The following is a 72,089-nucleotide window of genomic DNA, read 5'->3' as shown; positions in this document are numbered from 1 at the left end:
CTCATGTGGGACTGTCACAGGCAGTCTTCTCTTGGTGGTCATTTGAAACTTCTTCTGAACACACAATTCCCATCAGTGAGAATATTCACAAACACATACATATACACATACATATATATCCAATGTATATCTCATATATGAAATATACATTATTATCATTCCATTATAACTGCTATAAATATCACCTCCTCTTTTCCTGCCCCTACGAGTTCCTATTGCTCTGATTCTCCAAGCCTCATGCCAATCCCGTCTGCCTCTGTTCTCTTATTTCCATGCTGCAGCAGATGTTTGGGGTCAGATCACTGTCTTTGGAAGGCAGTGTTTGGAGGAAGAGTACTTGCCAAAAGACCTGGCTCTACTGCTGCAATGGGCAGCCAGGCGCCTGCAGAGGGCTTGGTCAGGACAACAGCAGCTCACCTCCCTGGCATGGACTCCTAACAGGCTCCTCAATGTCAGCCAGACGCAGCCCCAGCCATTTACCTTCCCTGCCCCCACTGCCCCCACACCTTCCCTTGTCCCCATCACTACCCTGGCTGCTGAGAATGCTCACTCAAAATCCACCCCCACTGCAGGAAGCTTTCCCTGACCACTACCCTTCAAACACACACACACACATCATACACACATTATAAACACATACAACACACACACACACCCCACACTACAAACACACACCGCACACACACACACCCCACACTACACATACCACACACACACCCCACACTACAAACACATACCACACACACACCCCACACTACAAACACATACCACACACACACACCCCACACTACACATACCACACACTCACACCCCACACTACAAACACATACCGCACACACACACACCCCACACTACATATACCACACACACACACCCCACACTACACATACCACACACACACCCCACACTACAAACACATACCACACACACACACACCCCACACTACACATACCACACACACACCCCACACTACAAACACATACCACACACACACACCACACTACAAACACATACCACACACACACCCCACACTACACATACCACACACATACCCCACACTACAAACACATACCACACACACCCCACACTACACATACCACACACACACACCCCACACTACAAACACATACCACACACACACCCCACACTACAAACACATACCACACACACACCCCACACTAAAAACACATACCACACACACATCCCACACTACAAACACATACCACACACACACACACCCCACACTGCAAACACACACCGCACACACACACACCCCACACTACACATACCACACACACACACCCCACACTACAAACACATACCACACACACACACACCCCACACTACACATACCACACACACACACCCCACACTACAAACACATACCACAAACACACCCCACACTACAAACACATACCACACACACACCCCACACTAAAAACACATACCACACACACACCCCACACTACAAACACGTACCACACACACACACACTACAAACACATACCACACACACACACCCCACACTACAAACACATACCACACACACCCCACACTACAAACACATACCACACACACACACACTACAAACACATACCACACACACACCCCACACTACAAACACATACCACACACACACACCCCACACTAAAAACACATACCACACACACCCCCCACACTACACATACCACACACACACCCCACACTACAAACACATACCACACACACACACCACACTACAAACACATACCACACACACACCCCCCACACTACACATACCACACACACACCCCCCACACTACAAACACATACCCCACACACACACACTACAAACACATACCACACACACACCCCACACTACAAACACATACCACACACACACCCCACACTACAAACACATACCACACACACACCCCACACTACAAACACATACCACACACACACACTCCACACTACAAACACATACCACACACACACCCCACACTACACATACCACACACACACCCCACACTACAAACACATACCACACACACACCCCACACTACAAACACATACCACACACACACACCCCACACTACAAACACATACCACACACACACCCCACACTACAAACACATACCACACACACACACCCCACACTACAAACACATACCACACACACACCCCCACTACAAACACATACCACACACACACACCCCACACTACAAACACATACCACACACACACATCCCACACTACAAACACATACCACACACACACACCCCACACAAAAAACACATACCACACACACACACCCCACACTACAAACACATACCACACACACATCCCACACTACAAACACGTACCACAAACACACCCCACACTACAAACACATACCACACACACACCCCCCACACTAAAAACACATACCACACACACACCCCACACAAAAAACACATACCACACACACACACCCCACACTACAAACACATACCACACACACACCCCACACTAAAAACACATACCACACACACACCCCACACTACAAACACATACCACACACACACACCACACTACAAACACACACCACACACAGACACCACACTACAAACACATACCACACACACACACCCCACACTAAAAACACATACCACACACACACCCCACACTAAAAACACATACCACACACACACACCCCACACTACAAACACATACCACACACACACCCCCACTACAAACACATACCACACACACACACCCCACACTACAAACACATACCACACACACACATCCCACACTACAAACACATACCACACACCCCACACAAAAAACACATACCACACACACACACCCCACACTACAAACACGTACCACACACACATCCCACACTACAAACACGTACCACAAACACACCCCACACTACAAACACGTACCACACACACACACCCCACACTAAAAACACATACCACACACACACCCCACACTACAAACACATACCACACACACACACCCCACACTACAAACACATACCACACACACACCCCACACTACAAACACATACCACACACACACCCCACACTACAAACACATACCACACACACACACCACACTACAAACACACACCACAGACACCACACTACAAACACATACCACACACACACCCCCCACACTAAAAACACATACCACACACACACCCCACACTACAAACACATACCACACACACCCCACACTACAAACACATACCACACACACCCCACACTACAAACACATATCACACACCCCACACTACAAACACGTACCACACACAGACACCACACTACAAACACATACCACACACACCCCCCCCACGCTACAAACACATACCACCACACACACCACACTACAAACACATAGCACACACATCACACTACAAAAACACGTACCACACACACACACCCCTCACTACAAACACATACCACACACACCCCTCACTACACATACCACACACACACCTCTCACTACAAACACATGCCACACACACACCCCACACTACAAACACATGCCACACACACACCCCACACTACAAACACATACCACACACACCCATACTACAAACACATACCACACACCCCACACTACAAACACATACCCCCCCCACACACACACACACACACTACAAACACATACCACACACACACACCACACTACAAACACATACCACAAACACACCCCACACTACAAACACATACCACAAACACACCGCACACTACAAACACATACCACACACACACCCCACACTACACATAACACACACACCCCCCACACTACAAACACATACCACAGACACACCCCACACTACAAACACATACCACACACACACACCCCTCACTACAAACACATACCACACGTACACCCCACACTATAAATACATACCCCACACACACCCCATACACACACTACAAACACATACCATACACACACAACCCACACTACAAATGCATACCACACACACCCCATATACACAACTCACACACTATACATACACTGCACAACCAGATAAATACACCCTACACATACCATGTCCACACTACACACACCATATACATACTGCATACAACCATACAAGTATACCATGTACACACTGCACACAAATACGTACCACATACATATTATACACAAACAACATACATGCAGTATACACACCACACACCTAATACACAAAGCACATGCAATACACACAGTACACACAAACACCACGAAAACGTATATACATGACACACACACTATACACAAATACACACCACAGTCACATGCCACACACGTTACATATACATACTACACACACTGTAAGCACCATACACACATTACATGCCACACACGCTACCCTACACACACACACACACACACACACACACACACCTCCCACCATCCAGGCAACAGTGGCTTCCTTTTTCACGAAATCTGACTGCGTTGACTGCAGCTCTCCATGCAAAGCACCCAGAATAGTACCTGGCAAATGTGGTCTTCTCCTTCCCCACCTGGGCCCTGAACATACCTGGTCTGTAGCCAGGGTTGCCCTACCTCTCCACAGAGCAAGAACCTGAAGGGTTTAGGTGGAGAGTGAGTCGACAGCCACATTGAGGTAACTGGGAAGATACCCAGGAGCGGGCTGGCCACACTCGGAGTTGGTTTGAGGGTGATAGGCAGATGACGCTACTCACCCCCGCAATGCTGCTTCACTCTTCAGAACCAGCACGGCGCAAACTGCTCAACAGTATTTCATCCAAGCAAATGAGAGGCAGATTCCTTAATAAAGAAACAAAACAAAAGAGACCCATGCACTGAGAGTAGGAGGCTGGTTCTGACCTGACTCTGCCATGAACTCCCTGAATGACCTTGGACCAATCACTTGAGCTGCCCAGACCTCAGTTTACACTATATGTAAAAAAGGAATCGTTTTTCCCTGGGCCCTCTCACAGGATGGCTCTGATTACCCATGGAACAAGCAACAACTAAGGGCTTGCAAAGTTAAACTGCCAGACAAACAAGTCTCCCTGGTAGAGGTTGCAACTTCCTCAGCCCCTGAGAGGTGACAAGGTAGATACCAGCAATTGGACTTACCTCCCAATCTAAGTCCAGGCATATGGCTCCCCCAATGCCATAAAGGGAAGGACAGGAAATTACTTTTTCCCTGAGGGTGCTGAACTAGGCAGATAGCCAGCCTATTGTTATTCAATGTCAGAGTCAAAAATCCTGAGAGACCTCGATACCCCTCACAACAGTGTCAAAACTGGAACAATCTTAACACACACATACACAAACAATAAATAAATAAATAAAAATTTAAAAAAAAAAAAACACTTTCACTTTCATCATCCCCGGGCGTCCCACTCAGGGCATAAAGCATGCCTGGGAACAAGAATCACAGGTTTCCTACCTTGCTGAAGACTTCACAATGACCCAGGGCCCCTAAGAGTTCCAAATATAGTCCAGGCTCCCAGAGCCAAGGCAGTGACTGGCCAGAGCCTCCCCATTTAGGGGTACTGACCTGAGTGCCATCTACCCATCAAAGTGCTTGAGACCACAACAACAACTCCTGAACGTGAGGCTGATTAAAGAGGGTTACGTGAACTGCCGAATTAAGCCATCCAAAATTGGATAAAGCGATTGTGAAATCTGTTTTGAGTCAACCTATACATGTCTCATTGCAGGAAAATGTCTCGGTAAGAGTTCATGGAGAAAAAAAGTCTGGCAACTCATTGTTGGCTGACCTTCCTGGGCTCCTAATATTCAGTTCCCCAAAAGGCATCTTAGCCATGTAATTTCCAATATGGGAACAATTTGAGTTGCAATTAGGCAAATCTCAGAAGGTTCTGCCACTGATTTGTTCGTTCTCTCAATATTATTCTATAGGACACACTAAAATACTGCACCAGGTTCACACAGAGGACAATTAGGACTGCTGCATGTCAGGTTACAGAGGCTGGGTAAACACATCCACGTCGCCATTCAGGAATGGTGTCGTTAGGCCTGCAGAGCTGGGCACAGGGCCCTCTACCCCAAAGGACACCTACTAATGGCTCTGTGGGGGACAGAGGCTGTTAGCAACCCAGAGCTTTGGGCTGTGGTGATGGCAGGTCCAGAGCAAGTGGAGAGGGGGTCAGGGTAGCTAGCAGCTGGAATGCAACCCTGGAAATTGTAGATGAAGGAAAGCTAACAGACAACCCCTGGCAGTAACATTAGATTTTGTTAAAAGCTACATCTTTCACTGAGCACCTCCTCTGTGTCAGCCTCAAGCCAGGCCCCAGGGACACTGAGATGAAAAAGACATAGCTCTTGACCTCAAGAAGCCCAGTGGGAGGGCATATCAGCAAGCCCAATTATGATAAAAGATAAATTACAATCAAGATACTATTTTCAAAAGTGCCAAGAAAGCACAGAAAAGGAAGAGTTTGATTCGCCTGCAGTGTGAGAATAAGCTTCCCATCGAAGGGCATATTTGAGCAAGCCTTGATGCATGGCTAAGAGTATGGCAGGTAGAGAGGAGAGAAATGGCCATTTTAGAGGAGCATACCTGGTTGGGATGAGTTGGCACTTTCTGAGCCGTGAGTGCCTCCCAAGGACTGAGTCATGTTCCTCTTTTTCAATAAGCAAAAACTGCTGGTCTTCAGTTTGTCTCAGGCCCCCAGGGAGAAGAAACTGTCATTCCAGTCCCCTTTGAGGCATATTTGGCTTTCCCTGGACTCCTGTTACAATTTGCTCTTTGTCCCCAGGTGGCTAGTTTACTCCCAGCGAGGACGAATGTCTGGATTCTCCTCTAAGTCCTTTGCACAAACTGAAGAAGAACTGGTCTCATCCCTTCCTGACCAAGCACATGACTCCGACCAGATTCTGCTAGAATTCAAGCATAGGTGAGGGCAAAGTCAGCCTTGACTGGGGACCTGCAGAGCAAGGCCTGAGTCAGGTTTATCTTTGTTTTTCCTTTGCCCCCACACCTACTCAGGCCAGCTCTCAGGATCAAGTGTGTGGGTGAGTGAAGAAGCCCAAGTCAATAGCCGGGCAGTGCCTGGATGGTTAAGGGAGCACTCAAGTCTCAACCTTGGGATCTGGTTAAGGGGCTGAATCACAAGCAGGAGAGAGGGGAAAAAATGGGGCAATTAGTCTCAGGAATGAAAGGCAGAGGTAAGTTGTGTCAGGGCCACATGTGGAGTAAGATTCAGGGACCAAATAGATCTGGAAGCCAGGAAGGAGAGTGGGTTGCAACCAGGCAAACCCAGCTTCCCAGAGCAAGAGAACCTTAGGAAGCATGCAGGGCGACTGCGGAGGCAGAATCAGCAACTCAGCACGGCTCCGCGTGAAAAACCACCTTCCCAGCCTCCCCGACTGCTACAGGCACCATGGGATCACAGTGGGAGTCAATTTGCACTTTGTAAACAGAGTTCCCTTCCCTGACACAGGAGTACCCCTTCCTCCACGAATTTCCTTTGGCATCTTCCTGCAGGTGACATGGATAGGCAGCTGCCACTTTCTGCCCATGAAGACACCCTGAGGATGAAAACTACCCAGGAATACTGCATGACAATGGCAGCAGCCCCGCACTCTATCCCTGGGCCTCTTGCTTAACTGAGAAAAATAAGCCCTATTTGTTTAAACCAACTATTCCACTTTTTTTTTTTCAAGCAGTCAAATTCACTCCCTGATACACCTGACACTGGGCAGGTACTTGGTAAATGCGCATGGATGCTCCTGAGTCATCAGATAGCAGGGAAGATGCAGATGATCCCTGTGGATGAAATGCCTTGCCTTGGCTTCCAGCTGCGTGAAGCTGTCCAAACCTCAAATCAGCCCCACAGGCACCCCTTCTCCTCTCTTTCTCCTTCACATACACATCTCCTCTGAGTGCAGAGAGGCTACCGTTCCTGCAACAGAAACTGCCTTCCAATCGCAATGTCACTCATCAGGGTACTGCTTAAGCCGGGATTATTTCTTAATGATGTTCTAGGAGGGACAAAGCAGGAGCTCTCACTTATCTATAAGTCCCTAAGCCAGGCCCTTCGTGCCTCCCTGTCCCAGTCTCCTCATCTGGTAAATGGGGTTAAAATTATTCCACAAGTCATAGATGGGGGAAAAAATGCTCCTTTTGGAAGTAAGAGTTTATTTCTGTCATGGTTAGTATTTTCTCATTTGTGTCTGGCTGAATGAAAGGTCTGCTGCTTCTTAATGATACTCCTGGTGCTGGGCATGGTGGTTCATGCCTGTAATCTCAGCACTTTGGGAGGCCAAGGCAGGAGGATCACTTGAGCCCAGGAATTTGAGACCAGCCTGGGCAACATAGCAAGACCCCCCTATCTACAAAAGTAAAAATAAAAAAATTATCTGATGTGGGGGTACACATCTGTAGTCCTAGCTACTCTGGAGGCTGAGTCAGGAGGATCACTTGAGCCCAGGAGTTTGAGATCACAGTGAGCTATGATCCTGCCGCTACACTCCAGCCTAGGTGACAGAGTAAGACCCGGTCTCTAAAACTAAATTTAAAAGAAAATTAAGGATACTCCCAGATCATAAAATTACTCTGCCAAGATGCTTGTGGCTTCGCTTAGGGATACAGCTACTCCAAAGCAGACAGTCGCTTGTCCAGTATCTCCTGAGCCACTACCAACACACAGCCCAACCCCATCCGGACAGTAACCAGACCTGTGCCTTCCTAACCCAAATACAGGCTCTCAGGGTTGGCTGGGGGTGAGGATAGGAGCCTGAGCCTTCTTGCAGGTCTCACTGCCCAGTGCCCCAGCCCTCCAAGGTCTCCCCTTGACAGGCCTCAAAATGAAAATGCCTAATCCTACATAGGGTACAAGACACATCACAAGCCACGCAGATGTCACTGGCCATTTTCAAAAGCCCATGTTGGACATGGCTGTACCCAGAAAGCCTAAGGACTCCAAGAAATACCACTGGGGACTGATCACATCTGATTCTCTCAGTGACCCACTGACCCTAAGTACAGTGTCCAGTGTCTACACTGGTGCCTAGAGTTGGGCTGTCCTGCCCCCAAGGAGGCCTGCTCAGCGGGTGGGTCAGTACGTAAATAACTGGGCACAGAAAGAGCCTGAAATTCAGGCCCACCCGTGCTGGGGGAAAGGCCTGGAGCAGGGACAAACACTTTTTCCAGGAAATCAGGAAAGCCATCATGAAGATTTCCCCAGTATGGGTCATTCTGAAGGAGGCAACGGCATGAGCAAGGGTGGGAAGCAGGAAAACAAGCAGCATCAACAAGGAATGGAGGGCTCAGTCCCAGAACACCTGGTGCTGATGGGGAGCAAGGAGAGTGGGGTAGGAAGGCAGGCTGGGGGCCAGGGAGGGCCAGAAGTTGGGCTTTGTCAGGAGGATGTCAGATGACATTGATGCACAGGGGTATGACAAAGATGGTCCTTGAGAAGATGGATCTGGTAGAGGATAGAAAGGGAGGGTGAAAACAGGGGGCAGGGAGAGCTTTGGGGTGGCCCTGGTGGGCTCTGAGCTAGGATGCAGACAGCAGAGACAGATGGGAGAGAGGTCTTATGGTGGGAGAATTGGTCAGCCAGAGCTGCACTCTGAAAACGGGGAGTGGCAAAGAGAAAATAGTCAAAGAGAATACCCAGCATTTGGTTTGGGTGCCTAAGAGCATAGTGGTTCAATGAAAAACCTCAGGAACTAAAGAAAATAGCAAGTTAGGGAGAAGATGGTGAGCGGTGCAGAGGGAGCATCCCCTCCTACCGCACCACACTTTCCCAAGTGTACAGACCACACTCTCCTCCCTGTTGGAGCTATTTGAGACCACCACATCTGTCCCCACTCCAGGTGTCATGCAGAGCTTCCCCCATCCCTCAACTCTGGTCCAATGCCTGTTACAGCCTTTGACAGGCAGTTGATTCAGGGATGTTTGGTCATTCATGGGTTGAGATCCATGAACTCATTTTAATGGACAACACAAATGTGTCCCTGCCTCTGGTGACCGGAGCCCAGCACTGTCTCGATGGGAGATAATGAGACCCTCCCTTGATAGCAGGGGCCACTCAGCTCCATGGAATCGACCTCTTCTTGCTCCAATGTCACTGCCAGGTGGAGGAGAGCCATATCTGAGCATCTGTTTGTTTACAGGCATTGGCCATGGGGATTCCCTTTTGGCCAAGAACCAGAGTCCCATACCATGATGATTTCCAGCTTCTTTTCCATTGATTAACAAGCCGCAGGGGGGTGTCACAATAAAAACCAATGCTACCACAGACCCATTAAGTGTAGCTCCTTCTAAGCCCAGTCAGCTGCAGGTAGGGTGACCAACCATCCCAATTTGCCTCGGAGTCTCCAGTTTTAGCACCAAAAGTCACACACTGCAGGAAAGTCCTCAGTCCCAGGCAAATGTGAACAGCTGGTCACCCTAGCTGCAGAAGAGCTCTCTGATGTTCAGACCGGAGCAACCCTGAGGAGTTTCTTAGTTTGTGTTCCCAGCTGCTGTGGGAACACAAGCAGGCAGACAGCCAGCAGAGGCGCTGCCCCGGGGCTGCCGAGTCTCCCCACCACAGACTCAGGCCCTCTGTAGCCTCTTCAGAGGCTACAATGCCCTGTCCTTTGCCTCCATCCACTATGAGATTAAGCCCATCCTCGGAGGCCCTCCAGAAGGCTGGGCACACAAACATGTGCTCTGTAAGGAATGGTCAATTGTCTTAGGAAGTCTGTCCCTCCGCCTCTCCGATCTTCGCTTTTCTCCTCTCAGGGAAAGGCTGAATGGATTCATGTGGGCACTTGATTCTACCAGAATGCCACAACCAAGAATTAATTCCCAGGACAAATTCAGGTTTCTGTTGCTGATTTATTGACACTATCCATCCAAACCCAGTTTGGTAAACCATTTAATCATGAGGTTTGTATATGAGAGTTTCCTAATGGGATATTTTACACCTTTTTTTTTTTTTTTTTGAGGCGGAGTCTCGCTCTGTCACCCAGGCTAGAGTGCAGTGGGGCATGATCTTATCTCACTGCAACCTCCACCTCCAGGATTCAAGTGATTCTTCTGCCTCAGCTTCCCGAGTAACTGGGATTACAGGCACCCGCCACCAAGCCCAGCTAATTTTTTGTATTTTTAGTAGAGACAGGGTTTCACCGTGTTAGCCAGGATGGTCTCGATCTCCTGACCTCGTGATCAGATCTTCTGACCTCATGATCTGCCCACCGCAGCCTCCCAAAGTGCTGGGATTACAGGCGTGAGCCACTGCACCCCAGCCTTTACATCTGTTTTCTAAGAAAAGAAGCCGTATGTTTCCAAGAGCAAACTGACTTGGTACCCTCAATAACGGAGTCCTGCTAAGGGGACTTCTAGGGAAAGGAGAGTCCTCTTCATCCTGTAAGGAGTGGAAAAGTGAGAGGCACGCAAAAGGCTAGATGCTGCACCATGGGGACATGCATACTCACCTGCTTTGTGTTTTTAATAAGTGTTTTTATTTTGAAATAACTTTAAACTTACAGAAAAAGCGCAAAGGTAGTACATGGAGTTTGCCAGTGTTCCCTGTTGTTAATATTCTTACATTTCCACAATATATTCATCAAAACTAAGAAACCAGCATTTCCACAATATATTCATCAAAACTAAGAAACCAGCATTGATTGGCTACAATTAGCTTTTTTTTCCTTCAGATTTCACCAGTTTTTCCAATGTCCGTTTTCTGTTCCAGGATCCAGTTCACGGTTCACTTTGCAAAAAAGCCTTGTGTCTTCTTAGGTTTCTCTGGTCTGTAACAGTTTCTTAGACTTTCCTTGCTCTTTATGTCCTTGAGAGTTTTGGGACACCCTGGTCAGATATTTTGTAGCGCACCCCTCAGTTTGGGCTTGTCTGATGTTTATCTCATGATTAGACTGACGCTATGGGTTTTGGAGAAAAAATATAACAGAAGTGAAGTGCTTTCCTCTCCACAGCCAATGAGGCTACATGCTGTCAACATGACTTACCTCTCACAATGTGAACTGGGTCCCCTAGCCAAGGTAGTGTCTGCCAGTTTCTCCACCATGGAACAGAGCAGGATTTTTCAAATGTCTCCCTTTCCAAACCTTATTGGGGAAAGAAACAACAATAGCTTCTATGTTCGTCCAACTCCCTGGCCGTGATTACTTGTCCAGGGGTGACAAGCGTTTGTCCAAGTTCCCCCATGACCAGGCTAGAAATCTGATCAACCTCACACAGAACCTAAAGTGGTCCCACTCCATCAGGAATTGTATAACAACAGAAGGTAGCCCTGGTCCAAGAGAAAACTGCAGTCCTTGGACTGATGTCCTCAAAGAAAGCCTATACCGTTGACCCTTGAACAACATGGGTTTCAACTGTGTGGTTCCATTTATATGTGGAATTTTCTTCAACCAAACACAGATTGAAAATAAGAGTATTCACAGGATGTGAAGCCTGCATATACAAAGGGCCAACTTTTTTGTATATGGAGGTTCCATAGGGCCAACGGAGGGACTTGAGTATATGTGGATTTGGGTATACTCCAGGATCCTGGAATCAATCCTTGAGTATACCAAGGGACAACTGTAGTTGCAAGAAAAAAAAATATGTATATTTACATTTGTATTAGTCCGTTTTGACACTGCTATAAAGAATTTCCCTAAGACTAGGTAATTTATAAAGGAAAGAGGTTTAATTGACTCACAGTTCCGCATGGCTGGAGAGGCCTCAGGAAACTTATGATCATGGCAAAAAGGGAAGCAGTCACCTTCTTCACAAGGTGGCAGGAGACAGAAGAACAAAGGAGGAACTTCCAAACACTTATAAAACCATCAGATCTTGTGAGAACTCACTCACTATCACAAGAACAGCACGGAGTAAGCGCCCCCATGATCCAATCACCTTCCTCCCTTGACACATGGGGATTACGGGTACCTTCTTTGACACGTGGAAATTACAATTTGAGATAAGATGTAGGTGGGGACACAGAGCCAAACCATATCAACAATCACGACTATTATGTTGCTCTGAGAACATGAATCTTCTCTAGCCTTAGTAAATGTCAGTTGAATTAAAGTGGGTGTATCCAGTTCCTTCTACTCTCTTGCTGTGCCTCTCCCCTCTTTATTTCCCTCTCTTTTGCTTTTTGTTCCCTGTCTTGGTCCTTTAAGTGGTTATCACAGAATACAGTGTAATTTTTAATTATTATGCTTCTTAAAAAGAGTTCTCTCTCTGCTCTCCTTCATTTACAAAACAGAAAGTTGGGAGAGTTTCACTTCCTTCTCCAAAAGAAATGGCTAGGATTGCTCTACGCATATGTGATTACTGGTGTTTGTTTTCTGGAACCGGCAGTGGGAACACACTTTCTAATATGTGATCTGGTGAGTGACAGAGTATTTGACACCAGGGTTGTTGGGTCACCACATCCAAACCTTACTCCAGTAGCGAACGGGACATTAGAATTAACTTCCTGCTGCTTCTGAGTTTATCTTGGGAGGAAATTTCAAGTGTTGTCGCTTAAAATTGGAGATGACTTCAGTTCTCATCTAGTCCAACTACCTTGGCTCTACAGATGGGGAAATCTAAAACCTGTTGATAAGACAAGGCTTGTACAAGGTCACTTAGCAAGTGCGTGGCTGTGGAACAAGAGCCCAGCAGTTTGGATTCTCACTCTAGTGATCTTTATACTAAATCAGGGTTGATTATTTCATGAAGAAAACAACTACCTTTCCCCACACAGCTGTTTATAAGTAAATTAGGGCATAAAAAATCCCACACAGGCCCTTTTCCTGTACAAACTGTGCTACGAACACTTTCTAATTTAATCAAAATGCATCTCAGAGTTTAACCAAACTAAACAAAACCCAGGTTGGAATCAGCACCACTTTGAACATCATACCCAGACCCTGGCTCCACCTACCCCTTACATAGCCCAAGCCCAGGTTAAGGCACTCAGACACAAGCCTGGACTCCATAAGATAAACCTTACACTTTGGGGTTATTGCTCAGTAATGTGACTGTTCTTGATGTGGGAATCCGAATGACTTGGCTGCAGAGATTTTATAGGCCTGGGAATGAAGGGGCTGCCAGCCGCTGACTTCGCTCCACATCAAGCAGCCCACCAAGGTGTTGGAACTAGGAGCAGGGTCGGCAGCAAAGGTGGCCTCTCAGGGACATTACACAGGTTCTGGAAGGCCTTCAGGAAACTGAAGCTAAGGGGTTCTCCTGCCAGTCTCCAGATATCCAGCACATCTGTCTGTCTGTCCTATCAGCTTTTCTGCTAGTTCCTGTACTCATCCAAATATGACGGAAGAGCAGGAATCTAGGAAAGACCCAGAGAAAAGTAATAAAGCCTGAGAATGGCTCTGGCCAGCTGTGTGGACAGTCACACTCGAGCATGTGGCAAGCCTGGAGCAGAACATGCAGGACAAGGACTGAGGCTCTGCTCCAGACACCCTATGCTGGGAGGTGTCTGCGGCCACCACTGAGTTATATGCTGTCACTACACAGCATAAGAAACAACAAAGATACCAATGTCATTGTCAATAACTCAGAATACATTCCACCCACATCACCAGTTGGGTTTGGCTGGCTTATCCTCTTAAGAGATTGCCCAGAGTCACTCATTGAAGATGCCATTCAGGTATTGCTATGGTAGAAACTCCAATGCAGGTGGACCCAGCTGACCATGTGAGGCCAACCTCAGTGTCCAGGCAAGGATTCCTTGACGTTGAGTCTGGCAGACCCCCTGTGTAATTTGTACTCTAGGTCCCAACAGATAGCAAAGTCACCTTAGATGGCAACAGCATCTAAGGGATATCAAACAAATTGTTATTTTAAAACCTAGGCGGCCAGGCACAATGGCTCACGCCTGTAATACCAGCACTTTGGGAGGTGGAGGTGGGCGGATCATGAGGTCAGGAGTTCGAGACCAGCCTGGCCAACATGGTGAAACCCCATCTCTACTAAAAATACAAAAATTAGCCAGGCATGGTGGTGGGCGCCTGTAATCCCAGCTACTCGGGAGGCAGAGGCAGGAGAATCGCTTGAACCCACAAGGCGGAGGTTGCAGTGAGCCAACAATGCACCATTATACTGTAGCCTGGGTGACAGAGTGAGACTCCATCACACACACACACACACAAAAAAAAAAACCTAGGCTCTCAAACAAAAGCCCAAAGGCTTTCCATTGCCATTACAAATTTCATATACACTCATTAGTAAAACTCTCTACAGTCTTAACTCAACCCATTTTTTCATATGCTGGAGACCCGCTTGCTCCCCAGCATATACACTGTACTACAGCCCCATCAGACTTTCTTCCTAGTCCTTTTACCAGGAATTCTCTTCCTCCATCAAAGCCATCTCCCTTTGCCTTTTGCTGAGCTCTTATTCATCCTCCAAACCCATCAAAACTTCCTCCAAGAAGTCTTTTTCATCATCTCTGGACCATCTTCTCTGCAAAACACCCAAAGAATTTCTTTTGTATCTATTTTATGGTTCTGATGCTCGTAAACATCAAATTGTATTAGCATCAGCAATTTCCCTAAATAGGAACTAAGCTCCTGCTTCCAGCCATATATATAGAAAGCAAAACAGAAAGACCTGAGTCCTCAAGACCCTAGGGATAAAAGACTTTCACACTCTCTTCTATTCACACAATTATAATTCAGCTTCATTTTTTTGTCTTAATAAAAAGCATTTGCAATATTGCTAATGTTCCTCTGGGCCTGTAAACATTTTTACTCCAAACACGTCAGCTGCAAAATGTTGGAGCCCCACTCAGAGAAAGAACAAGAAATCCAGATTCGCTTGTAGCCAACAGCCAGGGTGGGAGCTGAGACCCCACTCTGAGCACGCCGCCCAGCACCTGGGTGGGCATGTGGAATCCAATACAGGCAGACCCAAACTAGTAAAATGAGAGGGGGAAGAGAGGATGTTTTTGTTCTTTAAAAAAAGGGCCCCCAATGTTATATATAAAGCCCCATGAAATATTTCACAGCTCACATCAAGAAGCGGAAAGCACCTTGATATTCAGACCCTTGACTGCTGCCAGGGTCCAAAGCAGTCCCTCAGCCTCAACTTCACGCTTGCCAGAGGACAAAGCCAACTAGACCATGTGAAATCCGGATGCCTTCGCCACCTCTTAGCTGCCTAGGGGGACAATTAAATTAAAAATATAATGACTTTACACCAGAAGGAAGTTTATCCAAACCACCCATGAAAAGTAGATTTCTGATTTCATAGTCACACCTCTGTACTGCTTGGTTAAAGACCAAACCATTGTGAAACGTAGAGAAGAATGATGAGCAAGTCGTGAATGTGGGTTTCTGTTTCCCAGCAATCTTTCTCAGACTTTAGAAATGCCTACGGTTCCTGGAGATATGAGTGTCTAAGTATAACGAGAATATGTTTGGATTTCACACATCCTTATTTTACAGCAGAAATCCTTGATAAGTGAGGAAGTCCCGTGAAAGCTGAAAAATCATTGGCTTTGACAATAGACCTATAAATAGAAGGCACAGGAATCATGAATATGCTAATGGATTTTCCCTGCTATGGCCTTGCGGTATTGAGGTTTTAGCCCTAACATGTACATCAATTGGTGCCAAGTTTAATCATCCTGCAATCTTCAGCAGGAATCCCTGCTTTACATGAAACAAGCAGTATGAATCACAGATGTTAGGGGAGGGCCCAGGATTTCTGAATAAGAAAACTGTCTCCCTGCAGAGTTTTGATGATTTAGTACTTGGGTAAATGTTCTCTCTAAAATGGACCAGTAATTGGGTGGTTCAAAGCTTATGAGTGCAATAGAACTTTAAATATTTTCTAGCTTAACACATTACATAAGGATAAATCAGCCAACAGACATTTATGGATCCATGGAGCATCTATAATAAATGGGTCTTAACTTTACTGGAATGTAAGCCCTATGAGGGCAAGGATGTATCCACCATGGAGTGCATAAAAGAGTGATGGGCACATGGTAGGTGTTGATACTTATCTATTGGATGAATTGGGTGGTTGATTCATTAATTAATTAAACTGTATTACTGAAGGAGAATATCATTTCAGGGGGTCCCCAGCTGTCCTAGGAAATATGACACCAACTAAACACATGGAACTTGCTATAAAGAAAGGCAGCAGAGGGAAGACTGACCTGTTTCCAGTACAGTAACCCTGCTGAAGGAGCAATAGTGGGCAGTCAAGTTACCCCTCACTCATTCACTCAACACTCACCAACCTAGTTCTTACCGTGCTCCCAGCTCCAGGTCAAGGCAGAACTATAGACATGGCCAGAACACCACTGTCAGAAATAGCATCTTTAACCCATCAATCCAACCCATCCATGACAGGCTCTGAATGCCTGTCCAGCCTAGATGGGGGGTAAGGGTGGGGGATGCCCACAGAGAAGTTCAGGGCCCAGCCATCTCGTGGGAGCTGGACTTCCAGCCAATGTACAATATGGGCACATGTGTCCCTTTGACTTCAGCTCTTCCTCAGGTCCATGTGTTTTGCCCCAGGGATGTGCAAAAATCTGAAGAGAGATCACAGATGTTGTGCAGGAACAGAATGTGTGTGTAGCAAAGCAAACGAAGGCAGCTTGGAAAGCTGGCGAGGACCAAGTCACAAAGGACCTTGGATGCAGAAAGAAGAAAACAAGCAAGAATTTTAAAGTTATAAGGAACTTTGGGCAGAGTGGTTAAGGAGACAGACTTTGGATCAAATTGACTTGGGTTAGAATCCAAGTTTTGCAGATTAGCAATCATGGTATGCTGAACAAGTTAAACTCATTCGATCTCAGTTTCTTTGTCTGTAAAACAGAAGCAATGCTATGAATGCCTTGTAGAGTCATTACCTCTTCCTAGTAAGCTTCCAATAAACTGTAGCTGGTTTACAAATGGTGTGTGGGATCAGGTAGCTGAAAGTACATACATAGCCTGTTCTTGTCTCCCCACCACACACACACCTACTTCAGTTCACGGTAGGCCCTCTGCCTGAATTACAGGTCCCCTTGTCTGCTGCAATCAGTTCACCTCCTGATGCTGTCTGCTCTAGGAAGCCTTCCTTGGTTAGCTCAGCAGGGTGTGATCTCCCCTGTCTCAGAACCCATAATGCTACATTTCTACATCTCTGGCAGGCTGTGATGTAATTCTGCCTTGTACCATAGAAATCTGTGTTCTCTTTAAATCTGCTCCATCAGACAAAACATCTTTGAGAGCTACCATCCTTTACGCTTTCATAGGCCCCACGGTGACTCATAGATATCCTGCTTTGATGCATGTCTATTTGATTGAGTCCAGATCTCCACGAGTTTTGCAGGTGAGGAAACTGAACTCAAGATCTTCCAGCCCATCGGGGTAGAATGGAGGCCTTTGGCCTCAGGCTCCCATGCCTAAGCTCTGTTTCAGAACCATCAGAGAGACATTTCATTTGAACATGGAATGGAGCAGTCCTGCAGATCAAGCTCAGCCCTCAGAAGGAGCAGAGGCAGTGGGAAAGGCTGAAGGCTCCACTGCAGTACGGAGGCAGCAATGCCAAACTCCCAGTTGGTAACAGAGTGTTGGCCTTGACTGTGTTCCTGCCTCTAGAAACAAGACCCAGCCTTCAATGCAACGCTGATAACATCTCACCTTAAGGCAGCACAGGCAGGCCTGACTAAGGCTTCCACTCTTCAAGGGCCAGCCAGCAGCATCCAGAAGTGCATGGAACAACCCAGGCTGCATCCTCCCTCCTCCATGTTCCTTCAAGAGTCCCTTCCTCCTTGCTACTTCAACCCACCTGCTCCAGCCTGGCCAAAGGGATGCTTCTGAAACATGGATCCAACCACCTTACTTCTCTGGCTGCAAACCCCTGCCCCACCCCATCCCACTGGATTGTTCATGGAACTGAGTTGAAACAGTGTGAGGATAGATTATGGGGTCTCCATGTATGGCCAGGTGGAATCACTCTGTCTCTATGCACCCAGGCCTACTTGACTCCCAATCTATGTCTCCCTGGAAGCTCCATCCATGCAACTGTTCATCCGTACATCTGTGCATTCAACTCGCATTTACTGGAAAGGGAATCTTACAAGAATGAAAGGACTGGGGAAATTAAGGGGTGATACTATTTGAGCTAAGTTCTAGCCCTGGCTCTATGTTAACCCACCATGAGTTGTTACATGCCCTAAGCCCTGGTTTAGTGGGTCCCTTTCTTCAGTCACACCAAGTGTCCTGTTTGAAATGGGTGCAGGGACCTCAATCTCTCTCTCTTCCTCTGAAGGTCCTGAGGAAAAGGATCAGCCAGATTCTGAAGTGGCCCTGCTCTGACCACCTGGTTTCTGCAATCCTAAATGACCTGGATGCTGGTCAGAAGCTCAGCTCCATAAAGAACACAGTTTTACAGCAGAGCAGGGAGCCATTGACTGGGCCCCTCCTGACCCACAGAGCTTCCCCAACTGGCATGAATAAAATCACTCCAGCACTTGTACAAAAGCCGAAGAGTCCAAAACAGCATAATGGGTGCTATGATGGAAGGGAAGAAGGTTCCGGGGGAGGGACAAGGGAGAGGAGTTAGGAATAGGAGCAATAAGGTGTGGCCAGGATAGAGGTCCTGCAGTCCTGGAACAGGGAATCCAGGTCAGAGAAAGGGAGGTGGTGGAGCCAGTCTCAGATGAGTTCATGGGGAGGCAATGCTGGGGCTGGCCTTTGAATGACAAAGATGACAGCGACTGTTTATTGTGTATCTACTGGGCACTGGGCAATATAAATGCGTTATCTCTCCTCCTTACTAAAACCCTGGAAGATAGGAAGTATAAATTCTATTTTACTGATAAGGAAATTCAGGTTGAGATAAGTTCTCTGGTTGTCTGGTCTGTTAATATCAAACATAGGATTTGAACCCAAATGCATCTCATTCCAGAGCCCACGCTCCTTCACTACATAGGATCTGGATAGGGAAGGCGTGCAGAGGGCAGCCCAAAGATGGGCTCCCTGCAGAGCAAAAGCCTGGAGGCAAGACCAGGGAATAGCCATTGGTATAAAGGAGGTTGTTCATGGACCGAGGACAGAAGCTTGTCTCTATCCTGGGAAAAAGGCACACTGCCTCACTCAGGCCTAGAGAAAGCCTGGTGGCTTGCTCCTCCTCAAACCCCAGTCGCTGTCCCAGGTTGTTTACCTCCAGTGCTTATGGAAATATAAGTGCTCTCACCTGACTCGGGGGACTGCAAGGAACCAGGCAGGAGCACACTCTGTGAACCTTCTGCCCATGCAGCAGCATGCCTCCAGGGGACAACCAGCCCCCAGGGTTCCTGGCAGCTCATCTAGACATTTCCTTTTGATGCTATGCAAATGGCTGAGCCTGCCGCTGCCATCAGGGCCACCACTCCATGCTGGGAGTTTTCATGAAACAGATTCCAAACCTGCCCTTAGGCAGACATGGCCACCCCCAGATCCCAGCTCCACCAGGAGATCCCAGCTGCAGGGCACTGGAAATGGGCAAGTGAGCACTCACAGCTGAAATCCACCTCTGGAGTACAGTTCTTCCCAGAACCACAGCACCCCCTGCCCATGACAGGCCTCTCGAAGGCCATGCTAACACCTGCCCACTTCTAGAAGCTGCATGCCAGAGAGGCTAACGTCCCCAGTTAACCCACAAAGACCCACACCCTGAGCCAAGCCACCAGCTAATTAAAACACTCTGCGAGTGACTTCCACGCAGATGGAAAAGAACTGAAACAACACAGAACAAAGGAAAGGAGAGACTTCTATTTGGGTCCTGGCTGTCACTATACCAGCCATGTGACCTCCGGCAAGCCACTTATTCTCTGATCTTTTCTTCCTTATCTAATAGTAGTAACATCCAACATTTATTTTTTTAAATTTGTAGATCACAATGTACTTTTACATAAACTATTTTATTGAAGGTAATCCTTACAAAACCTTGCGAGATAAGAACTATTTATCCCGTTTTGCAGATGAGGAGCACCAGGGTCAGAGAGGTCAACCTCCATATTCAAAGCCACACAGCCAGTAAGTCTGGCCTGGAACCAGATCCCCTAATAGCCTGCCCTCCCTGCTGCGTCCACCTCCCACAGCCTACTTGGGAAGACCCTCCCTTGTGAAGGCTGCCCAGACATCTTGTCAACCATCAAGGCATTCTCCCTCTCATCACTTCAATGTCTGGCTTTCTGCATCCTGATTTTCTACAGTCTGGAATCCTTGGGACATCTAGAAGGCTCTCCTGCAGGTACATTCACTGTTCACCATTCAAGCCCCCAAAATAGAACATTCTCTTCCACCCGACCTCTGCTAGACCAAATGCCACCACCAACAGGTCCCCAAAGACAAAAAGTGGGAGAAAAACTTCTGGGTTGGCTGTAGGAATGTACGGTTAAAGTAGGACAGGAAAGTTGAGAGTTTGATCTAGAAATAGGACCCTATATAGAAAAAAAGAAAGGAGGGGCATGATCCTATCAGCAACTGCCCAAGTTGGCCACAGCTGACAATACTGACATAGGAACACATTCTCTGATGTCCTGGGAGAGGGTGATAGGACCATCCAGCTGCTGTTGCACGCGCCAGGGACCACACCTGGCTCTGCAGCCCTCTGGGCATGCTGCCCGCTGGGTCTCGTGGGCAGTGCTGACTCACAGAGGCCAGACCAAGGGGACAGCCTGGCCCGGCTCTCAGCACGTCTGACTCACCGTCTCCTCCTGAGCCACTGTACGACATTCTTTCTCCAAGAAACAACATCCATCTTTTTTTTTTTTTAACTGGCAGAAGAGCTTTTTCATGTTCTTGGGACTGTAAACCAAGCATCGAATTTTCCGCAACTTTTTCTAGTAAGTGTGCCTTGTAGGAAAGTTAAAAACAAGTCCATTTTTGGGCCTAAACATTGTTATAACTCCTGAGCTGCCTTAGTTTCTCCCAAGGTCGTTCACCTAGGGGACGCCAAAAGCAAGGATGTTTCAGAGATCATGGATCAAAGTAAGCACAAGATTAGGTAGTCAGTTTTGCTTGAATGAGTGTTTAATATTTAATAGAAATCCACATGTCAGGCACTGAATTTTCATTGTGGATGTATTTCTGTAGGCCCTACCATAAGCCTGCAGAGTCAGAATTGTCATCCCTGTTTTAAAGCTGTGGAAACTGAGGCTCAGAAAGGTTAAGCAACTTGTACAAAATTAAACATTGGAGCCAAGATTTAAGCTCAGGTCTATCTAATCCCAAAGCTTCTATGCCTTAACTAAACCATGCAGCTTCTTTCCTCTCAGCCCCCACGCATCCAGGCTGACAGCAGGTCATTCTCCTGCAATTCGTACATTCCTGGAGGTTACTGAGCATGCCAAAGAGTTTCTATGAAGAGAATCCCTTGGCCTCCATCTCTTTGGCCAAGCTGTCTGCTCCTACCATCCCTGCCCTTCCTGACTCCTGAGGCTAAAGACCCCTGGCTGCATCTCCTGGAAAAGTCAAAGAGTAAAAAATAACAGTTCCTATGGGTGCTACCCAGCCAGTCAAGCAATGTGTCCTCCTGGGAAGTTACTAACCTCTACCAGACTATACAAGAGCCCATCCTCAAAGCCCTACATGGACCTATAGAAGCAAACCCTGTACCTAAGGCCCCTGTAAGGCACAGGTGGTGCTTGGGAGTAAGTCTGCTCATTGCAGATGGCATGCTGATGAGCAGATGGCCAGGTGGGTACTGCCCATGTACAGAGAGCTCATGCTGGATGCTTTGTTTACCCCTTGGACCCACCCTCCACTGTTCTCTGGCCTGGAGTCCAACCTGGGGCTGGATGAATGGGCTGCCTTGCCCTTTGTCCTCCAGCTGGGTCTGGCCAGTGGAAAGTGCTGGCACTATAGCAGAGGGCAGGAGGTGAATAAGACCAGGCTACTTGCCCAGCTCCTCTCAGGCAGCCTCTCCTGAGCCCCATAGCTGCAAGTACAGGTACGGTGGCTGCAACTGTCCGCCCCTGCCACCCACTGCCCCCAGAGGGCTTCATCATCCCTTGCTCATGGCCCTTGCTCTTCTCACACTTTGAAAATAGCCCCCCCCTCCCCCCGCCATTAAACTCTCCAGGGTTACTTCCATCTGTTCCTGCCAGGTCCCCATCTCATTCAGAGTGGTTTAGTGCAAAGGCACCGCCTTGAGTAAAGGAAGTGTGGGGTAAGCCAAGGCTATTTTGATGGCTTTTCTTTGGCTTTTATCATCATCAAAATCAGGAAATTTTAGATGCTGTTCTTAGTGTATTTGCTGTGCATTTGAATTGTCGGCTACAATTCAGAAGTACCGGCACTTCTGTCAGCCACAGCTTCAATTCCCTGGCAGTAAATTCCTTAAGTAAAGAGAGAGGCCTTGGCCTCACAGCCTTCCCAGGATCCACGAGGTACCCACTCACACTTGGAATACTTTCCAGGTAACATCAGACTCAAAGCAACATTCTGCGCAAAGCATGTTTGTTGGATTTAAGAATAAAATTTTTATTGAGATCCATTATCTTCCCAGTCTCCATTAAAATTGACTTGATTTCAGTCTGTACAGATTTATTCCTAATGGAAGAGATAAGAAAAAGACCAAGACCCAATTCCTACCCTCAAGAAGTTCACAGATAAATGAATGCAATGTAACAGGAGCAATAAGAACACAAAAGCAACCCTCACACTGGCTGGAGGTACCAAGGAAGGCTTCACAGAGGAGGTGGCATCCAAGATGATGTCTGAAGGATGGCAAGGAGCTCAGCATGTGAATAAGATGAATGAGGGCATTCCAGGTGGTGGGCACAGCATATGTAAAGGTATGAAGGCATGAAAGGGTATACGGTGTCCCGGGGGCCAGAAGTAAAACATTATGACAAGAACTTGGAGCATGTTTTGGGGACTGATAGTCATCAGACTGGAGAATCAGGCCAAGGCCCTGCAGCCATGCTTAGAATTCAGAAGGAAGAACAAAACACTTGTAAAGTATAAATGATTGTCAGCCAAGAACCGTGTGTAAGGCTTTCTTAGCGACATTTCAAAATGGCCTTCTTATAAAATGATATTTCAAAATGGCCTTCTTAACGACAAAGGAAAATCTGATCAATTCATTTCTGGGTTAAAATTTATGCTCCAGAAAAATGTGACCTAAAGAGTAAGAAAATTAAGGTTACATATTTCGAAGAGGTTTAAGTAATAGATATTGTTGAGTACACATATTCTGTAAATTAGCGTGTATCTGTGCCAACAGGTTGGAAATAGCTCTTAAAAGTGGAGATTGGATGCATGGCGGGATGGATGGGTAGGAGATGAATATATGCGTGCATGGATGGATGGGTAGATGGATAATTAAAGGAAGGAGGGAAGGAGGAAAGGAAGGAAAAGGAATGAAAGAACACAGTGAACGAATTCAGAGGTAAATGACTGAGAGATGGATGAAAAACAAATGGATGCTCCCAAAGCATTCATCACTCCCCGCCGTTAAGCCTCCTTCTAACCCAGTGAATGAGCTCTGCCTATTGCCACAGAAACAAAATAATTTAGAAATGGCCAACTGAATTAGAAGCCAAGTTCAAAACTCCCAGAGCATTGAGAACACACAGTGAAGACCCCTGCACAATCCCACAGATAACTGGAGAGAGGCCCGGTATACCCATCCTTGCCTCTCCCTGGCCCTGCTCCCCTGGACAATGTGAGCATCACATGTGGGGATCCTGCAAGAGAACAGTGCCCTGGGGAACATCTCAGACTGTAAATTCCAAGGAACATTACAACCAATTGAAGGAAACTGTTGCAATTTTGTGAGCCACAAATGGCTCCAAGGAAAGTCTGGGTCAGTTTTCAGACCTGGCAATAACTTCCTTCATGGCAGAAGGATGGTGGCCATGAAAAGGCCAGTTTTTCCTTCCCCATTTTCCCAAAGGAATGGGCCCTGAGCTGGGAAGGTTGTGTTTTCCCTACCTGTGGTTCTCTGTTCAAGCCAAGTCAATAAACTGAAATACAACTTTGGTTCAGATGATCCTCGAGGAGGAAAAGAGCAATTTTGCCTTCAAAGGGACAGACTCACAAGCCAGAAATAAGAGTATGTTTCTGGGCTGTGCTGAAAGAAGGCTGGGCTGTAGGCTTCAAAGGGCCAAGCTCCCACCAAGTCCAGGGGTAGCTGGGGGCAGCCCAGGCTTTGGCAGTTGGGGGCACCTGTCATTTAAAGAAGGTGCTAGTTCATGAGTGGGCAGGGCAGATGCTAAAAGAAGACTAGTACCTGCTTTAACTGCACCAGGACACAGCTATCTGCTTGTGCCTCCAACAGTAGAGAAAATGGGGTAACATACTCCCTTAATGGGGTATGAATGGCCAGGCATACAGATAAATGGTAGAGGATGTGAGGAGGGAAGAAGGTAGGCCTCAAAATCATGAGGCTTCACTTCCTTCCTTACTTGACTCCCAAGTCCCTTTGTGGCTTTAGGCCAGTGATTCTTCCTTCCTGAGCCTCCATTTCTCATCCATAAAATGGACGTGGTCACACCTGCTCTGCCTATCTCACAGCCCTAATCAAAGAAAGAATGTGAGACTGCTTCAAAGTTTCAGCAAAAATCACCATAGCATGGCCTGTATCAGGTGAAGTGCCCTCCAGGGATCTTGTTATCACTAACCTTCCTTGCATCTTCAGAAGCGCATCCGGACTCCTCTCCTCCCGTTCAAATAAGTCTGGCTGCATTCCCCACCTCAACAGAGTTCCCTATTCCAGCCTTGAACCTGGGTCTTCAAGGCCATCATTTCCCGGTGCCCAGATCCCCAAGGATTATGTACAGCTTCTAACTACCCGGACCCTCAGCCATAACCAAGACACTGCAACGTTTAATGCCGACCCAGTCCAATTAATCCCCCTGCATCTTCCTAGGCACAGTGCTATGGAGAAAGACATTTGACGGCCTTCAATACACAGAGGAGCCCACGTTCCCCTCCACCCGGGGAAAATCTGCAAGATGCCAAAACCTTTATTTTTCTAGGATTAACACAATGACAGGGAATCAGCCACATATATTGTTGAACATGATGAGCCAAATATTTTTCTGTAATTTTTACAATAATATGAGGAAAGCTGAAAAAGAAAAAAAAAAAAAAAGAAAGCAGCTGGTGTTAGGCTAGTCTTCGTAAGTTCCAGCCTCCAAAAATAACAGTCGTTCCCATGAATTACCAACAACACTGTTTGTAGGACAGTTGCTTGATATAAGAAATGGAACATATTAACAGGAGCTTCCTGAGGAAAAGGGGCTTAGGGAGGACAGACTGACCTAAAACAGAGGATGCCGGGGAGGCCACAAGCTCTCAGCCCCAGCCCCTGTGACGTGGTCTCCCCAAGCCTCCTGCAAAACAAAAGAGGTCACAGGAGATGCCGCCGGGACCCACACTGATTTCAAGCACTCAGAATGTGGGCAGGTGGGGATGGGGACTCAAGCCGGGAGAAGGGCATCTGGATTGGGTCACACAAGTGCCACAGCACTGCCAGACAACTTACTCACTGTGTTGCTCTTTCCAGACCTTGAAACCTGATAAAGTGATGTGGAAGAGACAAACACGAAACCAGAGTCTAAGGAGAGATGAGGGTCAGAAAGGAAGTTCAAGGGAAGAGAAGTTGGAGGCAGACATGGTCAGGGCCTGGCAGCAAGGGGGTTCGTCTTCTAGGGCCCCCACTTTCCCACAGCCTATTAGGGGAGGTATGTTGTCAGGTGGAGGAAGAAAAACAAGCACCCTGGGCTAAGAATGCAGAGTAGAGTGCTGGGATGGCTTCCCCACTCCCTGCCTCTGTAGCCTTGGATCAGTCACTGGCCCGCCCTTGGGCCAAGGTGTCCTCAACCTCATGAGGGTGCTGTAGAGATTAAGTGGGAGTGAGATAATTACAGCAATGCCACAGAAGGCTGGAAGCTGGTGTCTAGGAGCCAGCTGCTCCAACCCTGCACTAAGGGAGGTCACGTGAGGAGCGTGAAGAGGACCCTTGTGGACCAGCCAGAGGGGACCCCAGGAACAGCAAGCCTGCTGCTTCCCAGCCTCCCAAAAAGAGCTTTCTCCTGGACTGTCCCCCAGGGAACTGGAGCCCCAGCTGACAGCTGCTTGTGTAGAATAAGAGATGACATTTTTTCAGAGCCTCGGAGGACAGATCCAGGGCCACTAGCGGATGCTTCCTGGAGTCAGACATCTGCTTGGCAGAAAGAAGGACTTTCTATCAGTCAACACAAAGTTGGCAGCCCCTTCCCCACCCACTCTCTGGGGATTTGCCCAACTTTATTCTCCCACTCATACTCTCTTCTCTCTTAGAGCCTTATTTTTAAAAAGGGACCTGGAAAAAGAAGGATCTTCAAGAGCAAAGGGCTAGGGAGAAAGGAGCTGATCAGATTGGGCCCTGGACACAGGAAATCCTCAGGCTAATGGAGGGGAGTTGAGGCAGAGACACCCAAGGCTGGGCTTGGGTTAGGAGAGCTGCACAAAGCAGCTGCCTAGAGGGACCAGTGGAAGAGACCCTGGAGGGACCAGTGGACAAGGCCTTGGAGGGGTCAGTGGAAGAGATGCTACAGGAGCCAGGGTCAGAGGAGTGAGGGAGAAGAAAGGACCAGAAAAGAGGGCTCCCAGCAGGAGGTGAGTCCAGAGACTCAGTGCTGGCCCCAGCCTGCCTTTCCTGCAAGTTGTGTAAACCCAAGTGAGATGTTGAGTGGAAAAGATGGCAAGCACTCCGGGGACAAGAGACAAGGCCCTGGTACACCCTGCCAAGTGCTGGGGTAAAGGAACAAATCAAATACAGCCCACAATAATGCCCCCTAGGAAGAATTCCCATTTAACAGATGAGAAAACTGAGACTCTGAGAGATTGAGTTCCCAGCCATCAGAGAACTCCTGGTCTTTAGGTTCATAGAGGCCAGTGTGGGCAGGGAGAGAAGTCCTGCCCCCCCACACCCCCTGCTAGCAGGAGGCAGTTTCCACTGGACAGCCAGGGATTTGAGGGAAGCATGAGGCAAACACCAAATGTTTTACCAGTGGAAATAAAATTGAAAATGTCCCTGGAACCCACTTCATCCAGAATTTCCAGGGGAGGTTTGGTGTGAGTGAGTCACCAAGAACACAATAGCTGGTTCCGAAGGCCAGGCCAGCTGAGCTCGGTAGATATTTAAACAGAGCTTGGGGAAAAGATGGTCAAAAACACTGGCCTGTGCCTGCTGAAAACTGAAAGGGTTGCCTCCACCCTGCCTGAACCCACTGACTGCAGGTGGCTTGGCAGACCCCATGCAGCTCTCAGAGGCTGGACAAGGACTGGGGGAAACCCAGAAAACAGTGAGGGCAGTAAATCTCTGCCTGCCCACAACAGTGCTCTGGCACCTTCAGCATCCTTTTCCTAAGGAGAAAAAAAGTACATAACGAATAACAGCCCCCAAGATCAGAAGAGTTATTAGGCAAGCTTAGTGCTGCACCTGCTCTCTTTCTCCCCAACAAAATGTGAGCTTTTCCATGATACCTCTAGCCAGTGTCTTGTGATGGCATGGCCACTCTCTCACAAGCTCCCTTCTCCTTCACGGAACAAGCATTGAAGATGGATCAGCAGGCAGGATCATCCTGTTCTGTTCCCAACCTCCACCACATGCAAGTGCCTCTGAAAGAGAAAACCCCAACCCTACATGGGAGAAGATGGCCTGACGTCTAAGGACAATTTCCCCTTAACAGCTCAAGAAACTGTCCCAGACAATGAGAATAACTAACAGTAAGTTACACTAACCATGTGCCATCATTTAAGCCTAACAACAGCCCCTCCAGAAAGAATTCTTCTTTAGCAGATAAGAAAACTGAGGCTTCAAGAGATTGAGTGCCCCGGCCAAGACAGCATTGATAGTGAGAGAATAAGAAGCAGACTGAAGCATCAAAACCTGCCACTTCCCTAGACTGTCTCTCCTTGTTCTCAATACATCCCTGAGCCCCAACAGGAGTGAACTCTCCAAGCATGCAGAATGCGGGAAATGTCTCTGATATTCAGAAGCATACTAGACTAGCATCCATATATCCTGGGTCCAAAAACCTAGGAGTCAGGCTAAATCAGGCTTAGTGGCCATTGTAAAATAATAATAATAAAATAATCACCCTAATAATTATTATTACTATGAAGTCTTCCTTGGTGCAGCAAAAATCCTGGGCTTCTGAACATCCCCAAGTAGAGAGAATCCAAAGGTCCCACCTTAAGCCCAAGGGGCAAAAAGCACTCTTCATTCTGACTCTCCAGGTGAAATGAGCTGAACAAATGAAAAGCTCTCAACTCCCAAAGACTCCGGTTGCAGATCCACACCAGGCCCGGTATCCTGCCTCACTCCTGCCCCAGCCAGAACGCACCCCCCCCCACCCATGACCCCCAAGTCCTCCAACCTCAGGGATGGTGGACATTTACCCTCCCTCTGAAAACTAAGGGCCTCCAAAACCAGCTCTCAGTCAAGCATCAGCCTTTCCTGCTCCTGGGCCACTGCTGGGCTCAGAGGCACTGCAATGCTGAGGGCAGCCACTGCAGGCTTTCCTCGAACAGGCCATGCACAGAGTAGATGAAGTCAGCGTCAGATAGATGGAGGTCTTACTTGTAATCCTGAGCCTCAGTTCTTCTGTCAACTGGGCACAAAATTAGTACCCACCCCCAGGACCATCATGAAGATGAAAACATATTAATGCTCTAAACCATGGGATGGTGATTAATAAAGATTACCTATGAGTGTGAGAATGCTTAAAGCTGAAGACTCAATAGACCAGAAGATCAAGGCTTGTCTGCCCCAGATGACACTACTTCCCATCCATTTATCCACCCCTGCCTTGAAGCCACCCCTAAGTCCAGCGCTCACTTTCAGATCCCCAGAGACACAGCTCCACTAAGAATGAATTCATTCATTCAGGGCCTGGAGCAAGAGGACAGGTGAAAGTCTGTGACCCACCCATCCTTTTCCCATCTCCCATTCCAGTGGAGTCCCACACCATGAAGAGCCTCGTATGTAAGTCTATAGACCCCTCCTTAAGCCCATACATTCAAGCCCAGTTCACATGCTGCCACCCCTCAGACTTAGAAATGCCCTCATGGATGGCTCAGAAAAGACCCCAACAAGACTCCACGCAGGCCTCAGGGACATTGGAGCAGAGGAGTCCAGGGTCCCTGGTACCAGGAGTACAGTGGAGAAACCTAGGGTCAGACTCCAGTTGGGAAAGTTGCTTTGGTCCCTTGTCCCCTGGGAAAGGGCAAGGCTGGAGGAAGCCCAGAGCAGGGACACAAAAGCACCGTGACCAGGGCAGTTGCTTTCCCTCGTTTACTCAATACATTCTCTGGGAACCCTGTGTGCCCTGGAAATACCAAGGCGAATAAGGCCCAAGAGCTGCCTACAAGGAGTTCTCAGTCTGGGGATGTGATGAAGTCCTCATAATTGCAGTAAAGTGAGCTCCGTGGGAGAGATGTGAAACACAGCAACCAAGCTCAGAGGTGGGGCAGCTCCAGACAGCAGCAAACCTCTGAGCAGGAGGAAGGGGAGTCCTGCGGGCAGAGAATGGAGGCAAGAGTAGTCTGAGAGAGGACAGCACAGGCCAAGGTGTGCAGGAATATGGGCCTGGGCTCCAGCACCATTTGGGAAGGCAGAGCCCAGGAGGAGGAAGAGTTGAAGATGAGGCTCAAAAAGCAGGAAGGAAGTGAACCAAGCAGGGCTCCTGTGCTAGGGAGCACTAAGGAGAGTCTGCACTCTCAAATTCCAGCCCAGCCCTCCACACACACAGTCTACTCCACCTGCTTAGCAGAGAACCTTCCCTGTCTTGCTCATGGGCTCCATCTTGCCTCCCAGCTCAGTGCCAATACAGCACCAAGAATGTCCATGGCCACCTCATCACCACATCTGCAAGGGTGACATCACAAGCCATCTGCAGCTCTGGACAACACAGCCCCTGTTGGCCTGGTGATGAAGCTGTGATTAGATGCAGGGGCCAGGCCTAGGGCTGATGGCTGGAGCCCAGCTGGCCCCAGCTGGAAAGCCAGCTGCCCTTCCAAGCCAGCGCCTTTCCCCTCCTGAAGCACATCCCATGCTACCCAGGAATTAGCTAGGGAGGGACACCATGAAAAACCAATGCCTCTGAAACTTGGGGAAATATCACAACTACAGATTTAGAAATCCCCAGAATACGGAAGGCAGAGACTTATATGACCTTGACTGACCTATCTTCCTGTAGACAATGATGCCCTCAACTGCGCAATGGACTTCAGGACTAGGGTATGGAAGGTGGGTGACATGCTTGCCACCATCTTCCTTCAATCAATAAGCCCTAGGCCGGCTTCACCCCTTTCCAAACACCACCTTCCCACCTGCACCTGCCCCCACGGCCTCTGGCCTGGCCACACACAGCTCCTCAATACACTCACTGCTGCACTCAGAAGGGTCTTCTCACTACTCGGCGCATCCCTTCTCACTCAGTCCCCCAGCAGAGCAACACCCTAGGTACCAAGCCAAACCTCAAAGGGTCAAAGGCAAGCAGGCAGGAACCTGGTGCGCTCAGGGAAGAGTGTGACAGGACCCAGTGTGGGAGAAGCAGGGGGGCAAAGTGGATATAGTAGCCTAGGGTCAGGTCACCAAGAGCACCCCACACCAGGTGGAGAATCACTCTTGCCTTAGCACTCCACCCCAACCCTTGCCAAGCATGTTACATTTCAAGATGTACTCATAGAGGGTAGAGGCCACCCTAGGACATCCTCTGGACTCCTGGAGAGGTTACAGAAGCTTTCTGGGGCTATAAGGCAAAAATGCCCTCAGCTTTCAGAATCTAAGTCAAAGTCACCTGCTGTCTGGAGATTGTTCTGACTTCCCAGCTCTTTCCTTGCCCCACTGTACCTGTGAGAAGGCTATCATAGCATTGTGCTTAATGGCTGGTAGTTCTATCTTCCCCCACACCTTAGGTCTTTCGAGTGGAAAGACTATGTCTTGTTTATCTTTGTATTTCCAGAGCCCAGTAAAATGACTAGCATGGCATGTTTGTTCAAAGGATGGATGGATGGATGGATGGATGGATGGATGGATGGTAGACTCTGCATTTCACAGCAGTCATAGATTCAATGAACATATCTTCAAATTACCACTTGCCAAAAAGCTAAAGTGGATAAAAGCATTAGACCCAATTATCATGGTTCTCCCAGGTACCCTTCCTTCTGTCTGCCCATCCCACTGGTGCTCAAAACCCTTGGCAGATTCCTCTGTAGAGCTGAGCTGGGGCATCAGGCCCAGCCTCCCAAAGACATCATGAGAGAGGAAGAGCCACGACTGGATCCTGGCACCAGAACAACCCTTCGGTAATTACATGTTTCCAGACAGACATAAATAGACAGATTAGCCTTTCTGCATTTTTCTCATAAAAATAACAACAGTTCCTAAGCACACTGGCATGAGCATGGACATTAAGCATTGCAACCTGCTGTTCTTGGCAGGCAAGGGCTGGCCTTCCTTGCTGTTTCCCCCTACACTGCCTCCCCCTCCAGGCTCTTGGAGGGCTCCTCATGCCTGGCTCTGTCCACCCCTATCGCCCCAGAGCAGGTTGGCAGCCAAGCCCTAAGACTGGCTAAGGGCTTTTATGAGCATCATGTCCATGCTTTGCTGTTCTCTTGGCTGGATCTTTATCTGCTTTTAGTCATTATGTAACTAAAAATCCTGTACACACGGTGAAATGATTATATGCCCCTTTCTATACTAGGGAGAATGTTTGCTTTATTTCTGCCCTAACCCAGAAGAAGAGCACTCCTAACAGTGAAGCCCCTAACATTATACACACACTTAATGTAATCTCTCTCCCTTTCCTTCTGCTCTGGCCCTCTTCCTCTTCCTCCTCCTTATCTATCTCTCTCTCTCTCTCTCTTTCTCTCTCTTTCATTCTTTTCTACTTGTCCTCAGACTCCCATGCTGAACCTGGTTATGACCAAGGCCCAAGGACCAAGGCACCTTCACTTTGCCTCCCACACTCTTCCACACCTGACCTGCCTCTAAGGCCTCAGGGCTCAAGAATCAGACCCTGAAGTACTAATCACCAGACCCTCCTCCCTAAGGCCCATGGATCCCCCAAGCTAAAAGAAGTCCTATCCTCATCCTCCCAGCAGATACTGACCCATCAGGCCTCTGGCCACAAGGTCAACACTCTACAACTAACCGTCAGATGGCCATTGCTCCTTGTGGAAGACAAATGATGACTAGAGCTGCTTGCAGGCCATAAAAAGCTTTATTTTCTCTTCCATATGATGCTATTACTCCTCATGACCTCCCTCAGAAAGACCCAGAACAAGGGGTGGGACCTTGCAGCAGGCTACATGCCACAACCCAGTCAACTATGCAAGGTATCTCTCAACAGGGCTATGACATTCAATGAAAAAGAAGAGGAATTTGAAGTCAGAGGCCCTCAGTTCAAGTCCCAGCTCTACCTCTCATTAGTTGGTAGGTTCAGGCAAGTCACTTCCCCTCTCTGAAACACATAAGCAAAAATGGTGGTATTGTGCCAAATCATCAACGTCTGTGTGTGTGTGTGTCCTATTACTACACAATGTGGTGTCCCATGCCATTTTCACTTACAATGCAGCTTAGTAATTATTTCACATAGGTACATAAAGCTTTCTTGTTCTTTCCACAGCTATGTAGTATTCATTTGTATAGATGTAATGTTATTTTTTAATAAATAAGTAATCCCCAGTCAATTTATTTTTAAGCTTTTTTCACTCTTTGACTCTCTCCATCAATGCTGCAGTGAACAACCTTGTAAAAATATCATTTGAAACACTGCAAATATATCTGCAGATTAAAGCACAGATATAAAATTACTGGGTCAAAGGGCATATGCATTTTTAAATACAATAGGCTTTGTCCAATTACCCTTATAGATGTTGAATCAATTTGCACTTCCACTAGAAAGGTATGCATGCTCGTTTCCCATATTCTTGAAAACACAGTTTTTCACGTAACATTTAATCATTGCCAAATGTTGATGAAAATTTGTATCTCAGTATAATTTACATGACTCTTATTTTTAATGGGTGTGAGAATGTTTTCATATTTTTGACCATGTGTATTTCCTTTTCTATCTGTTTATAATATTTTTCCATTGTTTTATTTAGCTATTGGCTTGTCAGTATTCAGGAGCTTTTAACCTGAAGCTGCAGAGAGAACACAAACCCCCAGAAATTGAGTACAAATGTTATGTAACCATGTGTTCATTTCTCTTGAAAATGTGTTTATTGCTTTTATCAAATTCTCAAAGGGTTTGTGACTTTTAAAAGTTAAAAACAAGTGAATGAGATTGCCATTAAGAACTCTTCAAGAGTTAACAACTGAATCTATGAATGCTGCAGACTTTAAGGCGCTGAGCATCAATAGGCACCTATCTGGGTGCCCAGTACTGGCTCAGTGGGGTCGTAGGATACTCTAAAGGATTGGCTTTGCAAATCCAAAATGAGTCTCTACACATGTTCCATTTGCAGTTTAGATGCAATATGTGTAGGTAGAAGGGTGATCTATTCACCCCTAGGGACACCATGATAAATTAGAAAACATAGGTACCATGATGAATGTGGGATTCTGATGATTACTCTAGTCCTACTGTCAGTTTCGGTAACCACAATCAACTTGTTCCTGGAGGTTAAATACCGCCCTTGACATTTGCTTCTCTGGAATCCCATCATTCCCAGTGAAATCAAGAAAACCCTTCCTATGGCAATCTCTCCCCCCATCAACTCCTGCCTGCAGCAAACAACCATCACAAAGTCTTGCAAGAATGCCAGTACTTCTCCCACCAATGTACAGTGTTTCTCAACTACTTTGTATAAAAGAGTGATATCTGTGTGAACCCTCCTGTAAGGGGCTGGGTGAGCAGGCTGCATATGATAGATCCATTTCAGCATTCCTATCTCTTTAAGCCTTGGGATTTCTTTGTCTGCAGTATGCCAAGGAAGTTCTGATGTGTGAGTTTCATTTCACTCGGGACACCATCGAGTCCAAGTTTCAGTCAAAAAAAAAAAAAAAAAGCAAACTGCCAGAGTCATGCTGAGCTGCTCAAGCTAACAAATTAGATCAAGAACCTGGTAAATACATCCATCTTGATACATTCATCCCAATCCAACATTACATAACCTCCTCCCTAGACTGTCACCTTGTAATTTTTCTTGCATGTATGCTTTCTCCTCCTGGGTCATACTTTGTTCTCAACCCTCTTGGGCATGCTGGGATCTGACTTAGTTTTGAATCTGAAAACAATGAGAGGTAGTGAGAATACGTCTTAAGGGGATTTCGCATCTCCTTACAAGGTCCTTAAGCAAGTGGAAAGTAGTTTCCTCAGAGAGCAGTGGAGAAGGTTGCTTCTAATGGCAAAGTAGGCACAGAGAGATTTGGGATGTGAGGCCAGGCTATTCTGAATCAGCCAAATCTACCCAAATGTCTCCATACCTATTCTCAGTGTGGCACTCTTTCTTAAACAATGTCCTCACTTTAACACAAGACCTGGTATGGCTGTAAATTACATTGTGCTATTATCTGCAACTTCATAATTGAACTTTGTAACACACTAAGTTACAAGACAAGCAACAATTATTTTAAGGCAGTTACAGAAGCACTCTGATTCTCTGATCATTGACTTGTACCCTGAGATTATTCATTTCTCTTATTCCAGTGCAGTCAGAAATGGCCAGCCTGCCCACCCTTACAAGTCTCACTCCACGTGGCCACCATGACATTCTATAGCAGTCACCATGCAGTCTGCCAAAGCCTTGCCCTTCATAGGTTCTTTATTCCAGGAAACTTCAGGTGACATTTTAAAACTACTGTTTGCCATTCATTGTCAATATTCCATTTTCTTTTGAGAAAGAAGCCATCACTAGCTTCAAACCTAATCTGCACAGATAACCAACCCATTCTTCTCATCTTTAAATGTCTGCTTTCTAGGAGCACTTGCAGTGCCAAATACTGAATCAGTCAGGAGCCAGTCAGGAAAACAGAAATCTCTCCAGTTATATTAAGCAGGATGTTGTTTCATGCAAAAATGTAGGTGTTTATAAAACTGTTAGAATAATATTAGGAAAGACCACGATTAGCTCTTAGGAACCCATGAAGGATGACCAGAGCAGGAACATGTCCACAGATCACTATAATACCTCCCCCTTCTTCCTAGATTCAACAGACTGAATGATGAATAAACTTCTCATTTTCCATTATAATTTTTTAATTGAAAGATTAACAATAAAATTAGAAATGTGGTTAAAAATACAAAGCTGTTTTAACATTGCAAACTTAACAGTATTATATACCTTAGAAAAGCAAAACCAAAAATGAACTGATGTAGCTATCTCAGGCTTTGGTATAGCTGAGACTTTGGGTCTCAGGTCTAGGAAGGGCTTGGCTTTCTAACATCTTAAAGTAGTGCTCTTTGTCACTTGGTCATTTGACTCTGGTTTTTGCTTTAATTTTTTTTCAGTGAAACCCACAAGTGGCTCGTCCATGGTTCTGGGATTTCCAGCAACTTCTTCAGATACATAAAACTCTTTTGGCCTTTCTTCCACTGAGGCTGTTGTCTTTTTAAGAGAAAAGCTTTTTATCTCTGACAATCACTTTCTACTAATCTCTGGAAAAAGGCCTCTGTTGTCTTCTCATAAACCCTAAAAATGGGTCTGCGGGGCCATGACACTCCAGAATGTTCTGTGCTTGTGTACAGCCCAGGAGTTCCCATAAACTAGCAATGACTCCCCCAAGGCATCCTCAGCCATTAATACCTGTATTAGGGTTCTCCAAAGAAAGAGAACCAACGGGATGTATATATATATAAACATAGAGAGAGGGAGGTATTTATTTTAAGGAATTGGTTCAAGCAGTTGCGGAGGCTTGACAAGTACAAAATCTACAGGGTCTGGCAGCAGCTGGAGATCCCAGGATGAACTGCAGTGTGAGTCCAAAAGTCATCTGCTACAGAATTCCTCCTTGCTTCAAGGTCAGTCTTTGCTCTTAAGACCTTCAACTGATCGAATGAAGCCCATTCACATTATGGAGGGTGGTCTGCTTTACTTCAAGCCTACTGATTTAAACATTAATCTCATCTTTAAAAATACCTTCATGGAAGTATGTAGAATAATGTTTGACCAAATATCTGAGCACCATGGCCAAGTTGGCACAGAAAATTTGCCATCACAATACCTCCTTCAAGAAGCCCTTTCTAGGGAGCAACCCACTGAATGGTCTCAGAACGTAGCCTTCCTCCCACGCAGCATCCCATGCCTTCAGGGTACTATGGTGTTTTACAAACATGTCAATCTCACCTACTTGAATCCGCACACCTCAATGGCAGAATCACTTCCAATTCATCTCTGTAGCCTGCTACCAGCCCAAACCTGACAGACATGGCTCAATAAGTGTTTGCCGATTGAAAGAATGAATGATCACTATAGGAGCTGGGGAAAGATGATCCTACATCCTCTCTCTCGAGAGGGTCTTGCTTCTCTCAAAACATCTTTTCAGTAGACATTTGAACATGCAAAATAGAGGGGTTTTTTTGTTTTTGTTTTTGTTTTTGAGACGGAGTCTCGCTCTGTCGCGCAGGCTGGATGGAGTGCAGTGGCGCGATCTCAGCTCACTGCAAGCTCCTCCTCCCAGGTTCACGCCATTCTTCTGCTTCAGCCTCCCGAGTAGCTGGGACTACAGGTGCCTGCCACCACGCCCGGCTAATTTTTTGTATTTTTAGTAGAGACAGGGTTTCACCGTGTTAGCCAGGATGGTCTCGATCTCCTGACCTCGTGATCCGCCCTCCTCGGCCTCCCAAAGTGCTGGGATTACAGGCGTGAGCCACAGTGCCAGGCCCAAAATAGAGTTTTAAGGCAACCTGGTGTGGTTTCTTCATGGGGAGACAAGGTACACATGAGACCAGTTAAAGATTATAGCACACCAACCTCACTTAATACCAAGTTGGTACTACAAATAGTACCCTGAGTAACCCACTGTAAGTCTTTCTACTGATCATTTCTAACCAATGAGGGAAACACTTTAGGTATCCTGGATAAAAGCACCTTGAAGTCAGGATCTGAACACTGTGATAGGCCGTCTTGCATCTCACTCTGGACCAGGTTCTGAGCTGGTTTCTTTCTGGATGTCAGATCTGAAAACCCTGCAAACTAAACACATCTAATTCCCAAACCATCTCCTTGCAGTCAGGAATGGCCCATGCAGTGACGCATTCATGGAGGGGCTCCCACAGTTTCCAGCCCTGCCAAATCACTGACATGCTTCCCCAGACACTATGAATGGTGCCAGCAAGTCCCGCTGGAAGCCGAGTCTCCTCATGTCCTGATTCTGTTCTGTCTTCAGACAGACTCAGAGGGGAACATGAGCATGAAACACACAGCAATGTGGCCATCAGCCAGGGACATCAGAGCCCAACCCACTTCTTCTTGGGGTGAAGACAGACCTAGCATTGACAGCAGAGGGAGGCGTGATTTCCCCAGCAAAGTCCAGACTTCCTCACTGGGAGGTTTAGAAACCTCCAGGTGTGAAGGTTACTTAACAGGTGTTGAGTATAGGATCAGGGATCCATGAGGCCAGGAGGGTCAAAGAAGGAAAGGGAGCCTGGGCTAGGGAATGGCCTGAGGGTGAAGGACCTCTCCCCACCACCTTCATTTCTGGACTATTTGATGAAGGAAGGAGCAACCATTACTCTTCACTGGTGTTGGCGGGAGGGGGGAAATACAGGTCTGGGAGATCTGCCTCTGATTAGCTGAGTGGCTCTCAGCAAACTCCTTAAAAGTCCTGGTTTGTGTCACAGTGGAGGGGAGGTGATGGAGGACAGGCAGTCCTTGGGTGATTAATGGTGTCTGTGTTTCCACCTCCAGAATTAGTGCTCTAACTCTCTTCTGAGAACTGGATGCAAGAGTCTTTAGCTGGAGAGGTGCTCCCTTTCACTCCCCACCCACACACCCTGCTAAGTGCAGAGCCAGGCACACAGATTTCTCCATCAACAGCTCTTGGATTGATGAAGAAAAGGCTTCTAAAGGGAAAACATTGTTTTTCCTTGACTAGGGTGGGTTAGCAATGAATGAAGTTCCAGGACCCTGAATTCCAAATGGCTTCTCACACAGGTCAGGTGCTTTCCTTGGTGGTGTTCTGCCTGGGGGATCTTCTCCTGAGAACAAGGCCTATACCTTCTCCTGTCTTACCCTCTTAGCCAAGAACAGGACCAGACACCAGCTGGGTACTTGGTGAAGCTCCGGGGTGGAGGGGCATACATAGACGAAGGGATGGATGGAGACACTGAATGTGTTTGTGAAAGAGCACCCGGCCTCTGTAGACCCTGCCTTGGCCTGAACTGGATTTCCCTGTTCTAGTCATCACCCAGCCTTTGCTCTGCAGGGAAATATATGGGTGAGCTGAGAGCCACACATACTTCCCCAGTGAGCTTCAGCTCGCCCCCTCACCATCAATCTCCAGGAGGCTGGCTCCCCAAGTGGCTCATTGTTGCTGGTTTTATCTGAAACAAAAATAGACTCTTGCAAACATTCCAGTCTTGAGGTCATCAGTTCACAGGCCTCATCCAGCCCTGGCTGAGGTTCCTCCCCCGAGCTCACTCAGGGGGTGGCTGCCTAGGCACAGCTGGCTTCATTGCCATTGTGGCTTATTCAACACAGCATGTTCTTCCCTCAGGCCTTTTAGATGGTCCTTGGATATGAAGCTGTTCACAGACAGCAGCGCCAAGCACTCAGACACCTTAAATAGCTGCCAAGACACAGACCTTCGGGGCCAATCATGTCCCTTTTGGAGAATGACTAAGTTACCACTCATGAGAGCCACCATGACTTCTCAGGGCCCCCAGGGCATACTGCATGGACAGGGCTTTCTTCCCATAATTCATTCCATGCTATGGGTGTTTGTCTATATATCTTGCCCTGTCGTTGGAGGGGAAGCTTCTGGTGGGTAGGAGCCAGGTCTGATTCAGCCCCAGGACCTTGCCAGGGAATATAACCAAATTCCCTCCTAGACAATGTTGTTAAAAGAGGCCTCATCATGAAATATTTATTTATTTATTTATTCATTCATTCATTCATTTATGGAAGGATCGACTAAAAGACACCCACTCATGCTATGGATTCTGGAATGTTCATGTTAAATTCGGCCAGGTCATCAAAGCTGTTTGTCCAGCCTGTATCCTTTGACCACCACCTCCCATTCTTTTTTCCTGACTTGGATATTGTCACTGTGGCCTCTGCTTGCATTGGGAACTGGTGTGAGAAAGAGCCATTGGGAGACACTCCGATTGAGTTTTGGAAGGAAAGCCATCCAGTTCTTGGCACAGTGCCCCACTTTTGTCTAAGATTTTTCCTAAGAATCTGGTTTGTTGTTATCCTATGGGTGCTGCTACTGCTCAGATTTCCCTATTTGCCTTTGCTGCTAAGAAGTTTATAGACTAATTGCTGGCCCATCACTGGGAATGCATACACAGGATTGCATTTTGAGGATTAATCTTACCTCCAACATTTTTATTTTCATACCCCTATTTTCCCTTTGCCCAACCCCCTATATTTTATTGTATCTTGCTGTTTATAAACTGCCACAGGTTTCTTTTGAGACAAGTTGAGGTCTAAATTTATTAATTAATAGATTAACTTATTTTAAAGTTTTATCAGGCCGGGCGCGATTGCCTGTAACCCCAGCACTTTGAGAGGCCAAAGCAGGCAGATGGTTTGAGCTCAAGAGTTCGAGACCAGCCTGGGCAATGTGACAAAACCCTGTTTCTACAAAAAATTAGCAGGATTAGCTAGTCGTGGTGGCACACTCCTGTAGTTCCAGCTACTCAGGAGGCTGAGGCAGGAGAACTGCTTGTGCCCAGAAGGCAGAGGTTGTAGTGAGCCAAGATAGCACCGAGATAGCGCCTTTGCACTCCAGCCTGGCCAACAAAAGTGAAATCCTGTCTCAAAAAATAAAATTTTTTTTTAAATTTTTTAAGTTTTATCAATGAGGGTAAGTCAAGTTTTGCTACATAATAAATAATCCCAATATCTCAGTGGTTTAACAACACAAAGATCAATGTGTGAATTTATTTATAACACTCCCTTATTTATTTCTCATGCAGCATTGCTAGGAGCTATGCTCCAGGCCATCACCATTAGAGGTTGCAACCTGACAAACTTCTATTTGACATATGCTTCCACGATCACTGCAGCAGAAAGGGGAGGGTAAGCATGCATTGGTTCTTAGAGATGCCACACACATTACTTCTGCTCACCTTTCACTGGCCCAAGTATGTCATATGGCCATAACTGATTACAAGCAGAGCAGAGAAGTACAAAACTACCATCCACCTGAAAGGTGGAACACCAGAATATTCATGAATTCTGTTAATGGCAAACACAATGCAAGGGCAACCATATAATATACCATTCAAATTGGGACACTTTTGAGAGTGGAAGGAGGATCTAACAGTAAGAAAAACTAAATAATTTTCTTAAGATTTATGTGTTGCCTAGCAAATTGATTATTTTATTGATAGACCATAAAATTATTGTATTCAAAAACTAATTTCAAAAATAAAATTTCTGGCCAGGTGCAGTGGCTCACGCCTGTAATCCCAGCACTTTGGGAGGCTGAGGAAGGCGGATCACTTGAGGTCAGGAGTTCAAGACCAGCCTGGCCAACATGGTGAAACTCTGTCTCTACTAAAAATACAAAAATTAGCTGGGCATGGTGGCAGGCGCCTGTAATCCCTGCTACTCAGGAAGCTGAGGCAGAGGAATGGCTCGAACCCGGCAGGTGGAGATTGCAGTGAGCTGAGATCGCGCCATTGTACTCCAGCCTGGGTGACAGAGCGAGACTCCATCTCAAAAAAATAAAAAATAAATAACATTTCTTCTAAAACTATAATATAGACTTGTGTACATCAAGTCAAAAAAATATGTTGTAAAGATGTCAACAATAGATACTGGGGACTACTAGGGGTGAGAGGAAGGGAGGAGGCAAAGGTTGAAAAACTGTTGGGCTCTCTGCTCAGTATGTGGGTGGCTGGATCATTCATACCCCAAACCTCAGCATGACTCAATATACCCAGGTAACAAACCTGAACACATACCCCCTGAATCTAAAATAAAAGTTAGAAAAAAAAGTTTTAAACCCATAAAATAAAATAAAATTATCCTTTCTTTTCCAACTAGAAAAAGAGACAGAGATTTTGGAAATTGTGAAGAAAAAAGACTTTCTACTCAACAGAAAAACTGAAAGAATATAAATAAATAATCACTGACAAGGAAATATAGTTAAGCAATATGAAAAATGCTCAATTTCATTCTTAATAAAAGAAATGCAGATTGAAAATTTTTTTAAAAATTTAATCTTTATGTTGATCATCTGAACATTAAAAAATAATGTAAACAGAATAATTTATGTTTGGTATGGATTTGCATATTTAATTCTGTTTCCTAGACATATCACCCTGTAATATTGTATCACCAAATTTTTCAAAGATTGTAATTTTTTCAAGCTGATCTTATCATTTTAGTCTTTGCCATCAAATTGCATGTTATGATTCATACATTTGAAATCATTGATTCTTTGAATTGGCCCTTCTTTGTAGAGCGCAATTTTTTTTAATTGAGAAAACATTTTGCTTCCTGGTACTGAGATATCTGGAAAGCTTGGAGAAATGTTAGTGAAATTGAGGATATTGTCCATTTTAATTATTTTTCATATTTGAAAAGAGTAAATATTTCACTTCAAGTATTTTCACGGATACTTTCCTTTTGCCTCAGAGTAGTTTTCTTTGCCAAAACATGTCAAATAAGTTGTCTCTATGATTCTTTTGAGTACTTCACCAGTTTTACATGTTCGAGATCATAGGCCTACTCAACTCCATTCCACCACATTGTGGAATACAAATTTACTTACGTACCATGTGAGCACCATCACAAGATTCGCCCCATAAATCAAGATATTCCAAAGCACTTAGAAAATTTGAATATTAAGTGGGGTACACCATTTTATCTCTTGTGATTTATTTTTTTTCAGCTTCTCCCGTGCTTTTGTAGAGATAAATCTCAGTGTCTTCCTACTTACAGGGCTTGTTTTTAGTAGTCAGAATTCAAAAAAAGATTCATAAGCTGATGTCTTAAGATGAATCACTTACTTAATTTTGGTTAAAATTTCCAGCTGGTTTTAAACAAAATGAACCAAAATTTAGAGAATTTGTTTACACAAAAGCTCTACAACATTTTAAGACACAAGTTGGTTCACAAAGTAGTTCTTTAAAAATTCAAAGATTTCTAAAATCTGACAATAGGCAGGAAAGAGAAAAGTGTATACTGTCATGCTAAACTGTTATTTTGCACTCAAAATCAGTTTTGTCACAAAATTTTGTAGTTCAGTTTTCTCAGTACATATAAAATTACTTAATTTTTTACAACTACAGTTTCTAATTCAACTATCGATAGGGGGAAAAAAATGACAGTTGGAACCAGTTATTAAGTATGTGTGCACCCAACCAACTTCAAGTACATTCTGAGTCTATTAATATCTTAATTTAGTAAGAAAATTATTTCTTCTATAACACTGTTTTCCACCAAAATTTGTATTTTTATTATCATTGAAGAAAATCTCCAATATTCAGTGTCTTAACATTTATTTCATCTGTTTCACTTTTGACAAAATGAACTTACAAAAGCATTACAAGCATACCTCAGAGATATTGCAAGTTCAGTTCCAGATGACTGCAATAAAGCAAATATTGCAAAGTGAATCACATGAATTTCTTGGTTTCTCAGGGCATATAAAAGTTATGCTTACACTATACTGTAGTCTATTAAATGTGCAATAGCATTATGTCTAAAAAATACTTTATTGCTAAAAAATGCTAATGATTATCTGAGCCTTCAGTGAGTTGTAATCTTTTTGCTCGTGGAGGGTTTTACCTCAGTGTTGATGGCTGCTGAATGATTAGGGTGGTGGTTGTTGAAGGTTGGTGTGGCTGTGGCAATTTCTTAAAATTAGACAACAATGAAGTTGCCTCATCAATCGACTCTTCCTTTCACAAAAGATTTCTCTGTAGCATGTGATGCTGCTTGATAGTGTTTTATCCACAATAGGACGACTTTCAAAATTAAAGTCAATCCTCTCAAACCCTGCTGCTGCTTTATCAACTAAGTTTATCTAATATTCTAAATCCTTTTTTGTCATTTCAACAATGTTCACAGAATCTTCACTGAGAACAGATTTCATCTCAAGAAATCACTTTATTTGCTCACCCCTAAGAAGCAACTCCTCCTCCATTGAAGTTTTATCATCATATTGCTACAATTCAGTCACATATTTAGGCTCCAAGTCTAATTCTAGTTCCCTTGCTATTTCCACCACATCTGCAGTTACTTCCTCTACTCAAGACTTGAACCGTCAAAGTCATTCATGAGAATTGGAATCAATGTCTTCTAAATTCCTGTTAACGTTGATATTTTGACCTCCTCCAATGCATCACAAATGTTCTTAATGGCATCTAGAATGGTGAATGCTTCCTGGGCAGTTTTCAATGTGCTTTGCCAAGATTCAGCAGAGTAATCACTATGTATGGCAGCTATAGATTTGCAAAATGTATTTCTTAAATAATAAGATATGAAAGTCAAAATTACTCCTTGATCTATGGGCTGCAGAATGGATGTTTTGTTAACAGACATGAAAACAACATTAATCTCCTTGTATATCTCTATCAGAGCTCTTGGGTGACTAGATACATTGTCAATTAGTAGTAATATTTATAAAGGAATCATTTTTTCTGAGCAATAGGTCTCAATAGTGGGCTTAAAATATTCAGCAAACCATGCTATAAACAGATGTGCTATCATCCAGGTTTGATTTTTCCATTTCTAGAGCCCAGGCAGAGTTGATTTAGCATAATTTTTAAGGGTTCTAGGACTTTCAGAATGGTAAATAAGCATTGGCATCAACTTAATGTCACCAGTTGCATTAGCCCCTAACAAGAGAGTCAGCCTGTCCTTTGAAGCTTTGAACCCAGGCATTGACTTCTCCTCTCTAGCAATGAAAGTCCTAGATGGCATCTTCTTCCAATAGAAGGCTGTTTTGTCTATGTGGAAAATCTGTTGTTCAGTGTAGCTGAGGTAGGAGGCAGGACTCAACTCCAGAGGCAGGGCTTGGACATCAGTCCAAATTGAGGACTAGCTAAAACAGGGACTGGGTAGAAGCAGCTTTCCATAAGGCACACCCAGCAGTGTGCCATGTCAGTTTACCATTGCATGGCAACACTCAGGAGTTACCACCTCTTTCCATGGCAATGACCCAACAACCCAGAAGTTACTACCTTTTCCTTAGAAATTTCTGCATAAACTGCTTCTTAATCTGCATGCAATTAAAAGTAGGTATAAATGTGATTACAGAACTGCCCCAAGCTGCTAATCTCTGCCTATGGGGTTGCCCTGCTCTGCAAGAGCAGTCATGGAGCTATAACACTGCCACTTCAATAAAGCTGTGTTCTTCTACCCTACCACTGGCTCGTCGTTGAATTCTTTCCTGGGAGAAGCCAAGAACCCTCACAGGCTAAGCTCCAGTTTGGGGCTCACCTGTCCTGCATCATAGCCACCTTCATGAATTATCTTAGCTAGATTTTCTGGATAATTTGCTGCAGCTTTTATATCAGCACCTGCTGCTTTTATGTTATGGAGATGGCTTCATTCCCAAAACCTCATGAACCAACTTTTATTAGCTTCCAACTTTTCTTCTGCTGTTCACAGAAGGTAGGTATTACTTAACATTCTGTCTGGAAAAGGAGCTGGATAAGGGAGCTCCTTGTATTATAGCAAAGCAGCCAACATTTTATGTGACATAGTACATTATTAACTCTAGGTATAAAAAAATAAGCTAAAGATGCACATTGTTGTTCCTAGAGCAGCCACCAAAATAATAATGCAAAACATATAGCCAAAAATTCAATAGAAAAATCAAAATGGAATACTAAAAAAATTTCAATTAACCCAAACAAAGGAAAGAAAAGAGAAAAAGTGGGACATAAAACAGAAGCGACAAATACCTAAAAAATGGTAAAATGGCAGACCTAAATCCGACTATATCAATAATTATATTGAATGAAAATGAACTAGACACTACAATTATAAGGCCAATATAGTTGGAATGAATTAAGAAAGAAAAAAGTTTCAACTCTAGTCTGTGAGATGAAACATAAATATAAAAATAGGTTGAGGAATCCACTTGTGCCTGGTATCCTAGTGCACACGCCTTGCAAGCAATGACGCCATGAGTCTGACTTCCAGTTCCAGCATACAAGTTGAATGGATCGCAGCATTTGCTGTTGCTGCTGGGACAGCTGCAATTGGTTATCTAGCTTACAAAAGATTTTATGACAAAGATCATCAGAATAAAGCTATGATGAACCTTCACATCCAGAAAGACAACCCCAAGATATTACATGCTTTTGACATGGAGGATTTGGAAGATAAAGCTGTGTACTGCCAATGTTGGAGGTCTAAAAAGTTCCCATTCTGTGATGGGTTTCACACAAAACACAACAAACAGACTGGAGACAACATGGGACCTCTGATCATCGAGAAAAAAGAAACTGGACACTTTTGATGCTGCATATCAACTTGTCGTGAAGTTAACTGATTGCTTAATTAGAATGACTACCACCTCTGTCTAATTCACCTGCCCTGGGTTCTAAATGTGGTATATTGCAAACTGCAGCTTTTGTATTCATGGCATTTGTCTTACTTGTTGAAACACTGTGGTGCACATTTGTTTAAACAAAAAAAAAAAAAAGGAAAAACCAGCCTCATGGCCTGTGGGTTATTTTAGTCTTGTAAGGATTCATTTCTTTAAAATATTGACATATACACTTGTATCTTATAAAGAATATAGTTGTATCTTGAAGTCAACATATTATTCTCAAAATTTTTTTAAAAACAGATTGAAAGTAAAAGGAAAGAAAAAGATAACTATGGAAACACATATCATAAAAAAAGCTGGAGGAGCTACATGCAGATCAGATAAAATAGACTTCAAGAAAAGGAGTGTTAGCAGAGATAAGAAGGGACATTTTGTAATGATAAAGGATTCAATTCCACATAACAAGCCTAAATGTGCCTGCAAGTGATAGCAAGCTTTAAAACAAATGAATCAAAACTTAACAGAAGTAAAAGAAGTAGTCAAATCTATACACAGAGTTGGAGATTTTGTCATCCCCTCAGCTACTGATAAAACTGTTAAACAAAAAATCAGTACAGGTATAAAAGATATGAATGATGCTATCAAACACTTTGGTCAAACTGGCACTTACAGAACACTACATCCACAACTATAGACTACAATATTCTTTTTAAATGCTATGGAGTATTCACCATATGCTGGACCATGACAGGTCTAAATACATTTCAAAATATTAAAATATTATGGAGTATGTTCCTTAACCACAACAAAATTACATTGGAATCAATATTAATGTGAAAGCTAGAAGTGCCCCCAACTATTTGGAAATTAAACAAATACTAAATAAGTTTCCAATAATTCAAAAGGGAAACTAGAAAATATTTTGAATTGAATAAAAATGAAAACACAATGTATCAAAATTCGTGAGATGCAGTTAGAGTGTTCAGATGAAATTTCTTAGCTTACATGAGAAAGGAAGAAAGGTATAGAATCAGTGTTACAAGGTTTCACTTTAAGCTAGAAAAAAAGAGCAAATTAAACCCAAAGTAGATAGAAGGATAGAAATAATAAAGGTAAGAACAGAAATCAATTGAATAGGAAATAGAAATAGTACACTGAAAATTAGATCTTTGAGAAGATGAATAGAATTGATAAACTTCTCACCAGAAGGATCAAGAAAAAAAAATACAAATTACTAATATCAGATTTGAAAGAGCCGATAGTGCTACAAACCCTACAGATATCAAAAGGATAATAATGGAATATTATGCACAATGGTTCATTAGTAAGTTTGCCAGCTTACATGAAATGGGCAAATTCCTTGAAAAGCACAACTTGCCAAAACTGACACAGGTGAAATAGAAAATTTGAATAGCCTTATACATGGCAAAGAAATTGAATTTGGTATCAAAAACATTCCCAGAAAGAAAACCTTCAAGCTCAAGATTCCACTGCCGAATTTGATCAAATATTTAAGCAAGAAATAACATCAATCACCTGTAAACTCTTTCAGAAAATAGAGAAAGGAACATTTGCCAGCTCTTTTAATGAGTCTAGCATACTCTGATATATCAAAGCCTGAAAAAAATTACGAGAAAATTCTCCATTAACACAAATACAAAAATCCGTAACAAAATACTAGCAAATAGAGTTCATCCATATATGAAAAAAATCATTCATTGTGAACCAGTGGGCTTATTATAGGAATGCAAGATTGATTTAGTATTTGAAAATCAAAGAAATTCACCATACTAACAGAATAAAAGAGAAAAACCACGTGATCATCTCAAAATGTAGAGAAAAAGCATTTGTCAGCATTCAAAATTCACTTAAGGTTTTAAGATAACACACACACAGTGTATGGGGAAATCAAAGAAAAACTTGTTCAGTCTGATAAAGGGCAGCTACAAAAAAATCTACCAGTGTCATACTTAACGGTGAAACACTGAACACTTCTCCCTTACTACTGGTCACAAGACAAGCATGTCCCGTTTTCAACACTTCTATTTAACATCATACTGGAGGTCCTCACCAGTTCAATACAGAAAAGAAATAAAAGGCATAAAGACTGGAAAGGGAAAAGTAAATTTTTTCCTTTTCACAGGTGACCTGATTGTTTAATTATCAAAAGTTAATATTGACAATAAAACTACTAGAATATGTGAGATTAGCAATGTCAGAGGATATGTCAATAAATATAATCCAATGTATTTCTAGGTAGCAACATTGAACAATTGGAAAATGAAATTAAAGAAACAGCTTCTTTTATAATTATGTCAAAAAGAAACATACTTAGGGACAAATTTGACATCAGTATTGCAAAAACTTCTCAACGAACATTTAAAAATGTTCTGCTTATGTAAATTGCACTGCTTAGGTTAACTGAAAGTCTTATAAAGTATCCAAAAAAAGACATTATGTGCATGGCATGTACTTTCAAAATCTATTGAATAAATTTTAATGAATACCTAATACTTTCCAGGCACTGGAGATAGAACAGTTAAAGTCCTGACCTCATGAAATTTACATCCTACTTAGAGAAGCAGCCAATAAAAAGACAAATTATCCTACAATATATCAAGTGCTAATAATTGCTATAAAAAAATAAAACTTGGTAAGGGAGAAGAGAGTAATGCAGGAAGACTCTTTTATATAATAGTGAAAGCCTTATTTATTGATTTAAGACAAGGTCTCACTCTGTTGCCCAAGCTGGAGTGCAGTGGCACGATCACAGGTCACTTCCACTGCAAACCCCTGGGCTCAAGGAGTCCTCCCACCTCAGCCTCCCAAGTAGCTAGGACTACAGGCATGTGCCACCATGGCCAGTTAATTTTTTTATTTTTTTTTTTAGAGGCAGAGTCTCACTATAATGCCCTGGCTGGTCTGAACTCCTGGGCTTAAGCGATGCTCCTGCCTTGGCCTCCCAAAGTGCTGGGATTACAGGTGTGAGCCACTGCACCTGGCCAAAAGCCTAATTGATAAGGGGGAAAAAAAAAAAAAAAAAAAACATTGAGCAGAAGCCTGAGGAAAATGAGAGAATGAGCTATGTATGTTAATCAGAGATGAGAATTACAGGCAGAGGGAATAGCAGGTACCAGGGTCCTGAGGCATGAGTGTGCCAGTTTGAGAAACAGTGTAACGACTAGTGTCACCAGAGTGCAGGGAAGTGAGCAAGAGGAAGAGTAAATGACAGCAGAGGGGGAATGTCTCAGCGACCCCAGTCATGCAAGGATTAGGGATTTTCCTGTGTGCATTATGCAAAGCCACAGGAGCGTGCCATGACCTAGATATTTTAAAAGGATCTCTCTTACTATGAAGAGGATAAAGTTTAGGACACCAAGGATAGGAATGGGGTGGGAGACAGAGGCTTTATAACACCTGAAGAGAGAGGTCAGTGACGGCACTAGAGGGGCCCAGAAGCTCTGGGGAAAAGTATTCTTTGTGTTCTAGAAACACACCAAAGACATAGCCCATAAGACTTGCAGTATGGGGTCTGAGAAAAAGAGAGAAAAAAAAAGTTAGAGTTTAACTGATCAGCCAGAAGAATAAAGTACCTTTAAAACTGTAGGCGGGGCACAGTGGCTCATGCCTATAATCCCAGCACTCTGGGAGGCCGAGGTGGGTGGATCACAAGGTCAGGAGATCGAGAACATCCCAGCTAACACGGTGAAATCCCGTCTCCACTAAAAATACAAAAAAATCAGCCAGGAGCAGTGGCGGGTGCCTGTAGTCCCAGCTACTCCGGAGGCTGAGGCAGGAGAATGGCGTGAACCCGAGAGGTGGAGCTTGCAGTGAGCCGAGATTGCACCACTGCATTCTAGCCTGGGCGACAGAGCGAAACTCTGTCTCAAAAAAAAAAAAAAAAAAACTGCAGGAAGTGCATGTTTGAAATAGAAAATCCAAAGGTACATTTTGGACTTGTCCCTTGTGAGATTCAAGTGGAGATCATAGACAGCTGAATATGCAAGTATGGAGCTTAGGGGACCAGGTTTTGGGAAGATAAATTTGAGGAGCCATCAGCCTACCGATAGGGTGATCATATAACTTAGCTTTCAAACTGCGACTTTTGCTGAGACTGAAAGGTGGTGCCAATTATGCCCAGCATTGGGCAAATACCAGAACTCTCCCAGGCAAACCAGGACACAGGGTCATCCTACCTACAGAGGGTGTTAGAACAATGAGACTAGGTGAGATGCTTGAGGAAATCAGGTTGGGTTGAGAAGACAAACATTACAATGCCTAAAAATCCAAAGATGAGAGGGGCCAGCAAAGTACTATAAGACCAGTCAGTATGAGAGCTGAGAGACTGCTGTCCTGGAACCCAAGTAAAGAACAGGATTTTCAGTAAGAGACAGTGATCAACTGCATAAATGCTGCTGGCATGTGATGGCAGTGAGAGGATGGATGAGAACTGGATGACAATGAAAGCTAAACTCTGACCCACAGAAAAGAAAGTGTCTGTAAAAGCTTTACTCTAAAAGCTTTATTCTTTTTTAATATTCAGGGTTGAAGAAGTAGAAAAGTATTAGAGAATGCACATAGTTTTCACTCTAAAGAGAAATAATTCAAATCCTTCTTTAAAAATACACTGTCCAAAATGGAATGCTTTGTCCGGGTACGGTGGCTCACTCGTGTAATCTCAGCACTTTGGGAGGCTGAGGCAGGCGGATCACTTGAGGTCAGGAGTTTGAGACCAGCCTGGCCAATATGGTGAAATCCTGTCCCTACTAAAAATACAAAAAAATTAGCCTAGCGTGGTAGCGCACACATTTAATCCCAGATACTGGGGAGGGGGGAGGCTGAGGCAGGAGAATGGTTGAACCTGAGGAATGGACGTTGCAGTGAGCAGAGATGGCGCCACTGCACTCCAGCCTGGATGACACGGCAAGACCCTGTCTCAAAAAAAAAAGTGTTTTATGGTCAGTTAAAAGAAAGATTTTTAAAATGGCAAAAAGTAATGGTAGAAACGTTTAACATAGCACTTAAGATGTGCCAGCCACTGTTCTTAGCGCTTTGCATATATTAACTCATTCAATCCCTATAAGACGTGGACTTTTTTGGTCCTCCCATTTTAGAGGAGAAGCAGCCCAGGTAAAGGAAGGTGAAATAACCTATCCAAGTCCCCATGGATAGTAAGTGACAAAGCCAGCATGAGGACCTTGGTAGCTTGGCTCCAGAGACTGTGCTCTTAGCCCCATCTGTGCTTAGTGCCCCTAAGGCAGGGATATATTCACAGTAGGAGAGAGATTTTTCAAAAATTGACCCTAAGGTGTTGAAAACAGTCATATTTCCAAAGTCACCAAGCTAGGACACAGGATACACACTTGGTGCTTGCTCCCACAATAGATCCACTAGGCCAAGGACCAGAGCTTTCTAACCCCACTTGTGTGAGTCCATTCTCGCATTGCTATAAAGAACTACCTGAGACTGGGTAATTTATAAAGAAGAAGTTTAGTTTGCTCACAGTTCCACAGGCTGTGCAGGAAGCATGGCTGGGGAGGTGTCAGGATACTTACAATCACAGTGGAAGGCAAAGGGGAAGCAGGCACGTCTTACGTGGCCCAAGAGGGAGGAAGAGAGAGAAGGGGTATGTGCTACACACTTTTAAACAATGAGGTCATAATAGTGAACTCATTCACTATTATGAGAACAGCAAGGGGATGTCTGCCCCCATGATCCAGTCACCTCCCACCAGTCCCCTCCTCCAAACTTGGGGACTACAATTCGACATGAGGTTTGGGCAGGGACACAAATTCAAACCATATCACCACTCATCTGGGTCAGAACTTCATCTGCTACAGGTGCATTAGAGTTCAACACCTTCCAGCTTCCCCTTTCTTTCTGGAGTTCTGAGAAGACGCTATTTTCTTCCTAAAAATTCGACTAACTGGCTGCTCACCTGGAACATGACATCCTAGCATGGTTGTTATAAGTCAATGGATATACCCACAGTGGGGCAAGGTCCACCTAGAACGTGGTTACATAATCTAAGTAGATCTGGGGTTTTCCCCACTCAAAAACAATCATGAATATCTCTTTATCTCCCAATGGATTTGAAGATACTTTATCATTTTTTGATGAATGCATGGTTTTCCTCTGTAATATGAGCTATAATTTAACTAGCCCCCTTGTTTAAACATTTAGGGTTTTTTTTCCAGTTTTTCATTAATCAGAAATTCATAAATATTCTAGTGCATTCCCATATAACTTTCCCCACTGGAAGAGTTTCTTTTTTAGGGTAACTTTTTCAAAGCAGGTTGCTGGATCAAAGGATATAGGCATTTTATATTTTGATACTTGTCATACTGCCTTACAAATAGGTTGAACTAATTCACACTGCCATTAACTAAGCACTTCTCAAGACCTTAGCTAATACTGATTTTTTTTTTTTATCCAATCTGTTTACCCCCGCCATTAGGCAAAATATGATATTTCATGTCTAATTAGCATTTTTCATCATTAGCGATGTTGAACATCTTTTTTACATGTTCCTGACCACTTCATTTCCTCTTTTGTAAATTACCTATTTAATTTTCCATTAGTCTATGTGGGTTGTTCTTTCTCCTTTTGCTTTGTAATGGCCTTGTGTATATTGGGCTGATTAACTCTGCCATAAATCATGCAAATATCTTTCCCAGTTTCTCATTTGGCTTTAAATATTAATAGTATTTTTACAGGGCAGATGCTTTTCAGCTTTATTAAATACAACTTACATATTAGGAACCTGCAGGAGATTTTCTTCTGATTAAAAGATTAAATATTGAAGTTAAATCAGACCCGTATACTCCTAAATAGCCCATGCATAATGCAACCTTCCCTCCAGGAGCAGTGATCTAAGCTCTGGGGAGAGTAAAGATAGTGATTATATGTGTTCTGGTGGCATGGTACCTCTGGTCTCTATACTTTTCTCCTTCTCAGCCTCTTCCCTTTGGCTCCCAAAACTCTCACTAAAGCATGATGGGAGCCGTCTGTATGATCATCTCCCTTCCAAGGCTCCTGCCTTTTTAAGCTGATGTACATTCAAAGCTTTAGCTTTAGCACTGGAATTTAGCCCTCTGCCTTTTTGCATTTGTATGAATAATCCTTAAGAACCACCAAGCACCAGCATAAGTCTGGCCTATGTTGGATGACGAGCCCATTGAAAGCTCTCTCTGGTTAACAATGGAGTTGCTGTGTGCCATCCCAAAAAGACAGAAAAGACAGGAAGACAGAAACAGACAGACCAGCAAGGGATAAGCCCAGGGTGGGCCTCTGCCAGCTTGCAGCCTTGCCCCAGCCTAGTTTTGACTATGGTAAATGGAGGCTGTCATCTGTGAACAGGCCCAGTCCTCTGCCAACAAAGCCCAATCATTGCCAAACCTCAAAGTCCTCCAAGTACGCGGTGGCCAGAGCCCACTCGAAAAGATGACTTCACCAGCATAGGGTAGAGCCAAGAACCAAAATACTTTGTCTTCTGCTGTTTATTTTAAAATCATGATTATGTGTTCCCTCTTCTTTCAGGGACATCAAACATGCAGTAACATTGTACAGGGACTTCTGGAGGCCTGGCCATTGGCACGAGCATAGAGGAGATGTCAGGCAGGTGCTGGGAACAGTGTATCCTTGGCAGATGTTCAAAGGGCTGATCACACTTGGCTAGCCTTGCTATCCAAAAAGTGTGTCTAGTCCCAAGGCCATGGCCATCTGGGAACGGTCATGCAGCACATGGTTCCCCACCCCCAAGAATACTGCTTCACCTGCTGCCTCCCCAAGAGGAAGCTGGCAAAGGTCAAGAGGGGGAAGAAGACCTTCTCTGACCTCTCATGCTCTTCCAGACCTACACTTCTTTACCCTGTTCATGCAAATCCTGGCTCTTTGGAGGCTCATACTGTCAAGAAATACTACCCACGACCACTCCCTATCACTACTGTCTGCCAACCTCCTGGACATTCTTTTCATTCATTAAAAACTCCAGGATCTGGCTAACAATTATCTCTACCAACCAAAGTTCCTGGGTGACCTCAACAGCTCCAAGAATGACCTAGTCAGCACCGGGCTTCTTCTACTTCTTTTAGCCTCTCATCAGCAGTGATCTCCACCTCCTCCTCACTTTAACTGTCATTCCTATTGTTACACCCTAGGCTTTGTCTTTATCTGTACTTTTCTACATCCAAAATCTTAAATTCAGTCACCCTAGTTTCCAACCACAGCCTCTCATCCCTCCAGCTCATTCACCTGAATGCATTCTCACTATGTAAATATGTTCCTCCTTTGTGAATTCTTCCACCTCACAGGCACCACCAGCCCTGATTTATTTCTTTCTCCCTCTCTCCCTTCCTTCCTTCTAGTCTTTACTTTTTGCCCCACCCACCTGAGATTCCAGGGTTTTCTTCTGATTAAAAGATTAAATATTGAAGTTAAATCAGACCCATATACTCCTAAATAGCCCACACATAATGCAACTTAATCCTTCTCATCAATATTCTCAGATCAAACCCTTGTCCCCTTGATGTCCCTCTGCAACCATCTCACAAAACTGCAACCCGGGATCATTTGGACTCTCCAGTTCCATATGCCTAAATCAGGTGGCTAAATCCTACTGAAGAAATTAACTCACCCCTAGGTTTGGAGTCACTACAAATGCCTGGTCACCAGCTTTTTCCACACTGCTTTCATTTTCCCGAGGAGCTGGTGCAAATGTTCTCCACTCTCAAATCCTTGACTCTGTTCCCACGCTCTTTCAGCTCTCAGTCCCAGGAGACGAACTCATCCCCACTTTACAGAAATGATGGCAGCCACTGGATGAGACACTTGTCAGCAGCTTACCAGCAAGCCTACCAGTTGTCCCCTCTGCCCCCTTCCTTTCTCACTCCCACTAAAAGTGGAAAAAGTTTCTTTTTTATTTTTTTGCCCAAGGCTAATCCTTCCTTGTGTTCTTTCTCCTATCGCTTTCACCTTCAGTGTCTCATCTCTTGATCATGCGCTGTCTCTAGCTCCTGTCTTGCTACTGGCTCTTTGCCATCAGCGCTTAAACATGCTCCAGTCTGCCCCGACTTTAAGAAAACAAAAACAAAACAGCATTCCTCTGCCCCAGATTCCACCCCAAACCTCCTCAAACTCATTTCTTCAGTTCATAGCCAGACATTATTAATATTTTTTATTCTAGAATAAAACACAGATACAGAAAACCAGTAGAAATGTATAGCTGAATGAATAACCTTGTCAAGGTGTTCAAAAAATTGTATTTTTCCAGTTAGAAGCCCCTGGTGCTCCATTCCAATCATAACTTCCCCTTCCCCAAGAAGGAACCACTCTTCCGACTTTCAGAGTGCTCACTTTCTTGTGTGTTTCTGTAGCTACGCCACCAAAAGTGCATCCCTAGGCACTACAGTTTAATCTTGCCCGTTGCTTATTTGATATATCCTGTAAGTATTTATTATCTACATGTTTCCTCATGATCCCTTTATTTTTTTAACAGTGTATTGGTAAAAGAACCATCGTCATGTGACCTGTAGGCTTTCTCATGGTCTCTGGATTTGGTTGATTGAACACTCATGTTGCACTTGTGTTCTTCTGTGTTCCTGTAAATTGGTAGCTGAGTCTAGTGGCTTGATCAGACTCAGATTTCATCCATTTAGCAAGACTATAGGTGATGGTGTTTCTTTCATCAGGAAACATTTAATGTCTGGTTGACTGTGCAATGTTTGTACCCAACAATGTTCAATGCCTCCTAATCCTGTTATTTTCTTTTCTAGCTTGAATATTTCTAGAAAAGATGCCTCCTCTCTCACAATTTGGTTACATGGTGGTACACAGTTGGTATAGAAAAGGCAGAATAAATGCTTCGTTCTTTCCTTATCTTTATCCAGTTGTCAAGATAATCAATTTGTTTCTTATCCTTCCAATGTGGCCAAGTAGTTTTGGGGTTTTTTTAAAGTATTATTGTAAACTCATGGATTCCTATGTTTTGCCAGTAGAAGCCTCTTCAAATTTGCTCCTGGCCCCTTTGACACAGCCCCCTTGGTCTTCGACAGCTTCCTTACTATCTGGTATGACAAGACGTTCCAGATTTTTCTCATGTTTACTGTTCCAGACCCAGAATTAGACATTTCTCCTAGAAGCCTTGATTTGTTTTAATGGAAAACAAGTTTTCAAGACCACAATCTTCATGATAGGGATGCTCATGGCTACTTAGTCAGACTTCTTAAAATGGTTATCTTCACTTTCCAACTCTCATCTACTCCTTAGGCCATCCAACTTAACTTCTGCCACCACCACTTCCTTGAAAATATTCTTATCAATTGCTAAATGACATTAGCACTTCTGAGTCTCCATCCACAACTGACATAATCAATCACTCCTTTCTTCTCAAAACACTCAGGAACATTTATTTCTATGACACCAACATCTTCTCATTTTCCTCCTTTTCCTTTTTTTGAATTTTTTTCTTTTTCCTTTTTTCTTTTTCTTTTCCTATTTGTTTTCATTTTCCACCTTTTCAAATGCTCCTTCTCATTCTCCATTGTGACCTGTTTGTCCTCTGCCAAGCTCTTAAATGCTGTGGCCTTGAGATGATTAAGGGTGTCTTAAGACTTTCTTCTTCTTATCAGAACCCCCCTCTCTGATCTATATCACCTACTCCATGGCTGAAATTAACTTGTATGTTGATAATTCTCAAGTCAATATCTCCTGTTAAGCTCTCTCCTCAAACGGAAGACCAGCTATCCAACTCTTCACTCAGATGTCCCACCTGAGATTTCCAGATACCCATCACATCCCCAGTCTCTAGCGTACTCCTGATGCAATGATTCGGATCTCAGTAATTGGTGCCTCTGTCTACCCGGTTGCCCGAATCTGATTCTGGGTAGTCACCTTTAACTCATTCTTTCCCTTCACCCCTGCAATCCAATCAAAAACTGAAAGTGACTCCCTCCATGGTCCCTCCTAGCTGTCTAGCATCTGCCCCCTTCTCTCCACCCACACCACCCTTACCCCAGCTCGTGCTGCCTTCATCCTGCTCATCTCAGCGACATCCTCCCATGTGGCCTCCCTGCCTCTGATGTGGCCCCTCCAGTCTATTCTCTACACCACAGCCAGAGCAATCTTCCTGAAACACAAACTAGATCATGTCATTCTACTGTTTAAAACGATGCTCTTAGCATACAGCCCAAAATTTTTTGTAAGATGATTTTTTACAAAGCCCAGCATGATCTGGTTCTTGCTTGCTTCTCCATCCTCTCCTCTGATAATTGCCACTTTTCATTACCCACAACTCACTCCAAGATCGAGCTTAATGAACTTTGATCACTTTAAATGGCACCATTATTTCCTCCAGGAAGCCTCCCCTGCGCCCCCAAGTTTGAGTCTGATGCTTCTTTCAACACTAATTTGTGGCTTCAAAATTCCCAGTCCATTTATCTACATTCCTCACTCCCCCCACTAGAGCAGAGTTTCTCCTTGTTGACAAAACTCATGCCACAGCTGCCTTATCAATTGCCAACTCAGGGACCCCTTCCTCTGGGTCCACCATGTATACCTCTGAATGTCAAGTTTCTATACTTAGAAGATCCTTCACATTCAGCAGACTTTCCTTAGGCAGAGACAGGCTGCCCATACTGGAAAGATGTTCTAAAAACATCAAGTCTGACCCTCCCATTTTACAGAGGAGGAAACTGAGGCCCCAGGAAGGGGCCTTTCAAAACCCCCTCAGAGAAGTGGTGGTTGAGACAATACAAGAATCCAGGTCCATTCAAGGGATTTTTGCCTTCTACCAGCAAGCCCATGAGAGCTGCTCCAGGAGGCCTTAGGGAAAGGAATGGGCCATTAGAGTTTCCTTAGTTCAAAATAATCTAAAGCCATATTGTTGCAGAAATCTTACAAAACTACAGCTGCTGACCCCAACTGGGGTCTACTTTGCCCAATGTTGGGACTAAATCAAAAGACATAGCCCAGTCCAGAAGACAGACTGGCCTAGCCAGTTCTAAAGGGACATGAAACACTCCCTACCCCCCACGGTGACGAAGGCACTCCTCTAGTCAATCAGGTGGCACAGACAGAAACATAGATGTAGTCACAGGAGCCAGGTGGATCTTGTTGTGGCCAAAGATGCTGGATCAGCCTAAGAGAAGACAGAACAAACAATTGATGTGGCAGAGAGATCACAAGTTTTGGTCCCTGACATGGCACAGTCCAGACCAGATTCCCCTCCTAACTGCTTGACCTCCCCTAGGTCAAGCCAGAACAGGGGCTAGATGACAAAGAACAGATTGTGGCTTGTCCGTGAAATCTGTAGACCATCACAGACCACACTTGGAGAAGCAAGCATTCTCCTTGTCCCACAGAGCTGGAGAAAGCATAGGTTCTTGGGTCAGATTCCCCAAAATAGGCTCTGAAATGAGAGTTCGCATTCAAGTGATTTCTTAAGGAAGTCTAACTGGGAGAAACTGGTAAGAACAGAGAAGGAAAGAAAGAAATAGAGTTTGATTGTAGGCAGAGACCCACAGAGGACACTCTGAGTCCGATCCTGCTGTAAGACTTCTCGGGATTGACAAATCTTCAGCAAGGGCTTTCATAACCCCTTCCCTCACAGTCACTGGTCCAGGGGAGAGGTAACTGCCCACTCATTTCTGGCTTCTATGCAAAGTAAAGCAGCATGAGTAGCCCAAGGGTATGAGGGGAGTCCTTCAAAGAAGAGCTGCAGGCTCCAAGTGCTGGGGATTGGAAGCAAGAGCATACCCAAGACAGCGGCGCGCAAAATGGACAGGGGCAAGGGGAGTGGGTGGTGCATTGTCATTGCATCAAATAACAGCATAACATCATAAGGTGACCCAACTAAAGCCAAGCTGGAATTCACAGTCTTTCTGGCCACATGAGTAGAAGTCTGGTCATTGCTCTTGGAATCTGTTTAAATGAGCTGGTATACACGGAAGCTGTTTAGGAGTGAAGGGATGCAGAGACTCCTGGGGAGACAGATAGGGTAAGGAGGGGAATGGGAACCATACCAGGGAATAGTGTGGTGACTGTCTCTCCCTCCAGCCCAAGACAGGGGTTCTGGATCTCTGTCACTTGTAGCCAGAGTTCTAAGTAACACACTTTATCAGTTTGCTAGGAGGGGGATAATGAGCGAATAGACGAAAAAAGGCTTCATAAATAACAAATGTTGTACTACTTCCAAGTCACATTTGATGGTCTGGAAAAAACACTGAAGAGTACACATAATGGTCACTCAGTGAATATTTATTAAATGAATGAATCAAACTGGCTGAAGGAGGAGGAAGAAGAAAAAAGGGAGAAGCAGAGGAAAAAGGAGGGAAGGAAAGAAGAAGAAGAGTGGGTAAAAGGAAAAAGAAGGAAGGGAAGGGAAAGGAAAGGAAAGGAAGGAGGGAGGGGAGGGGAAAGGGAGGAGAAGGAGAAACCCACACACAGAACTCACTGTATCTGAAAATTCTAGGGCTAGGTCTAAATTCAGGCATGGCTGATTCAGGCCCTCAGAAGCTGTGGACAGGACCGTATGTCTCACCAAACTTTGGCACTGCTTGTCTCTGTGTTGCCTTCATTCTCAGGCTGTCTGAAGTAGCAATGCTTCCACCAGTGGCTCTCTGTGAACATCCTACCAGCTTAGCACCCTAATGGCCCTTTCCTCATAGCTCCAATATAAGTTCCATGATTGATTCTGATTCACTGACTTAAGCCATCTGCCCATTCTTGAACCAATGACTGTGACCAGGGAGATGGAATAAGCAGATCGGCCAGCCCTGGGTCACACGTTCACTCTTGGAGCAGCTTACAGGTGGGTGGGGGTCGGTTGCTGGTCCCACCTAAACTGCATGAAATGAGCATGGGGGAAGGGGATTTCTCCCAAAGGAGAGCTGGGGTGCTGCTTGTTGAAGTAGAAAAACAAGGTGCTGGACATGCAAAAATCACAGTCTTCTATGTTCCTGTGTGATACCAAGACTGCTTCTGCAGTAGAAATGGCAGAAAGAAGGGTAGGCCCTTAACTTCCATAAGGGATGCACTCTTAGATGTCTATGAACTATAGAGTCAAGGAAATTCAAATGTTTGTACCAGATCCAGGCTTTATCTTGAATCACAGGTAACTGTTTTTCCAACTTCCATTAGTTTTCTCTCACTTGGTGAGCCATTTTGAAGCATTAGAGAAGCTGTTAAAATGGTTTCAGGAGATGCCTGGTGTTGTTTTCTTATAGAACTCCTGGTAAATTCATTTATACCATTGGAGTGAGTCCCTGATGAATTCAACATTTCTTCTTCTAATTTGTCCAAAACTTCAAACACTCATTTTCTTAACCCACCCAGTTTCTCTACACATCTATCTCCAGCAATAGTTTTTGGCATTCTTTAATGGTCATTGTTTTTCCCACTGGAACCAAGTGTTGAATCACCTCATAGCAGTTACAGTGTCCATGATGATGAACAGAGAATGTGAAAGTGGCCCTGAGGTGTGGGCAGCTTGCTGAGTGCTGAAGGTCTCTGAGAGAGACTCCTGTGGCCTTTGCCTCCCAGGATCTACTCACCCTTCGGCTGATAAGTGTATTCTCTCCTCCACTCTTAGATCCTAGGTTTTGGTGGAGCTTCTCACCATAATTAGGGCTGGAGCCTATAATGTAAGCCTAAAAACCAACTAGATTATCACAGCTCCCCAGTCACAACAATTAATTTGGGACCCAGTCAGAAATAGTGAGAAGCAATGAGACACTGGCAGAATTTTCTGGGAAAGAGACTGCTGCTATTAATATTTCCTGCTGGACTTGAATCTGAGGGAATATCAGGTTAGGAGCTAAGGCTGCCATTTAGTACCCTGAGAGACAGATCTGGCCTCCAAATGGAGTCAACCCAAAGGAAGTGGAGTTGAAGGTGAGGAAGAGGGAGAGATGAGAGAGAAGCTAGACCCTGGTGACATTGAGTGAGGTGCCACCTGAAACCAGCCCAACCTCTGCCTTTTAAGAGAAGTGAGTTGATAAGGTCTCTTTTTGCTTACCCTGGTTTGTGCTGGGATTTCTCTCCCTGGAGAGCAAAAGTTCCCAAGTAGATGCAACCCTATTGTATTTCAATACCCTCTCAGTCCCCACCAGCCCATGGGTTGACATCTGGTCACATTAACAACAGCACAATGGAGGCTCTTAGCTTCCATGCACTGCACAGGGACTCAGCACCCCTCCAAGTCTCTCTCTCTTATCTCTTAGTGAAGATTTCCCCAGTGGGTGTCTTATATGTTCAGGAACAATTTTGGTCATGTTCTTTCCTGACATTCTCTTATAAAATGACTGTGGCCAGAGGAGTGGAATGAGACCACTGACCTCGTTCTGATCATGAGCAGGGCTGGGAGGAGAGTGAGTATAGCTGGAAGCCTCCATGAGGAACACTCAATTCACATGGAGGAGAGGCCATCCATGGAGAAGAAGGGAGCACTATTGCCAGAAGAACAGAGAAGAGCGAGCTAAACACAGAAACAAGGGGGTCCGCCATGGGTAGAAGGGCAAGAAGTGCTGAGACCACCCACTGATGAGGACAGGAAGGCCTGGGGGAGGGAACAAATGTGCCAGTGGTCACTGGGTGAGGAGGTAGTGGGGCTCAGACTCAAGCCCAGGGGCCCAGGGTGCTCCCCCTCCTCAACCACGCCTTTTCTGGACAGCCATGCACAGTTTCGCAAGAGTCAGGAATGTGTGAAAGTTCACACTGCCAGTTCTGCCCAATCCACAGTCAAGTTCAAGTGTATTCCTGGATGGGGAGCAAAGGCAGGATCTGTCTGACAACACTAACTTCCCCCAACCTGAGCGCCAGCCCCCAAGGCTCCCTGCAATATAAACTGCCATGGAACACTGGCCTAGACCCCTGCAGACTTCCTACCCTCAGAAACAGCCATTCTATGGAATTACAATGTGGGGCAGGCTTGATCCAAACACTCCTGATTCACTGCATTGCAGCCATGCCCTGTGGGCTCTGATAACACAATCCTCTCACTCTTGATAAGCTTATTCCCCTGCTCCTTCAGACTTTCCTCTCTCCCATCATTCCAGAATTCCCTTGCTCGTTTCTACAATCTAAAGTCTTTCCTCTTCTTTCTCTAAGATTTTTCTTCTTCAAACCCCACCCCAACGTTCAAATCTGAGACTTCTCAATAGAAAGAACCCCAAATTGGAAGCAGGAGGCATGGGCGAAGGAGCTGACCCTGGTGCTGCCTCCTTGGATGACCTTGAGCCAATTTCCACACTTCTCTGGGCTCCAGCGTGCTCTTCTCAAGGCATTGCAGGCAAACGCTGGGATTCCCCACGTCATCTGGCCCACTATGAGCACAAAAGGTGCCCCGTCTCCCACCTCCCCTGACCCCAAGCCTCTGTCCCTCACACCAGGGCTGCCTTCTGTCCCCAGGTTAGACCTGAATGATGGGAAGAGATGTTCTTGCCCCTGGAGACTGGGCAATCCAGGGCTGTTTCTGTTTTAAAAATAAACCATATGATTCTTTCAGATTTGGGGGTTGAAGAGCAAAAAGAAAGAGGATATAAGAGAAGCTTCAGGGCTGATTGCCAAAAACGTTTCCCACCCTCCAATTTCTTAAACTAGGAGCATCTCAACGGGGAGCTGACCACATGGTCTTGATTTACTAAAACTTCACTCATTAGGCTGGTATCCTTTCAAGCATATTGGACAGCTAACAGGCGAGCAGCTTTTCAAAGCCCCTTCCCCTCCATACTGGGGCTGGCAGGGGGCCAGGAGGGAGGCCCCAGAGCAAAAGCACTTGTGCACCCGCCACCAGGGGGCTGTTCCTGCTGGGTTACAATCTCCCCACTGAATCAGAAGAAAGCTCTACTGAGGATCACACATGGCACAGATGTGGTCACACATGGCTCCAAAGTCCGAATCAAAGTCTTGGCACTGGACCCAGGTATGATGGACACACATGTGTGCCCAAGGGTATAGATGAGAATATGGTCAGGACCACACACAACCAGCCCCCTATGGGTGTCATCTCCCGACACAGGCACACATGTGCTCACACACACTCACACACACACGCACACACACACAGAGGCAATGGTCCCTGAATGCTGGAAAGGCACATCCAGAGAGCTCAGTCTCTGCCTACAGCTAGAACATCTTGGACTTCCAAACTCCTTGTAAATTAGATGTTGAATCTGTGCACAGGCTCTTGCTACACACACTGAAAGACAGCAAAAGCATAAACCCACTGGAATCTAGCACCAAAATGTATTTTCCACCAAAGGATCTTCATAAAAATATTCTTTTCTATGAGCTGATGAGAGGCCATATTTCCTCAGTTCTGGCAGAGACCTGCCTGAGTATATCTTCTGTCCCATCCAGGAGTGTCTGCACCCCACATACCCAGCCTAGCACAATTCCACTCACAGGCTGCAAATCAGCACATCAGCTCTGTCCTGGGGACACAGCTTCGCTGGCAGAGGATTCCCAGGGCTCTGTGGGGCTCAGTCTATACCCAACACTGTGAGCACCAAAGGGTAAGCCAACCAAGGCATTCCTCAGAGACACCTTGCTTAGGGAGGTGGCGCAGTGCCAAAAGGGAAGCTGAAGTTGTTTTCCTGATTGGGAAACATACTGATGGTGACAGCAGAAAGAGTCAAACCCAGCAACTGATTGTTTCCCAGGCAAGAAGCTCCAGAATATGCTGCTGTCCAGTTGGAAAGGGCTTGCTGCCTCCCTAAACACCTCCCAGCTACATTCACTCTCAGAAAAACTCAGGGGTGAGATTCATGGATGATGGCTCTGAAAAGGGTGTAGTCCAATAGGAGTTTCCAAATGGGAAGCGGAGGCTCAGAGAGGAGAAGGCAGTCCTGTTCAAAGCAGTGCAGAGCTGGGCCATGAAGCCAGGCTAGTCCAGCAACTGAGAGCACAGGCTTTCAGAACATGTAGTCCTGAAGGCAATTCAAACTCCACTGTAGCCAGGAGTTAACACCTACTTATCTAGGACTAGAATCCTTATTGACAAGAACACCACTAACTCATGGAGTTAAGTGAGAATTAAACGAGACACTACATAAAAGAAGCCAGTATGCAGTAGGAGCATAATAAATGCTGATCTCTGCCCCTTCTCATTCCCACGTTCTTCCACCAACCTGAGCACAGCTTTGGCTGCTTTTTGAGTGCTTGACTAGAAGATGCTTTAAAGATCTGGTCCACAACCCAAATGTCCATCAATGATAGAATGGATTAAGAAAATGTGGCACATATACACCATGGAATACTATGCAGCCATAAAAAAGGATGAGTTCACGTCCTTTGTAGGGACATGGATGAAGCTGGAAACCATCATTCTGAGCAAACTATCGCAAGGACAGAAAACCAAATACCACATGTTCTTACTCATAGGTGGGAATTGAACAATGAGAACACTTGGACACAGGTGAGGAACATCACACACTGGGGCCTGTCGTGGGGTGGGGGAGGGGGGAGGGATAGCATTAGGAGATATACCTAATGTAAATGACAAGTTAATGGGTGCAGCACGCCAACATGGCACATGTATACATATGTAGCAAACCTTCACGTTGTGCACATGTACCCTAGAACTTAAAGTATAATAATAATAAAAAAAAAGATCTGGTCCAAACTGAAAAGGTGTCTCCAGAGGATGGAAGCACAGCAGCTCAGCCCCCTCTGGACCAAGGCCAGGTAGAGCCCAACATTCCCAGGACTACAGGAAGACTCACGACCACCAGGTAGAGCCCAGAGCCTATTTCTCTCTCCCTCTTGCACTCTGGTCCTGAAAGAACAGTGGTATCAAGACTGGAGACTCCTCCTCATTTGGTGGCTTTGGTGGCCCTCCCTGAGTAGAGGAAGAGGCATCCTGATTCACAGCATCATGCAGTCCCAGGTGTGGCTAAGGGGCTGGCAGGCACCTTTCTGGCTGCAGATCCTGAAGGGCTCTATGGGGGCAGGGGAGCACACAGGCTCTGTGGTCCCAGAAGGCAGAGCCAGGACCCAAGCAGTACAGGCTATTGTCAGGTTACAGGGGCATCATACTGCCAAATCTGCACTGCTTCTCAGGTTGCAAGATGCTTCCCTGTCTATCTTCTCAGCTCAGGGTGTGGTGGGACATTTCAAAAGGTGGTGACTCCAAGATAAATCCTAGCAGAGGATGACCACCCCCCTACGACCACACTAAGAATTCCTCTAGTAGGTAAAGGTAGGAGGTGGCTTGGAGATCCCTCCCAGACCCAAGTGTCTGTGAGACCATCAGAGCCTTAGAGTCCAACTCTATCAAAAGTTTAGGGCACTAAATGGATAACCCCAAAGATCACATAAGAGGCTAGTTACTTCTGTGGAGTTCAGAAAAGACACCTACTTTCTTTCAGTCAGATGTGTCCAACAATTTAGCTGCTACACCCAAGGTAGGAAAAGTCAAGCTAAAATTCCAGGCCACTTTCCCCAACCCAGAAATTGAAAACGAACTTGCAAAATGTGAGCCCAGCAGAGCAAGATCTACAGCACTGACCCAGTGAGGAAACTAGGCCACCCAATGGGGGGCTACCTGCGATTGGCGCCTGCAAGTGAAGCATTCCAGGCTGAGCCTCCCGGGACACACACATCTCTGTCCGCTCAGTCTCCACACCATTAACAAGCGGGGATTTCCCTAGGCTGATCCTCGCCAGGTTCACTGGGCAGAAGGAAGTCGGCTTTCCAAAGACAAAGAAAGTCACTTCGCCCGGGAACTTGACATAGCCAAAGTGGGCCATCTTTCTTCTCTAGATTCTAAGACCTTTATGGCAGGGCTAGGGAGGTATACATAAAGAGGTCAAGCCTGGGTGTGGTGGCTCACACTTGTAATCTCAGCACTCTGCGAGGCCAAGGCAGGAGGATCACTTGAGTCTAGGAGTTTGCGTCTGCAGTAAGCTGTAATGCCACTGCACTCCAGCCTTGGCAACAGAGCAAGACCCTTTCTCTATTAAAAGAGGGATAGGTCACAGGGTGAGAATGGACACTCAGGGCCATTCTAGTCCAAGGCCCCATCTAGCACTTTGATGCTTGGGCCTCTCTGCAGCAGGAGCAGAGACTGCAGAATTGACTCTGCCAGTGACCAGGACTCATGAATGACTGCAATTCAGAAATGTTCCTCCATTGCATTGAAATCTGCCTTCCATTTTCCCCCACCATATCTTCATTTACTCACAAATATTAATCATCTAAGCAAACATGGCACCTGCCCAGTCAGTCTAGAATTTTAATAGAACAACTATGGCCTCCTGAATCCCCAACTACCTGTACCTCCCTCTGTCCCTCTACCTTCATCTCCTTCAGTTTCTCCTGCTGTGGAATGGCTTGGCAGGACTCTGCAGAAGAGTTAGGAGACCTTGACAACACACCCCAAAGTGTTTGGTCATGAGACATTTGAGGACCAGGGCCCTGCCAGGTCACAGCTGCCCGAGGTCAACGAAGGGATGACCTGAAGGGAATAGGTCTCCCAAGGGCCTGAACAAGCCCACTTGGCTGAGAAGGGAAAGCTCAGGGAATGGAGGTCATCACATTGCCAATAGCTAGTGTTTCAACCACACGGGAGAAAAAGGAAGCTCCCAAGAAGACATTAGTCCATCTCCTTCGTTCGTTCTTGGGTCTTAAGGGAGCTCTGGTGCCATTTGGGGTTTATTTTGTTTTGCTCAGGTAGGGATGGGGGAAGAATCAAATTGCCATATATTGTGATGTCCTTACATGTGACCCACGCTGGTTTTCAGACGATGTTTGATGAAGCCCTGGAGAGTGCACAGAGCCCTTTAAGGGATGCTGGGGAGAGGAGTCTAGGGACAAGGTAAACTACAGCCAGAGACATCAGTGTCTTCTCTGTGCCCCTGTCCTATCAGAACAGCAGCTCTGAGTTTATCTGTACTATATGTGAGCCTTTTTGTTTGAAGAAAGTCCTCCATGGATCTTTCCGGATGCCCTTGCTTTTTAAAACAGAAAATTTTTAAAGGACCTGAATTTCTGAATTGCAATCATTTCTGAATCATTTCTGAATTGCAATCATTCACGAGTCCTGGTCACTGGCAGTGTCAATTTCATGATTTCTGCTCCTGCTGCAGAGAGGCCCAAGCATGGGCCACGGAATGGTTTGGTGCTGTCTCCTGACCTTCCCACCAAAGTTCTTTTCATTTAATTCAGCAAAGCTCGAGGATCCCTTAAGGGTAAAAGGTGCTACACAAGAATCCTGAAAGAAGTGGAGGGCGAAAATGAATGGCAATTATTCCCTAATTGTGAACCATAAGATATGCAAATAGAAGGGCTTTTCCATAGATGGAAACCACACAGTCCAGGCTTGGCCAGGACACCTGAGACCTGGGCAGGTACCTCTGCTGGATTGTTCCCAGGATGACTGATGACCTGACATCATCAAGCCCAGCTTCAGGGCCCACTACAAGGCCCTACTAATGCTTCACTGCCCCAAGCCCACCTGTGGAATTGAACATAGAGTTTATCCTAAAAGGAGTCACCTGGATCAGGTATGGAATCCTTCAACGATCCCAGGCCAGAAAGCCCTGGGCAGGGCCCCAGGTAGTGGCTGAGTCAGTGTGAGGAGGAGACATAGTGTCAGCGTCTAGCAAGTGCTCAAATCAATCATGAATAATTTTCTGGAAGCAGCTGAAGGCCGAACATATTCTTCAGCCATCAGATGTGGACTGTACGTTGTTTTTAAACTTATTTCGTTTTCTCTTTTGCCAAAAAAAGGGAGAAAAAAAAAAGACACAAGTTTTGGACCACGAAAACAACCCTGCTTCCTCTGCTCTGCAGCGCCTGGGCTTTCATTGCTGTTTTGTCTGCAGTGGGCTTTGGCCACGTAAATGTGAACAAAATGAGGTAACTCACAAATCCTCTGGCTGCCTCATGGCTGAAGGCTAGTGCCTCTGAGGGTCAGTGGAAATAGACAGGCAGACAGGCGAGCACCCCAAACAAGTGGCTATGAGCCGGCAGCCAGCATGTTCCCCAAACCAGGGGGGTCAGACCAGGGGTCTGGAATGTGGTGGCTTAGGAAAGTGGGACAAGATCACCATCACTATTACGATGAGGGATGTGCCTCATGGGCACCGTGGCTGTGGGCACTGGGTGTCTCTTGTGAGCTACCCTGTCCCCTCCCAGCCACCAACTACCGCCACTATGCTGAGATGCCCTCTGCTCTGCCCCTATCCTAACCCACTCCTGTCATCTATTAGGAACACATGTTGGTGGGGGAGACTAGTTGGGACTAAGGACAGGACCAGCTACATCACTGAAGGGGCCCAATGCAAGATGAAAATGTGGGTCTTCTTGTTCAAAACTTACTCAGAATTTCAAGATAGCAAAAGTCCCAGCCTCTTTCAAGCATGGATGCCCACAAAGCCAGGGAAGCAAGACAGACACACAGGCAGGAGTGGGAACATCACGTAGGGTCTCTGTGATCAGGGCTGAGTAACAGCACTCTGTTCCTGAAATGCCCCCAGGCAAAGCAATAGTTTTGAGAGAAGTTCCACTTAAGAAAAGACTTTCTCAAGCTCATGATGCAGTGAGTAGCACAGATGCACCTCCCAGGTGAGGCCAGCCCTCATCCCATGCCGGCAGGGCCACCGGGGATGCTGCAGCCATGAGCTCAGCCCTCTGGTGGCCAGGGAAGTCCAGGTGTGAGCTTCAGACCGGCGCCCCTCACCCAGCTGCTGCGGCTACCCACAGAGGGTGAGAACAATGGGTCATCCTTACATGCCCAGGCAGGTCAGCACCAGGCAGCCTGTCCCCTCCCATCCACCAACTACCCCCACCATGCAGCCTCCAAGGAGGCACCAGGGCATCTCAGCAGCACAGGCTCAGTGCTGCAGGAAGGGCAGAGGTAGGTCACAGGCTGGGAAGGCCATTAATGACTCAGGTACCCTATAAGCACCAGGTGTCTGGGAAGCTGTCCCTCTGGGAAGCTGTCCCCCTGTGGCCTGACACCAATCCCTCCAAACCCTGGCTCCTCCCCTCCTTTGTCCAAAGAGGCAACATGAAGTCGGGCAAAAAAGTCTGATCTCAGCCACATCACTGACCCACTGTGTGATCTTCGAAAGACACCCCTCTCAGAGACTGTTTCTTCTAAAGTAAAACCCAAAGTTGGGTTATATGATGGCAAAGGCACTGCTGGTTCCAACACCATGATTCTTCCTAAGAAAACAAGTTATGTTGGCTTTCAGGGATCGAAGTTCAAGTCCTCTTGAGAACACATGAAGGGATGGGGATGCATCACTTTACCTCCTTCCTGGCGTTTCTAGAGTCAGCCTCCTTGTGAGATCCTAGGGCCTCTCTGCCGAGCCACAGGTCAATGGGATCATCACACCACTGTGGTTTAATCTCACATTGTGGGAGCTGCCCCAGTCCAGGACTTGGCCGTGGAAGCAGCCAGCAACCCATTGTCCAGCTGGCAACGTGTGGGATCTCACACAAAGGGTATGTGGAAATTGCCCATAAAATCACTCTCTTGCTCCCCACTCAGCTCTCATGGACCCCACAGAACAATTTATAAAGCCCAAGTGGGAAAGACTTCATCCACAGCCAACTCCCCACAGGCCCCAGGCTGGAACGGGCTCCAGCCCAGAGGGGCTGCTTCACTGCTGGGCGGGCCTCCCTGTGCAGGCCGGAGTGGCACAGCCTGAGAACAAAGACTTGGCAGAAGTGTAGTGCCCCCAAAGCCATTTATCACCAATCACCACCCCCGTCACAGAGCCAAGAGTGATATAATCATACAGTATTTCATAAATTGTGCCCAAATATCTATATTATACAAAGTGATGCCTCAATAGAATTAAAAAGTCAAATAGCACAGAAAGTTGTACAATGAAGAGAAAAATCCACCACCTAACATTAAAAGACTTACCTAAGAGAAGGTTGAGTCCCCACTCTACTGCTGGAGGAAAGGTGGCGTGACTTGTCCAGGGTCACTCAGCTGATCTGCAATGGAGCTCAGGGCCTCTGACCACCCAAAGCAACTGTTCCCAGTGGACAGCATTTAGTATGATCTGTGTCCTGGTGCTGGGAGATCCAAAGTGTCCCCCGCCTGCTCCTGAACCCCACACAAGCCTGGAGGCATGGCCCACACTGAAGAAAAAGGGAAGCCAGGTCCCGTGGGTCACGCCTATGGTCCTAGCATTTTGGGATGCCTAGATAGGAGGATTGCTTGAGCCCAAGAGTTTGAGACCAGCCAGGGAAATATAGCAAGACCCTGTCTTTACAAAAAAATAAGAATAATAATAACCAAGTGTAATGGCACAAGCCTGTAGTCGCAGCTACACAGGAGACTAGCATGGGAGGATCGCCTGAGCGCAGGAGTTCAAGGCTGCAGTGAAGCATGATCATGCCACTGCACTCCAGCCTGGGTGACAGAGAGAGACCCTGTCTCTATTTAAAAAAACAAAAAGGAGAAAGAAACATGGAAAAGAGGTGAGTTTTGGTTTTGGCCCTTATTTTGCACCTGCGGGGCCTGGTGTCTGACACCACATCCACCAATAGGTTCTTTGCTCCACGTGGAGCTCGCTTCACTTTGCCCAAGTATGTCATTCCTGCTGAGCCCTCCGCAAGCTTCCCCAGTGAAGCCCTATTTGAAACTCTTTCATTCATCCCTAAAGTTCTTAAGCTACGGAACCCAGGTCTGGGCACCCTATCTGGCGCACTGAACACACATCTGCAGATAACATTTAAGCCCCCAGGATTCTGAGCTAGGGCTGATGCCGTGATGGGGAAAGAAGGGGAGAAAGTTTCCAGTCTGACATCTGGGAGATGGGGCCTGCCCCTATAATTCAACAAGTTTTGTTGAACAGAGCAGACTCAAGGGCAAAGCACAGCAAGTAATGGTTGATTGAGTGGAGAAAAAAGAGATGAATACCTCATTGGTGGACAAGATAAAATTGCCACACCACCCGGGCCTGAAGAAAACATCCAGCTGACTATGACAAAGGCAGCCTGGGGACCACCAGGGTCACCACCTGCTGGAGATGCACTGTCACCAGCATGGCAGGTGATAGTGTCCTGAAGGCTCACATTCTGAATGAAAACCCTGCACCATCTGGGCCTGCCCCCAGCCAAAGCTGTGCAATCTGGGACTAGCCCTGGAATCATTTGAACCACCAGAAGCACACAGGATTATAGGATAGTGAATTTTAGGAGAGCTCAGAAGATAAACTTTTATGGCCTTAGACAGAATCATAGAGAAGGGGAGAAAGGGTATCTATGACCTAAACTTCTCCACGTCCTAGGCAAGAGGCCTCTCAGCAGCATCCCTGGCAAGCATCCATCCTCACCTACCTTAAATACTCCCTTCACAAGCACTCACTCCCCTGGAAGTCAGCACCATCTTTAGCTGGAAGGGGTATTCCTTTAAATCTTTTAATTTAGGTTAAAAACCAATCTTTTTGGAATTACTGCTGACTGGCTGAAGTCCAGTCTCTTAAAGCAGTTTTTACAACATTTTTTTCTTCTATAACATGTAACTGATGACCCACAAATGCATATCCATGGGCACCTGTTCATGCATTCATTCAACAAGTTTTGTTGA

General features: G+C 45.5%; 1 protein-coding gene and 3 long non-coding RNA genes across 5 annotated transcripts; 3 read left to right on the top strand and 1 right to left on the bottom strand.

The window, feature by feature from the left end:
- The first annotated feature begins 5,457 nt into the window (after window positions 1–5,457).
- LOC129057750 (uncharacterized) lies at window positions 5,458–7,612 on the top strand. Its single transcript, XR_008522499.1, has 3 exons — window positions 5,458–5,681; window positions 6,732–6,869; window positions 7,460–7,612. It is a non-coding gene; the product is annotated as an uncharacterized LOC129057750 (long non-coding RNA).
- A 3,803-nt stretch (window positions 7,613–11,415) lies between these two features.
- On the bottom strand, window positions 11,416–52,146 carry LOC129057749 (uncharacterized). 2 transcript variants are annotated; one of them, XR_008522497.1, is made up of 5 exons: window positions 14,501–15,008; window positions 13,920–14,252; window positions 12,636–13,519; window positions 11,938–12,036; window positions 11,416–11,850 (listed from the first exon to the last, which is right to left on the bottom strand). It is a non-coding gene; the product is annotated as an uncharacterized LOC129057749 (long non-coding RNA). The 2 variants fall into 2 exon arrangements; XR_010136352.1 differs by lacking the exons at window positions 12,636–13,519; window positions 13,920–14,252; window positions 14,501–15,008 and adding an exon at window positions 52,096–52,146 and having other exon boundaries at window positions 11,419–11,850.
- LOC100443583 (CDGSH iron-sulfur domain-containing protein 1-like) lies at window positions 46,172–46,507 on the top strand. Its single transcript, XM_054546865.1, has one exon. The coding sequence runs from the start codon at window positions 46,172–46,174 to the stop codon at window positions 46,505–46,507; it is 336 nt and encodes a 111-aa protein (XP_054402840.1).
- Window positions 52,147–52,242: 96 nt separating the features above from the next.
- LOC129057748 (uncharacterized) lies at window positions 52,243–55,460 on the top strand. The gene is made up of 3 exons (XR_008522496.1): window positions 52,243–52,380; window positions 54,080–54,175; window positions 55,303–55,460. It is a non-coding gene; the product is annotated as an uncharacterized LOC129057748 (long non-coding RNA).
- The last annotated feature ends 16,629 nt before the right edge of the window (window positions 55,461–72,089 follow it).

The sequence above is a fragment of the Pongo abelii genome, chromosome 12 (genome assembly GCF_028885655.2).
Source record: "Pongo abelii isolate AG06213 chromosome 12, NHGRI_mPonAbe1-v2.0_pri, whole genome shotgun sequence".
In the NCBI taxonomy this organism is placed as follows: Eukaryota; Metazoa; Chordata; class Mammalia; order Primates; family Hominidae; genus Pongo; species Pongo abelii.
Note: the sequence above shows the minus strand (reverse complement) of the source record. Positions and strands in the feature narration are given on the sequence as shown.

Coding starts and splice junctions, on each gene's coding strand:
- LOC100443583 (XM_054546865.1), top strand. CDS start 46,172: ATGAGTCTGACTTCCAGTTCCAGCATACAAGTTGAATGGATCGCAGCA.